The following is a 72089-nucleotide window of genomic DNA, read 5'->3' on the forward strand; positions in this document are numbered from 1 at the left end:
TGTTTTCATCACTTTCATTAGCAAATGTACATCATGTCAATGTATGTTTTATTTTCAACCCAAAAAATAAGATTAAATTCACCTAATATTTTCTCCCAAAAAGGAATGAAAGAAACAAACTTAATAAATCCTCTTCATTCCAGGAAGAACATTGGGCCTGAATGAGACAGAGTAATGGGGTAGAAGGTCATTTTAACATGGGACTGGTCATAAATGCCCCCTTTTACAGGTGTGTGAGTGTGAGAGAATGAATATGCTGTAGTAGTATTTAATATGAATATGCTGTAGTAGTATTTAATATGAATATGCTGTAGTAGTATTTAATATGAATATGCTGTAGTAGTATTTAATATGAATATGCTGTAGTAGTATTTAATATGAATATGCTGTAGTAGTATTTAATATGAATATGCTGTAGTAGTATTTAATATGAATATGCTGTAGCAGTATTTAATATGAATATGCTGTAGTAGTATTTAATATGAATATGCTGTAGTAGTATTTAATATGAATATGCTGTAGTAGTATTTAATATGAATATGCTGTAGTAGTATTTAATATGAATATGCTGTAGTAGTATTTAATATGAATATGCTGTAGCAGTATTTAATATGAATATGCTGTAGTAGTATTTAATATGAATATGCTGTAGCAGTATTTAATATGAATATGCTGTAGTAGTATTTAATATGAATATGCTGTAGTAGTATTTAATATGAATATGCTGTAGTAGTATTTAATATGAATATGCTGTAGTAGTATTTAATATGAATATGCTGTAGTAGTATTTAATATGAATATGCTGTAGTAGTATTTAATATGAATATGCTGTAGTAGTATTTAATATGAATATGCTGTAGTAGTATTTAATATGAATATGCTGTAGTAGTATTTAATATGAATATGCTGTAGTAGTATTTAATATGAATATGCTGTAGTAGTATTTAATATGAATATGCTGTAGTAGTATTTAATATGAATATGCTGTAGTAGTATTTAATATGAATATGCTGTAGTAGTATTTAATATGAATATGCTGTAGTAGTATTTAATATGAATATGGTGTAGTAGTATTTAATATGAATATGCTGTAGTAGTATTTAATATGAATATGCTGTAGTAGTATTTAATATGAATATGCTGTAGTAGTATTTCATATTTATATGGTGTATTTGTATTTAAATACGCAATTCTTCAATTATTTTGTGATTCTTAAGTAAATCCATACAAATCCCTTATAATAAATACATGTCCTTTGCATAATAATAAGGAAGTTGTAATAATTAAAATGTCATTGTTTTCCCTGATCTGTTTTAATGTGCCACCGTGGTAGCTGTCTGTGATGAGGAGAGTGTGTGTGATGTGTGTTACCGGGTTTGGTTTGTGGCGGGGTAGGTACAGGTAGGAGGTGTAGAATAAACCCAAGTGGCTGACAGTTCTTTTCTGTGGTGGTTTGGTTAGAGGACTGAGGGCTGGGAGCTTGGAGCTTGGAGGTGGGAGCTGGGAGCTTGGAAGTGGGAGCTGGGAGCTTGGAGGTGGGAGCTTGGAGGTGGGAGCTTGGAGGTGGGGGCTGGGAGGTGGGAGCTTGGAGGTGGGAGCTGGGAGCTTGGAGGTGGGGGCTGGGAGCTAAGAGGTGGGAGGTGGGAGGTGGGAGCTTGGAGGTGGGAGCTGGGAGCTTGGAGGTGGGAGCTAGGAGGTGGGAGGTGGGAGCTTGGAGGTGGGAGCTTGGAGGTGGGAGCTGGGAGCTTGGAGGTGGGAGCTTGGAGGTGAGAGCTTGGAGGTGGGAGCTTTGAGGTGGGAGCTTGGAGGTGGGACCTTGGAGGTGGGAGCTAGGAGCTTGGAGGTGGGAGCTGGGAGGTGGGAGCTTGGAGGTGGGAGCTTGGAGGTGAGAGCTTGGAGGTGGGAGCTTGGAGGTGAGAGCTTGGAGGTGAGAGCTTGGAGGTGGGAGCTTGGAGGTGGGAGGTGGGAGCTTGGAGGTGGGAGCTTGGAGGTGGGAGCTTGGAGGTGGGAGCTGGGAAGTGGGAGCTGGGAGCGGCTAGGCCTGGAGGTTCCAGACTGGTTGGTGGTTGATTGGGTGGGGATACAGGCAGAACACTGCCAAGCTCCTATACCCACAGAGGAGAGAGACTTGTTTGGTTAGCAGTTTGATTTATGGGACTGAGTTTTTAATATGCAAACCAGCCCCATCCCTTTCAACCCCACATGCCACAAAATAACAGTGTGAAGTCACTCCACTATGGCTGTAGCTTAGTGTTTCTCATTAAATATTGACCGTAACTAGAGGAGAGAGCACAGGATGCCACTACACCTGTCTAAGCACCACACACAGACTTTCTCTCTCTCTCTCTCCAGAAAAATAAACACACACACACACAGGTGCAAGCACACACAATCTCTCTCTCTCTCTCTCTCTCTCTCTCTCTCTCTCTCTCTGTCTCTCTGTCTCTCTCTCTCTCACACACGCACACACTGACACACACACTATAACATGAACTCCCTTACGTACGGCAGGTTGTCCACACGCAACCATTTTACATTTAATTTACCCCCACCCTGTCTGGTCAGAACACTGTCTGGTCTACACTCTGTCTGGTCAGAACACTGTCTGGTCAGAACACTGTCTGGTCAGAACACTGTCTGGTCTACACTCTGTCTGGTCAGAACACTGTCTGGTCTGACCACTCTGTCTGGTCTGAACACTGTCTGGTCTACACTCTGTCTGGTCTACACTCTGTCTGGTCAGAACACTGTCTGGTCAGAACACTGTCTGGTCTGAACACTGTCTGGTCTGACCACTCTGTCTGGTCAGAACACTGTCTGGTCTGACCACTCTGTCTGGTCAGAACACTGTCTGGTCTACACTCTATCTGGTCTGAACACTGCCTGGTCTGGACACTGCCTGGTCTGAACACTGCCTGGTCTGGACACTGCCTGGTCTGGACACTGCCTGGTCTGACCACTCTGTCTGGTCTGGACACTGCCTGGTCTGAACACTGTCTGGTCAGAACACTGTCTGGTCAGAACACTGTCTGGTCTGAACACTGTCTGGTCAGAACACTGTCTGGTCAGAACACTGTCTGGTCTACACTCTATCTGGTCTACACTCTGTCTGGTCTGAACACTGTCTGGTCAGAACACTGTCTGGTCTGAACACTTTCTGGTCTGAACACTGTCTGGTCTACACTCTGTCTGGTCTACACTCTGTCTGGTCTGAACACTGTCTGGTCTGGACACTGTCTGGTCTGAACACTGTCTGGTCTGGACACTGTCTGGTCTGAACACTGTCTGGTCTGAACACTGTCTGGTCTGGACACTGTCTGGTCAGAACACTGTCTGGTCTGAACACTGTCTGGTCTGGACACTGTCTGGTCTGAACACTGTCTGGTCTGGACACTGTCTGGTCTGAACACTGTCTGGTCTGAACACTGTCTGGTCTGGACACTGTCTGGTCAGAACACTGTCTGGTCTGGACACTGTCTGGTCTGAACACTGTCTGGTCTGGACACTGTCTGGTCAGAACACTGTCTGGTCTACACTCTGTCTGGTCTACACTCTGTCTGGTCTGAACACTGTCTGGTCAGAACACTGTCTGGTCTACACTCTGTCTGGTCTGAACACTGTCTGGTCAGAACACTGTCTGGTCTGGACACTGTCTGGTCTGGATACTGTCTGGTCTGAACACTGTCTGGTCAGAACACTGTCTGGTCTACACTCTGTCTGGTCTACACTCTGTCTGGTCTACACTCTGTCTGGTCTGAACACTGTCTGGTCAGAACACTGTCTGGTCTACACTCTGTCTGGTCTGAACACTGCCTGGTCAGAACACTGTCTGGTCTGAACATTGTCTGGTCTGAACACTGTCTGGTCAGAACACTGCCTGGTCAGAACACTGTCTGGTCTGAACACTGTCTGGTCTGAACACTGTCTGGTCTGGACACTGTCTGGTCAGAACACTGTCTGGTCTACACTCTGTCTGGTCTACACTCTGTCTGGTCTACACTCTGTCTGGTCAGAATACTGTCTGGTCAGAACACTGTCTGGTCTACACTCTGTCTGGTCAGAACACTGTCTGGTCTACACTCTGTCTGGTCTGACCACTCTGTCAGGTCAGAACTCTGTCTGGTCTGGACACTGCCTGGTCTGGACACTGTCTGGTCTAAACATAGTGTCTCTCACACACACACACACACACACACACACACACACACACACACACACACACACACACACACAGACACATGCAGCTTGTGGATTATCGCGCCGCTGACAGGTGGAAGGATGTATATCAGCGTTCAGGGGAACCAGCAAGGAGTCAGAGGGGGAGTCTGGGAGGCAAGGGGGAGTCAGGGGGGGAGAACAGGGGGGGAGACAGGAGGGGGAGACATGGGGAGAAACCAGGGTGGGAACAGGAGGAGGAAGGGAGAGAGAGAGAGAGGTATTTATTGGTTGGCGACAGCTGGACGTTCACAAGAGATCTCTATTTGGCACCTCACTTTCTCCATCATCATCACGCACACATCTGAGACTGCTGCCAAATAATGTGCTCAATTACACAGGCGCTCTATGATGCGATGTAGGTTTTGGCAGCCTGTGTGGCCTGATCTGTTCTCGGAGATGTCTTGTGTTCTCTAACACTTCTGTGACAGAATACCTAAGCCACTTATCTATGCGAATGTGGCTGTACGTCTGCTACCTGGTGGAATGTTCTAGAATCATAGAACGTAACTGGTAGGAAGATTGAATAGACTAGAAACGACAGAATTGTGGACCAGTCTCTCTTGTGATGGAGGATTCATGTTTCTCTGTAGGATGTTCTGTGTTTGGTGTCCTCTCTCTGTGTGTGAGGTCTCCTCTCTCTGTATGTGAAGTAATATGTTGGGTGTTCTGTATTTGGTGTCCTCTCTCTGTGTGTGAGATGTCCTCTTTCTGTGTGTGAGGTAATATGTTGGGCGTTCTGTGTTTGGTGCCCTCTCTCTGTGTGTTTGGTGTCCTCTCTGTGTGTGTGAGATGTCCTCTCTCTGTGTGTGAGGTAATATGTTGGGTGTTCTGTGTTTGGTGTCCTCTCTCTGTGTGTTTGGTGTCCTCTCTCTGTGTGTTTGGTGTCCTCTCTCTGTGTGTGAGGTAATATGTTGGGTGTTTGGTGTCCTCTCTCTGTGTGTTTGGTGTCCTCTCTCTGTGTGTTTGGTGTCCTCTCTCTGTGTGTGAGGTAATATGTTGGGTGTTCTGTGTTTGGTGTCCTCTCTCTGTGTGTGCAAAGTGATGTACAGTGATTCACTACATGACCAAAAGTATGCTCGTCGAACATCTCATTCCAAAATCGTGGGCATTAATAAGGGGTTGGTCCCCCCTTTGCTGCTATAACAGCCTTTCCACTAGATGTTGGAACATTGCTGCGGGGACTTGCTTCCATTCAGCCACAATAGCATTAGTGAGGTTGGGCACTGATGTTGGGCAATTAGGCCTGGCTCGCAGTCGGCATATCAATTCATCCCGAAGTTGTTTGATGGAGTTGAAGTCAAGGCTCTGTGCAGACCTTCACTGGACCTAAGGTGCTAGACGGAACTGTGAAAAACAGCCCCAGACTAGTATTCCTCCTCCACCAAACTTTACAGTTGGCACTATGCATTGGGACAGGTAGCGTTCTCCTGGCATCTGCCAAACCGAGATTCGTCCAATCGGACTTCCAGATGGTGAAGCGTGATTCATCACTCCAGAGAACGTGTTTCCACTGCTCCAGAGTCCAATGGCGGCGATCTTTACACCACTCCAGCCAACACTTGGCTTTGATTTTAGTCTTGTGTGCGGCTCCTCGGTCATGGAAACCCATTTCATGAAGCTCCCGAAGAACAGTTCTTGTCCAGACGCAGTTTGGAACTGGGGAAGTGAGTGTTTACGTACTTCAGCACTCGGCGGCCCCGTTCTGTTAGCTTGCGTGGCCTTACCCCCTTTGCGGCTGAACCGTTGTTGACCAAGGCAGAAATGTGACGAACTGACGTGTTGGAAAGGTGTCATGCTATGACGGTGCCAGGTTGAAAGTCACTGAGCTCTTCAGTAAGGCCATTCTACTGCCAATGTTTGTCTATGGAGATTGCATGGCTGTGTGCTCGATTTTATACACCTGTCAGCAACGGGGGTGGCTGAAATACTTTTGAAGAATCTGCTAATTTGAAGGGGTGTCCACATACTGTTGTGTATGTATAGTGTATGTTGTAGTAATTGCTGTGCTAAGTGCCTGTCAGAGCCCACAGCGGTAGCTGCAGCAGGCTGTAACTAATAGTACCTGGAGTGATGTGGGGGCTTGTAATGAGAGAAGGTGCTTTGTAATTACACGCACACAAAGAGACACACACACACACAGAGACACACACACACACAGAGACACACACACACACACAGAGACACACACACACACAGAGACACACACACACACACACACACACACACACACACACACACACACACACACACACACAGAGAGAGAGAGAGACACACACACATTTCCTCTAAAAGTGTCTCCATTATCTGTCGATCAGTGTGTATTGATCTCTTGTTTCTGGTTAGACACATAGCATCTGCAGTGTGTATTAAAGCATGTATTTGGCCTGTGTCTTCAGTTTGGAGCCAGACAGACAGACAGACAGACAGACAGACAGACAGACAGACAGACAGACAGACAGACAGACAGACAGACAGACAGACAGACAGACAGACAGACAGACAGACAGACAGACAGACAGACAGACAGACAGACAGACAGACAGACAGACAGACAGACACAGACAGACAGACAGACAGACAGACAGACAGACAGACAGACAGACAGACAGACACAGACAGACAGACAGACAGACAGACAGACAGACAGACAGACAGACACAGACAGACAGACACAGACAGACAGACAGACAGACAGACAGACAGACAGACAGACAGACAGACAGACAGACAGACAGACAGACAGACAGACAGACAGACAGTGAGTGAGTGAGTGAGTGAGTGAGTGTAGAACTTACTGCAGTAAAAATAGTTTGTGTCCCTAAAGCCAGGCTAATCTCTCAGACCCTGTCCAGGCATATCAACAGCAGGATCACATGACTCCATGACCCAAACAACTACATCCAGGTCTCATAGCGAGTGACGTCACCAATTGAAACGCCATTAGCGCGCACCACCGCTAACTAGCTAGCCATTTCACACTGTCCCTCGTGTACACACACTGTCCCTCGTGTACACACTGTCACTCGTGTACACACTGTCCCTCGTGTACACACTGTCCCTCGTGTACACACACTGTCCCTCGTGTACACACTGTCCCTCGTGTACATACTGTCCCTCGTGTACACACACTGTCCCTCATGTACACACTGTCCCTCATGTACACACACTGTCCCTCATGTACACACTGTCCCTCATGTACATACTGTCCCTCATGTACACACACTGTCCCTCGTGTACACACACTGTCCCTCGTGTACATACTGTCCCTCATGTACACACACTGTCCCTCGTGTACACACTGTCCCTCATGTACACACTGTCCCTCGTGTACACACACTGTCCCTCGTGTACACACTGTCCCTCATGTACACACTGTCCCTCATGTACACACACTGTCCCTCATGTACACACACTGTCCCTCGTGTACACACACTGTCCCTCATGTACACACTGTCCCTCGTGTACACACTGTCTCTCATGTACACACTGTCCCTCATGTACACACACTGTCCCTCGTGTACACACTGTCCCTCGTGTACACACTGTCCCTCATGTACATGCAACACAAATGGGTTTGGGATTCAGCATGTGTCTACGCAAAAGATGTCATAAATCAGTACTGCAGAGCTCTCCCTGTCCTCTGCCGTGCCTTGATTGTATTACTGTTGATGATATCTGGAAATGTTCATGTACACCCTGGCCCATCTACTGTTGCTAGACCCAATTCTGAAGTGTGCTCTGATATCTACTTCACTCATTTCTGCTCTCGTAAAAACCTGGGTTTTCTGCACGTTAACACTAGAAGCTTATTAGCTAAAAATGGATCAATTTAAAGTGTGGGTTCACAGCTCCAATCCAGATGTGTTGGTCATTACTGAGACGTAGTTAAGGAAGAGTGTTTTGAATACTGATGTTAACCTTTCTGGTTATAACCTTTCTGGGCAAGACACATCTTCCAAAGGCGGAGGAGTGGCAATCTTTACCAAGGATCACCTTCAGTGCTTGGTTGTCTCCACCAAATCTGTCCACAAACAATTTGATTTGCTGGTTTTAAGCATTGAACTTTCAAATAGCTCTTTGTTGACTGTTGCTGGGTGCTATCGTCCTCCATCAGCACCGGCCTGTACCCTACCTGCCTTAAGCTCTCTCATGGCCCCTTACACTGCATTTGTCCTGCTAGGTGACCTAAACTGGGGCATGCTTAAACCACCTGACCAAGTCCTAAAGCAACGGGACTCCCTAAATCTTTCTCAGATTATTACCACAAGGTATGACTCCAAACACCCAGAAAAGGCTACTCTCCTCAATGTTATCCTCACAAATAATCCGGATCGGTATCAGTCTGGTGTTTTCTTTTATGACCTTAGTGATCACTGTTTTACAGCCTGTGTTTGTAACGGCTGCTCAGTGAAATTACCTGTCCTGATATGTCATAGACGCTTGCTAAAAAACTTTAATGAGCAAGCCTTCCTTCATGAACTGGCCTCTGTTAAATGGTATTGAATCAGCTTGATCCCCTCTGTCGAAGACGCTTGGACCTTCTTTTTTGATATTTTCATTGGTATTGTTAACAAACACGCACCCATAAATAAAATGAGAGTTAAAAACAGGTACATCCCCTGGTTCGACCGTGATCTTGCAGAGTTACTCCACCTCAAGAATTGCATTTGGCGAAAGGCTCGGCACACGCATAGTCAGGCTGACTGACCATCGTTCAGGCAAATGAGAAATGAGTGCACTCTCAGGCTATCTGGAAGGCCAAAGTTAGTTATTTTAAGGAGCAGATCTCTCTCTGTGGGTCTAAACCCAAGAAGTTATGGAAAACGGTTAAAGATCTGGAGAATAAACCCTCCTCACAGCTGTCCATGTACCTTAATGTTGATGATGTGGTTGTTACTGACAAGAAGCACATGGCTGAGCTCTTTAATCACCACTTCATTAAGTCAGGATTCCTATTTGACTCAGCCATGCCTCCTTGCCCGTCCAACATTTCCTCATCTTCCACCCCTTGTAATGCAACAATCCCCGATGCTTCTCTCTCTTTTTCCCTTGCCCCGCTACAAAGTTTCTCCCTGCAGGCAGTCACTGCTAGAGGAGCTCCTGAAAATGGGTCAGATGGTTTAGACCCTTTCTTCTTTATGGTTGCAGCCCCTATCATCGCCAAACCTATCTCCAACCTTTTTAACCTGTCTCTCCTTTCTGGGGAGGTTCCCATTGCTTGGAAGGCAGCCACAGTTCATCCTTTATTTAAAGGGGGAGATCATGCTGATCCTAACTGTTATAGGCCTATTTCTATTTGGCCTGTTTATCAAAAGTGTTGGAAAAACGTAATAACAATAATCACCTGACTGGCTTTCTTAGTGTCTATAGTATTTTCTCTGGTATGCAATCTGGTTTCCGCTCAGGTTGTGGATGTGTCACTGCAACCTTAAAGGTCCTAAATGATGTCACCATTGCCCTTCATTCTAAGCAATGTTGTGCTGCTATTTTTATTGACTTGGCCAAAGCTTTTGACACAGTAGACCATTCCATTCTTGTGGGCCGGCTAAGGAATATTGATGTCTCTGAGGGATCTTTGGCCTGGTTTGCTAACTACCTCTCTCAAATAGTGCAGTGTATAAAGTCAGACAATCTGCTGTCTCAGCCACTGCCTGTCACCAAGGGAGTACCCCAGGGCTCAATTCTAGGCCCCACGCTCTTCCCAATTTACATCAACAACATAGCTCAGGCAGTAGGAAGCTCTCTCGTCCATTTATATGCAGATGATACAGTCTTATACTCAGCTGGCCCCTCCCTGGATTTTGTGTCAAATGCTCTACAGCAAAACGTTTTTAATGTCCAACAAGCCCTTAACCTTGTTCTGAACACCTCCAAAACAAAGGTCATGTGGTTTGGTAAGAAGTTTGCCCCTCTCCCCACAGGTGTGATTATTACCTCTGAGGGTTTAGAGCTTGAGCTTGTCACCTCATACAAGTACTTGGGAGTATGGCTAGACAGTACACTGTCCTTCTCTCAGCACATATCAAAGCTGCAGGCTAAAGTTAAATCTAGACTTGGTAATCGCTGCTCTTTCACCCCAGCTGCCAAACTAACCCTGATTCAGATGACCATCCTACCCATGCTAGATTATGGAGACATAATTTATAGATCGGCAGATAAGGGTGCTCTCAGCCGCTAGATGTTCTTTACAATTCAGCCATCAGATTTGCCACCAATGCTCCTTATAGGACACATCACTGCACTCTATACTGCTCTGTAAACTGGTCATCTCTGTATACCCGTCGCAAGACCCACTGGTTAATGCTTATTTATTAAACCCTGTTGGCCTCACTCCCCCGTATCTGAGATATCTACTCCACAAACAACACCCATTCTGCCAGTCACATTCTGTTAAAGGTCCCCAAAGCACACAAATCCCTGGGTCGCTCCTCTTTTCAGTTTGCTGCAGCTAGCGACTAGAACGAGCTGCAACAAACACTCAAACTGGACAGTTTTATCTCAACCTCTTCATTCAAAGACTCACTCATGGACACTCTTACTGACAGTTGTGGCTGCTTTGTGTGATGTATTGTTGTCTCTACCTTCCGGCCCTTTGTGCTGTTGTCTGTGCCCAATACTGTTTGTACCCTGTTTTGTGCTGCTACCATGTTGTGTTGCTACCATGTTGTTTTACTACCATGTTGTTGTCATGTTGTGTTGCTAGCATGCTGTGTTGTCATGTGTTGCTGCCTTGCTATGTTGTTGTCTTAGGTCTCTCTTTATGTAGTGTTGTCATGTGTTGCTGCCTTGCTATGTTGTTGTCTTAGGTCTCTCTTTATGTAGTGTTGTGTTGTCATGTTGTGTTGCTGCCTTGCTATGTTGTTGTCTTAGGTCTCTCTTTATGTAGTGTTGTGTTGTCATGTTGTGTTGCTACCATGTTGTTGTCATGTTGTGTTGCTACCATGTTGTTGTCATGTTGTGTTGCTAGCATGCTGTGTTGTCATGTGTTGCTGCCTTGCTATGTTGTTGTCTTAGGTCTCTCTTTATGTAGTGTTGTGTTGTCATGTTGTGTTGCTAGCATGCTGTGTTGTCATGTGTTGCTGCCTTGCTATGTTGTTGTCTTAGGTCTCTCTTTATGTAGTGTTGTGTTGTCTCTCTTGTTGTGATGTGTGTTTTGTCCGGTATTTATATTGTATTTATGTATTTATTTAAATCCCAGGCCCCTGTCCTCACCTGTCCTGTCCTGTCCAGTGTATGTCTCTGTGTGTGTGTGTGTGTGTGTGTGTGTGTGTGTGTGTGTGTGTGTGTGTGTGTGTGTGTGTGTGTGTGTGTGTGTGTGTGTGTGTGCGCGTGCCTCTCCAAGTCTTCAGACGGTATCTGATCCTGAATGGTGTATCTAAATCAGAGGAGGCTGCTGAGAGGAGGACGGCTCATAATAATGGCCGGAACAGGACAAATGGAATGTCTCACACCTGGAGACCATGTGTTTGATGTATTTGATACCATTCCACTGATTCCTCTCCAGTCATTACCACAAGCCCATCCTCCCCCTTTAAGGTGCCACCAACCTCCTGTGATATAATTGTAATTCTAGGTACTAAGTTATTATTGTGGTTCTGTCTCCTAACAGTTCCATTATTATGATTTTCTGTCATTGTTTTTCCTATCGGTTTTCCTTACGGTGGTTCTAATTCTAAATTCTAATAGTTCTTATTGTGTTTCCTATCGGTTTTCCTTACGGTGGTTCTAATTCTAAATTCTAATAGTTCTTATTGTGTTTCCTATCGGTTTTCCTTACGGTGGTTCTAATTCTGAATTCTAATAGTTCTTATTGTGTTTCCTATCGGTTTTCCTTACGGTGGTTCTAATTCTGAATTCTAATAGTTCTTATTGTGTTTCCTATCGGTTTTCCTTACGGTGGTTCTAATTCTGAATTCTAATAGTTCTTATTGTGTTTCCTATCGGTTTTCCTTACGGTGGTTCTAATTCTGAATTCTAATAGTTCTTATTGTGTTTGCTATCGGTTTTCCTTACGATGGTTCTAATTCTGAATTCTAATAGTTCTTATTGTGTTTCCTATCGGTTTTCCTTACGGTGGTTCTAATTCTGAATTCTAATAGTTCTTATTGTGTTTCCTATCGGTTTTCCTTACGGTGGTTCTAATTCTGAATTCTAATAGTTCTTATTGTGTTTCCTATCGGTTTTCCTTACGGTGGTTCTAATTCTGAATTCTAATAGTTCTTATTGTGGTTCTGTCTCCTAACGGTGCTTCTTATTGTGTTTCTCTCATCAGGGCGTAAAGGCTGCTGGCTGTCTTGTCCTGCCCTGTAACCGAGGAGAGCCCCAATGCCAGTGGACATGCAGCCACATCAGAGGCTGTATCATTATGAGTCTACACCCAACCAGCCGCCCAGAGGGTAAGACAACACAACAACAACAACAACAACAACCACTCCTCCTCTCCTACCTGTTGGAATATCATGTTAAATTGTTTTTTGAACAGTCTGTCACAAAATACTATAAAGACACTAACAGACAGACATAAATGATTCATTCTTGTCTCTCCAAACCCAATAAAAAATGATCTGATGACTTGTCTAGTCCAGAGACAACCAGCATTTTCAGAGTAGCTAAAAGCCTAAAAGGCCAGTTCCTGGAGCAATTGTTGTGGAGAGAGTTAGCTGAGCTCTGCCCCTCTTTCCTCCCCCTCCCTCTCTCCTCCCCCTTCCTCCCCCTCCTCTCCCCATATACCACCCAGGTTGCGAGGTGAGCGGGCGAGGCGGTCTCTCTCTCTCTCTCTCTGACAGCTGCTAATTACAGGCCAGCCAGACCCGGCTGAGCTCTGCATGACTGCCCGCCCTACCGCCCGCCTGTACTCTGCTCAGGTTACCCTGCTAGAGGGAGGGAGAGGGGGGGTGAGAGACAGATAGGGAGAGAGAAGGAAAGGGGAGTGAAGGGAGATGGGGTGAGAATAACAGAGGGAGAAATGTGAAAGAATTTAGGGAGGGAAAGAGTGAGAGAGATAGGCAGAGAGAGAGGAGGGGGTGAGAAAGACAGGATAAAGAGAGAGAAAGTGAGAGGCAGAGAGAGAGAGAGAGAGAGAGAGAGAGAGAAAGTGAGAGGCAGAGAGAGAGAGAGAGAGAAAGGGAGAGAGAAAGTGAGAGAGAGAGAGAGAGAGAAAGAAAGGAGGGAGAGAGAGAGAGAAAGGGAGAGAGAAAGTGAGAGAGAGAGAGAGAGAGAGAGGGAGGGAGGGAGAGAAAGTGAGTGGCAGAGAGAGACAGAGGGGGAAACCCACCATAGTAGATTAGACAGAGAGGAGCAGCCTAAGCTCCTGCGTGGAGGAATACACATCGTAGAGAAAGAATTAGAGAGCTGAAAGGGAGACTTAGAAGGTACAGGGATGAATGAAGAGAGAGTGAGAGAAAGAGAGAGGGAGAGAGGGGTGAGAGAGGGAGGAGAGAGAGGGGGGCAGGGAGAGAGAGAGGGGGAGGCAGGGAGAGAGAGAGAGAAAGAAGAGGGGAAGAGTGGAGAGGGAGAGGGAGAGAGAAGGAGAGGGAGAAGAGTGGAGAGGGAGAGAGAGAGAGAGAGAGAGAAGGAGAGGGGGAAGAGTGCAGAGGGAGATAGAGAGAGAGAAGGAGAGGGGGAAGAGTGCAGAGGGAGATAGAGAGAGAGAAGGAGAGGGGGAAGAGTGCAGAGGGAGATAGAGATAGGGAGGGAGAGAGAGTGAGAGACAAAGAGGGAGAAAGAGAGCAAGAGAGAGCGAGACAGAGAGAGAGAGAGACAGAGGAGAGAGAGTAAACGTTAAATGTATGAGAACATTGCTACTAGGCTTCCCTGGTCTGTTCAGTTTCTAAATGAAAAAACAGTTAGTGTCTATGGCTCTATAACAACATTACTCTGAATAAGAGTGCAGCGCCACCTGCTGGTGAATGAAAAGCGCAGAAGCGATGAAATCCTTTGCTGGATAGGCAACCAACATGCTGTTTACTGTTCAGAAGTAGTTGTTAAACTATCCGTCTGTTCTTTCTTCCTCTGTTTCTCTCTGCATCTTTTTACATTTTACATTTATTTCACCTTTATTTAACCAGGTAGGCTAGTTGAGAACACCTTTATTTAACCAGGTAGGCCAGTTGAGAACACCTTTATTTAACCAGGTAGGCTAGTTGAGAACACCTTTATTTAACCAGGTAGGCTAGTTGAGAACACCTTTATTTAACCAGGTAGGCTAGTTGAGAACACCTTTATTTAACCAGGTAGGCTAGTTGAGAACACCTTTATTTAACCAGGTAGGCTAGTTGAGAACACCTTTATTTAACCAGGTAGGCTAGTTGAGAACACCTTTATTTAACCAGGTAGGCTAGTTGAGAACACCTTTATTTAACCAGGTAGGCTAGTTGAGAACACCTTTATTTAACCAGGTAGGCTAGTTGAGAACACCTTTATTTAACCAGGTAGGCTAGTTGAGAACACCTTTATTTAACCAGGTAGGCTAGTTGAGAACACCTTTATTTAACCAGGTAGGCTAGTTGAGAACACCTTTATTTAACCAGGTAGGCTAGTTGAGAACACCTTTATTTAACCAGGTAGGCTAGTTGAGAACACCTTTATTTAACCAGGTAGGCAAGTTGAGAACAAGTTCTCATTTACAATTGCAACCTGGTCAAGATAAAGCAAAGCAGTTCGACACACACAACAACACAGAGTTACACATGGAGTAAAACAAACATACAGTCAATAATACAATAGAAAAATCTTTATACATTGAGTGCAAATGAGGTGAGATAAGGGAGGTAAAGGCAATAAATAGGCCATGGTGGCGACGTAATTACAATATACCAATTCAACACTGGAGTGATTGATGTGCAGAAGATGAATGTGCAGGTAGAGATAATGGGGTGCAAAGGAGAAAGATACGTAAATAAATACAGTATGGGGATGAGGTAGTTGGATGGGCTATTTACAGATGGGCTATGTACAGGTGCAGTGATCTGTGAGCTGCTCTGACAGCTGGTGCTTAAAGCTAGTGAGGGAGATATGAGTCTCCAGCTTCAGTTATTTTTGCAGTTCGTTCCAGTCATTGGCAGCAGAGAACTGGAAGGAAAGGTGGCCAAAGGAGGAAATTGGCTTTGGGGGTGACCAGTGAGATATACCTGCTGGGGCGCGTGCTACGTGTGGGTGCTGCTATAGTGACCAGTGAGCTGAGATAAGGCAGGGCTTTACCTAGCAGAGACTTGTAGATGACCTGGAGTCAGTGTGTTTGGCGACGAGTATTAAGTGAGGGCCAGACAACGAGAGAGTACAGGTCGCAGTGGTGGGTAGTATATGGGGCTTTGGTGACAAAACGGATGGCACTGTGATAGACTGCATCCAATTTGTTGAGTAGAGTGTTGGAGGCTATTTTGTAAATGACATTGCCGAAGTCGAGGATCGGTAGGATGGTCAGTTTTACGAGGGTATGCTTGGCAGCATGAGTGAAGGATGACAGGGTAGCCTAGTGGTTAGAGTGTTGGACTAGTAACCGAAAGTAACCGAAAGGTTGCAAGTTCAAATCCCCGAGCTGACAAGGTACAAGGTACAAATCTATCGTTCTGCCCCTGAACAGGCAGTTAACCCACTGTTCCTAGGCCGTCATTGAAAATAAGAATTTGTTCTTAACTGACTTGCCTAGTTAAATAAAGGTAAAATAAATTTTAAAAATTGTTGTGAAATAGGAAGCCGATTCTCAATTTAATTTTGGATTGGAGATGTTTAATGTGAGTCTGGAAGGAGAGTTTACAGTCTAACCAGACACCTAGGTATTTGTAGCTGTCCACATATTTTGAGTCAGAACCGTCCAGAGTAGTGATGCTGGACGGGCGAGCAGGTGCGGACAGCGATCGGTTGAAGAGCATGCATTTAGTTTTACTTGCATTTAAGAGCAGTTGGAGGCCACGGAAGGAGAGTTGTATGGCATTGAAGCTCATCTGGAGGGTTGTTAACACAGTGTCCAAAGAAGGGCCAGAAGTATACAGAATGGTGTCGTCTGCATAGAGGTGGATCAGAGAATCACCAGCAGCAAGAGCGACATCATTGATGTATACAGAGAAGAGAGTCGGCCCGAGAATTAAACCCTGTGGCACCCCCATAGAGACTGGCAGAGGTCCGGACAACAGTCCCTCCGATTTGACATACTGAACTCTATCAGAGAAGTAGTTGGTGAACCAGGCGAGGCAATCATTTGAGAAACCATGGCTGTTGAGTCTGTCGATAAGAATGTGGTGATTGACAGAGTCGAAAGCCTTGGCCAGGTTGATGAATACGGCTGCACAGTAATGTCCCTTATCGATGGAAGTTATGATATCATTTAGGACCTTGAGCGTGGCTGAGGTGCACCCATGACCAGCTCTGAAACCAGATTGCATAGCGGAGAAGGTACGGTGGGGTTCGAAATGGTCGGTAATCTGTTTGTTGACTTGGCTTTCGAAGACCTTAGAAAGGCAGGGTAGGATAGATATAGGTCTGTAGCATATAGGTTTGGGTCTAGAGTGTCTCCCCCTTCGAAGAGGGGGATGCCCGCGGCAGCTTTCCAATCTTTGTGAATCTCAGACGATAAGAAAGAGAGGTTGAACAGGCTAGTAATAGGTGTTGCAACAATTTTGGCAGATCATTTTAGAAAGAGAGGGCCCAAGTCAGCTGATTTGTAGGGGTCCAGATTTTGCAGCTCTTTCAGAATATCAGATATCTAGATTTGGGTGAAGGAGAAATGGGGGAGGCTTGGGTGAGTTGCTGTGGGGGGTGCCGGGTAGTTGACCGGGGTAGGGATAGCCAGGTGGAAAGCATGGCCAGCCGTAGAAAAATGCTTATTGAAATTCTCAATTATAGTGGATTTATCGGTAGTGACAGTGTTTCCTAGCCTCGGTGCAGTGGGCAGCTGGGAGGAGATGCTCTTATTCTTCATGGATTTGTCCCAGAACTTTTTTGAGTCTGTGCTTCAGGATGCAAATTTCTGCTTGAAAAAGCTAACCTCAGCTGTCCTAACTGCCTGTGTTTATTTGTTCCTAACTTCCCTGAAAGTTACATATCACAGGGCTGTTCGATGCTAATGCAGAACACCACAGGATGTGTTTTGTGTTGGTTAAGGGCAGTCAGGTCTGGAGAGAACCAAGCGCTATATCTGTTCCTGCTTCTACATTTTTTGAATTTATTTAAAATGGTGAGGGAAGCACTTTGAAATAATAACCAGGCATCCTCTACTGACGGGATGAGGTCAATGTCACACTCTCTGTCTCCCTCCCCATTTGTCCCTTTCACTCGCTCTCTCGCTCTCTGTCTGACTGAGTGCAGGGTAACCTCCCTCTATCTCTTTCACTCCCTCTCTCCCTCTCTGTCTGACTGAGTGCAGGGTAACCTCCCTCTATCTCTTTCACCCTCTCTCTACCTCTCTCTGTCCCTCTCTCTATCTATCCCTCTAACTCTCTCTCTATCCCTCTCCCTCTCTCGTAGTTGGTTGTGTAACTGCACTGTCTGGTCCTGATATCTTTATCTCGCTGTGTGTCTCTGCATGTCTCGGTGTGTATCCTTGTGTATCTGTGTGTCTCTGTTTGTCTCTTTTTGTCTCTGCATGTCTCTGTGTGTATCTGTGTGTATCTGTGTGTCTCTGTGTGTATCTGTGTGTCTCTGTGTGTCTCTGTGTGTCTCTGTTTGTCTCTGTGTGTCTCTGTTTGTCTCTGTTTGCCTCTGTTTGTCTCTGTTTGTCTCTGCATGTCTCTGTTTGTCTCTGTGTCTCTGTTTGTCTCTGTGTGTCTCTGTGTGTCTCTGTGTGTCTCTGTGTGTATATGTGTGTATCTGTGTGTCTGTATACTGTGTGTCTCTGTCTGTGTGTCTGTCTGCTTGTCTAGTCTTACTCCATCAGGAAGGTCACCCTGCGATGTGTCATCGCTCCGTGCTCCACTCCACAACGGCCACCCTATGGACTGCAGGAACATGTACAACCCTATGACCCCTAACCCCATGACCCCTAATCCCAGGACCAACCCTAACTCTGGGGTCAACCCCATGGACCAGTACATGCAGCCCCCTCTGGCCCCCCCACTGCACAGCATGATGGGACACCGTGGCATGAATCAGTTCTCCGATGGTGAGCCAGTCCTTTATTAATTCCATGGTTGCAGAGCTACCGGTAATTTACCAAAGTTACCAAAATCTTCAGGAATTTTGGTAATTAACAGAAAATCTATGGCAAATCTATTGTCGGTTTTGTAATTTATACTTAAATAACTTATTTTTTCAAATTCATATATAGTATTAATTTATTATATCTGTCCATATTGTCCAGGATTTTCTAATAGATGGCCCATTTGGTTTAAGAGAAAACAGACTAATTAATGGAAAATGCATCTAATCAACAATGGCATTATTTTCAATTACTTAGAACTCGTCCAGCTATTGACTTTTTTCACAACTGCCACCAGTTTGACGCAAAAACATTGACAACAAATACATATTGACAGTTTTTTTTTTAAATGAATAAGGATATTTCAGCTTCTCCTCATATTAAACATCAATGTTAGTCACTAAAATCAATCAATCAAATGTATTTCTAAAGCCCTTCTTACATCAGCTGATATCTCAAAGTGCTGTACAGAAACCCAGCCTAAAACCCCAAACAGCAAGCAATGCAGGTGTAGAAGCACGGTGGCTAGGAAAAACTCCCTAGAAAGGCCAGAACCTAGGAAGAAACCTAGAGAGGAACCAGGCTATGAGGGGTGGCCAGTCCTCTTCTGGCTATGCCAGGTGGAGATTATAACATAACATGACCAAGTTGTTCAAATGTTCATAGATGACCAGCAGGGTCAAATAATAATAATCACAGTGGTTGTAGAGGGTGCAACAGGTCAGCACCTCGGGAGTAAATGTCAGTTGGCTTTTCATAGCCGATCATTCAGAGTATCTCTACCACTCCTGCTGTCTCTAGAGAGTTGATAACAGCAGGTCTGGGACAGGTAGCACGTCCGGTGAACAGGTCAGGGTTCCACAGCCGCAGGCAGAACAGTTGAAACTGGAGCGGCAGCACGGCCAGGTGGACTGGGGACAACAAGGAGTCATCAGGCCAGGTAGTCCTGAGGCTTGGTCCTAGGGCCCAGGTCCTCCGAGAGAAAGAAAGAATGGCCATGTCCCTAAAGTAGTCAGAACAGCCATGTCCTAAAGCAGTCAGAATGGCCATGTCCTAAAGTAGTCAGAATGGCCATGTCCTAAAGCAGTCAGAATTGCCATGTCCTAAAGCAGTCAGAATGGCCATGTCCTAAAGCAGTCAGAACGGCCATGTCCTAAAGCAGTCAGAATGGCCATGTCCCTAAAGCAGTCAGAATGGCCATGTCCTAAAGCAGTCAGAATGGCCATGTCCTAAAGCAGTCAGAATGGCCATGTCCTAAACAGTCAGAACGGCCATGTCCTAAAGTAGTCAGAATGGCCATGTCCTAAACAGTCAGAACGGCCATGTCCTAAAGTAGTCAGAATGGCCATGTCCTAAAGCAGTCAGAACGGCCATGTCCTAAAGCAGTCAGAACGGCCATGTCCTAAAGCAGTCAGAACGGCCATGTCCTAAAGTAGTCAGAATGGCCATGTCCTAAAGCAGTCAGAATGGCCATGTCCTAAAGCAGTCAGAATGGCCATGTCCTAAAGTAGTCAGAATGGCCATGTCCTAAAGCAGTCAGAACGGCCATGTCCTAAAGCCAGTAAAAATGTGATTATTCTCCTTCTGTGTGTTTGTCCAGGTGGAAACAGCTCCCCCTACTGTCAGAACAACCTCATGTCATCCCACTATGGCTTCCCCCACGGCCACGGATCAGACCACATGGGAGGTGGTAAGAAAATGACATGCTGTTCATTAAGGCACCAAATGGAAGAAAAACGACTGAAACAGGGAGGGACTAACCTGGACTTGCAAATTTGGTTTAAAAATGTTTTCCGTTGCAATCCCCTCTCTCTCTCTGCTACCTGTCCCTCCCCCTCTCTACCCCCTCCCTGTTCCCCACTCCCCAACCCCCTCTCTACCCCCTCCCTGTTCCCCACTCCCCAACCCCCTCTCTACCCCCTCCCTGTTCCCCACTCCCCAACCCCTCTCTACCCCTCCCTGTTCCCCACTCCCCAACCCCCTCTCTACCCCCTCCCTGTTCCCCACTCCCCAACCCCTCTCTACCCCCTCCCTGTTCCCCACTCCCCAACCCCCTCTCTACCCCCTCCCTGTTCCCCACTCCCCAACCCCCTCTCTACCCCTCCCTGTTCCCCACTCCCCAACCCCCTCTCTACCCCCTCCCTGTTCCCCACTCCCCAACCCCCTCTCTACCCCCCCTGTTCCCCACTCCCCAACCCCCTCTCTACCCCCTCCCTGTTCTCCACTCCCCAACCCCTCTCTACCCCTCCCTGTTCCCCACTCCCCAACCCCCTCTCTACCCCCTCCCTGTTCCCCACTCCCCAACCCCCTCTCTACCCCCTCCCTGTTCCCCACTCCCCAACCCCCTCTCTACCCCCTCCCTGTTCTCCACTCCCCAACCCCCTCTCTACCCCCTCCCTGTTCCCCACTCCCCAACCCCCCTCTCTCCCCCTCCCTGTTCCCCACTCCCCAACCCCTCTCTACCCCCTCCCTGTTCCCCACTCCCCAACCCCCTCTCTACCCCCTCCCTGTTCTCCACTCCCCAACCCCCTCTCTACCCCCTCCCTGTTCCCCACTCCCCAACCCCCTCTCTACCCCCTCCCTGTTCCCCACTCCCCAACCCCCTCTCTACCCCTCCCTGTTCCCCACTCCCCAACCCCCTCTCTACCCCCTCCTGGCTCATTTCTCCTGTCTTCCCCCAAACCCCCACTCCCCTCTCTCTCCCCCTTCTTGCTCCTTTCTACCCCCAACCCCTCTCCCTCCTTTCCCCTGTCTCCCCCAATCCCTCACTCCTCTCTCTCTACCCCCTCCTGGCTCCTTTCTCCTGTCTCCCCCAATCCCCCACTCCTCTCTCTCCCCCTTCTTGCTCCTTTCTACCCACAACCCCTCTCCCTCCTTTCTGTTCCTCAGGTTGGCGGTTCTCCACGCCTCGCTCCATGCTGAAGCTGAGTAAGAAGCGTGCTCTGTCCATCTCTCCTCTGTCTGACGCCAGCATGGACCTCCACACGGTCATCAGGACCTCTCCTAACTCACTGGTGGCATTTGTCAACTCACGATGTGGACCAAATGGAGGCTCCTCCTATGGACATCTGTCTGTTGGTGCTATGAGGTTAGAGCCTTACACTATACTAAACTATAGTACACTATACTGTAATAATACTAAACTATAGTACACTGTACTATACTATACTGTACTATACTATAATGTACTATACTGTACTATACTACAGAACCAAATGGAGGCTCCTCCTATGGACATCTGTCTGTTGGTGCTATGAGGTTAGAGCCTTACACTATACTAAACTATAGTACACTATACTGTAATATACTAAACTATAGTACACTGTACTATACTGTACTATACTATAATGTACTATACCGTACTATACTGTACTATACTATATTATACTGTACCATACTATACTGTGCTATACTATATTATACTGTCCTATACTATACTGTACTATAATATACTGTACTGTACTATACTACATACCCAATGGAGCCAACTCCTATGGATATCTGTCTGTTGGTGCCATGAGGTTAGAGCCTTACACTATACTAAACTATAGTACACTATTCTATACTGTACTATACTATAATGTAATATACCGTACTATACTGTACTATACTATATTATACTGTAGCATACTATACTGTGCTATAATGTACTATACTATATTATACTGTACTATACTGTACTATACTACAGACCCAATGGAGCCAACTCCTATGGACATCTGTCTGTTGGTGCTATGAGGTTAGAGCCTTACACTATACTAAACTATAGTACACTATACTGTAATATACTGTGCTATACTGTACTATACTCTGCTGCACTATGCCGTACTATACAATACTGTACTGTATTGTACTGTACTTTCTTGTACTATACTGTACTATACTGTGCTGTACTATACTATACTGTACTGTATTACACTATACTGTACTTTGTTGTACTGTACCTTGTTGTACTGTACTGTACTGTATTACACTATACTGTACTTTGTTGTACTGTACCTTGTTGTACTACACTGTACTGTATTACACTATACTGTACTGTGCTGTACTGTACTGTACTGTACTATACTGTACTGTGCTATACTGTACTGCACTATACTGTACTGTACTGCACTATAATGTACTATACTGTACTATACTATACTGTACTATGCTGTACTATACTGTACTGTACTACACTATACTGTACTATAATATACTGTACGATACAGTACTATACTGTACTGTACTATACTGTACTGTACTACACTACTGTACTATACTATACTGTGCTATACTGTACTATACTGTACTGTACTATACTGCACTATACTGTGCTATACTGTACTATACTGTACTGTACTACACTGTACTATACTGTACTGTACTACACTATACTGTACTATACTGTACTGTACTACACTGTACTATACTGTACTGTACTACATTATACTGTGCTATACTGTACTGTACTATACTGTACTGTACTATACTGTACTATACTTTACTATACTGTGCTATACTGTACTGTACTATCCTGTACTGTACTATACTGTACTATACTGTGCTATACTGTACTGTACTATACTGTACTATACTGTACTGTACTGTACTATCCTGTACAGTACTATACTGTGCTATACTGTACTGTACTGTACTATACTGTACTATACTGTGCTATACTGTACTGTACTATACTGTACTATACTGTGCTATACTGTACTGTACTATACTGTACTATACTGTACTATACTGTGCTATACTGTACTGTGCTATACTGTACTGTACTATACTGTACTATACTGTACTACACTGTACTGTACTATACTGTACTATACTTTACTATACTGTGCTATACTGTACTGTACTATCCTGTACTGTACTATACTGTACTATACTGTGCTATACTGTACTGTACTATACTGTACTATACTGTGCTATACTGTACTGTACTATACTGTACTATACTGTACTATACTGTACTGTGCTATACTGTACTATACTGTACTATACTGTACTATACTATACTGTGCTATACTGTACTGTACTATACTGTACTATACTGTGCTATACTGTACTGTACTGTACTATACTGTACTGTGCTATACTGTACTGTACTATACTGTACTATACTGTACTATACTGTACTACAGACCCAACAGTCTGTTGTTGCCATGAGGTCAGATCTCCAGAACATTTCCTATAGAACTGGAACACAATAGAAGTCAATAATAGACATACTCTTTGGCTTCATAGTTGCTTTGTATTGAAATGTCATCTGGAAATTCATCCACTATCATCAGCTTTATTCTATGTGGGCAGTGTTATATCCATAGATATCAAGATGATTCAATTGCTTATAATCATTCTCCATTCAGTTGAATGTTTATCAGTAATCTGTGATCTGTCTATAATAGCCATATGTCTTGTCTCCTGTACGGCAGTCCGTCTATGGGTCTCTCCAACTCCATGAACTACCAGTCCAGACAACAAGGCTCAATGTACGGTGGACACACCCCGGGACCCTGCCACGCCCCTCCCACTAGAATACCCCCACACAACCCCCGACTCCACCCACCCAAACATGGACACGTAAGACTATTTATGATTGTCTTGAGACACCTGCTACGGGCTCCACCTGATAAAGACAAGTCGTGCAGAGAAACAGAAAGACATTCTAAAACAACTACAGTATGTAAATTGAATAGTCCTGACGTGTTTTATGTGTGTAGCTGTAGAAATAGGCGGTGCAGGCCAGTGTGATGGTGTTTTACCAGCCATTCTAACGTACCATGGATGTGACAGAGTGTAACTCTGACTTGGTCTGTGTTGCTGTGTAGCTGAAGACAGAACCCGGACTGGGCAATGTGATGGATGGGATCAATATTAAGTGTCTGGAGGAGAGATCCGAGGGAGACATGGCCAGCCCTTCTTCCCCTGGCACACAGGTAACAAATAACACTACACGCTCAACCACACAACACACACACACACACAACCACGGGTAACACTACACACTCAGACACACACAAACACACACCCTCAACCACACATAACAACACTACATACTCAACTCTCAATCACAACTTTAAACATAGTTTAATTTTGCTAACGATTTCTGTGTGAGAGATGGTCATTGTGAGAGACAGAGATGGTGTGTGTGTGTGCATGTTCTGGTGTTTTAACAACTGCTACCCATACATGATTTGATGTAATGCCATGTGAGTACCATGAACGTCCTGGTGTTGTTGAACCCTGACCTTCTTGACCTGTACCCAGGATCCTCTGCTGGGTCTGCTGGACTGCCGGGAGGATCTGGATAGGGAGGAGAAACCGGAGCCAGAGGTCATCTATGAGACCAACTGCCACTGGGAGAGCTGCAGCAAGGAGTTTGACACGCAGGAGCAGCTAGTGCACGTGAGTACGTTAGGGACAGGAGAAGCTAATGCACGTGAGTACGTTAGGGACAGGAGAAGCTAGTGCACGTGAGTACGTTAGGGACAGGAGAAGCTAGTGCACGTGAGTACGTTAGGGACAGGAGCAGCTAGTGCACGTGAGTACGTTACGGACAGGAGCAGCTAGTTCACGTGAGTACGTTAGGGACAGGAGCAGCTAGTTCACGTGAGTACGTTAGGGACAGGAGAAGCTAGTGCACGTGAGTACGTTAGGGACAGGAGAAGCTAGTGCACGTGAGTAAGTTAGGGACAGGAGCAGCTAGTGCACGTGAGTACGTTAGGGACAGGAGAAGCTAGGGCACGTGAGTACGTTAGGGACAGGAGCAGCTAGTGCACGTGAGTACGTTAGGGACAGGAGAAACTAGTTCACGTGAGTACGTTAGGGACAGGAGCAGCTAGTTCACGTGAGTACGTTAGGGACAGGAGCAGCTAGTGCACGTGAGTACGTTAGGGACAGGAGAAGCTAGTGCACGTGAGTATGTTAGGGACAGGAGAAGCTAATGCACGTGAGTACGTTAGGGACAGGAGAAGCTAATGCACGTGAGTACGTTAGGGACAGGAGCAGCTAGTGCACGTGAATACGTTAGGGACAGGAGCAGCTAGTGCACGTGAGTACGTTAGGGACAGGAGCAGCTAGTGCACGTGAGTACGTTAGGGACAGGAGCAGCTAGTGCACATGAGTACGTTAGGGACAGGAGCAGCTAGTGCACGTGAGTACGTTAGGGACAGGAGCAGCTAGTGCACGTGAGTACGTTAGGGACAGGAGAAGCTAATGCACGTGAATAGGGACAGGAGGAGCTAGTCATGTGATTAAGGACAGGAGGAGCTAGTGCACGTGAATAGGGACATGAGGAGCTAGCGCACGTGAATAGGAACAGGAACAGCTAGTGCACGTGAATAGGGACAGCATAAGCTAGTGCACGTGATTAGGGACAGGGAAAGCTAGTGCACGTGAATAGGGACAACAGAAGCTAGTGCACGTGAATAGGGACAGGGAAAGCTAGTACACGTGAATAGGGACAGGATAGGCTAGTGCATGTGAATTTGGACAGGAACAGCTAGTGCACGTGAATAGGGACAGGAAAAGCTAGTGCATGTGAATTTGGACAGGAACAGCTAGTGCACGTGAATAGGGACAGGAGAAGCTAGTGCACGTGAATAGGGACAACTCTCAGTCTAGAGTAGTGGTCTCTAACTCTCAGTCTAGAGTAGTGGTCTCTAACTCTCAGTCTTGAGTAGTGGTCTCTATCTCTCAGTCTAGAGTAGTGGTCTCTACTCCCAGTCTAGAGTAACGGTCTCTAACTCTCAGTCTAGAGTAGTGGTCTCTGACTCTCAGTCTAGTGTAGTGGTCTCTAACTCTCAGTCTAGAGTAGTGGTCTCTATCTCTCAGTCTAGACTAGCGGTCTTTAACTCTCAGTCTAGAGTAGTGGTCTCTAACTCTCAGTCTAGAGTAGTGGTCTCAATCTCTCAGTCTAGAGTAGTGGTCTCTAACTCTCAGTCTAGAGTAGTGGTCTCTATCTCTCAGTCTAGAGTAGTGGTCTCTAACTCTCAGTCTAGAGTAGTGGTCTCTAACTCTCAGTCTACAGTAGTGGTCTCTAACTCTCAGTCTACAGTAGTGGTCTCTAACTCTCAGTCTAAAGTAGTGGTCGCTATCTCTCAGTCTAGAGTAGTGGTCTCTATCTCCGCGTCTAGGGGAGTGGTCTCTAACTCTCAGTCTAGTGTAGTGGTCTCTAACTCTCAGTCTAGAGTAGTTAGTCTAGAGAACACATAACACAGCATTCTGGTAAAGACTGAACACTCTTGACATGGCATTAACATATCTCTCTCTTCCACAGCACATCAACAATGAGCACATCCACGGAGAGAAGAAGGAGTTTGTGTGCCACTGGCAGGAGTGTTCCAGGGAGCAGAGACCATTCAAAGCCCAGTACATGCTGGTGGTTCACATGCGTAGGCACACAGGAGAGAAACCACATAAGTGTACTGTGAGTATGCTACTTACTGTAGCCTGGTCTCTCTCTCTCTCTCTCAAACCGACCTTTGAAATGAATTGTTAAATGAATTTTAATTCAGTTTAGAATCACATTTTTAATTCATCAGATAATGACATTTCAAAGATCAGTTTAAGAGAGAGAGAGAGGGGTACAGTACAGGTAGTTTACTCACAGTGCATGTATGTGGCTTTCATGATGATTCTCTACCTGACACTGATTGAATCAGATGTTGGCTTTCAGTCTACATAATGTATGTTTGTACATAATGTATGTTTGTACATGTGTTTCAATTTGATGGGTGTTATAAAACATTGTGAATCTGTTTCAGTTTGAGGAGTGTAATAAGATCCCTGTTGTATCAGATGGAAGGCTGTATGTAATAAGATCCCTGTTGTTTCAGATGGAAGGCTGTATGTAATAAGATCCCTGTAGTTTCAGATGGAATGCTGTATGTAATAAGATCCCTGTTGTTTCAGATGGAAGGCTGTATGTAATAAGATCCCTGTTGTTTCAGATGGAAGGCTGTATGTAATAAGATCCCTGTTGTTTCAGATGGAAGGCTGTATGTAATAAGATCCCTGTTGTTTCAGATGGAAGGCTGTATGTAATAAGATCCCTGTTGTTCCAGATGGAAGGCTGTATGTAATAAGATCCCTGTTGTTCCAGATGGAAGGCTGTATGTAATAAGATCCCTGTTGTTCCAGATGGAAGGCTGTATGTAATAAGATGTCTCTGTTGTTCCAGATGGAAGGCTGTATGTAATAAGATCCCTGTTGTTTCAGACGGAACGTTGTATGTAATAAGATGTCTCTGTTGTTTCAGATGGAAGGCTGTATGTAATAAGATCCCTGTTGTTTCAGATGGAAGGCTGTATGTAATAAGATCCCTGTTGTTTCAGATGGAAGGCTGTATGTAATAAGATCCCTGTTGTTTCAGATGGAACGTTGTATGTAATAAGATGTCTCTGTTGTTCCAGATGGAAGGCTGTATGTAATAAGATCCCTGTTGTTTCAGATGGAACGTTGTATGTAATAAGATGTCTCTGTTGTTTCAGATGGAAGGCTGTATGTAATAAGATCCCTGTTGTTTCAGATGGAAGGCTGTATGTAATAAGATCCCTGTTGTTTCAGATGGAACGTTGTATGTAATAAGATCCCTGTTGTTCCAGATGGAACGTTGTATGTAATAAGATGTCTCTGTTGTTCCAGATGGAACGTTGTATGTAATAAGATGTCTCTGTTGTTCCAGATGGAACGTTGTATGTAATAAGATGTCTCTGTTGTTTCAGATGGAAGGCTGTATGTAATAAGATCCCTGTTGTTTCAGTTTGAGTAGTGCAATGAGATCAATCAATCACATTTATTTATAAAGCCCTTCTTACATCAGCTGATGTCACAAAGTGCTGTACAGAATCCCAGCCTAAAACCCTAAACAGCAAGCAATGCAGCTGTAGAAGCACAGTGGCTAGGAAAAACTCCCTAGAAAGGCCAGAACCTAGAAAGAAACCTAGAGAGGAACCAGGCTATGAGGAGTGGCCAATTCTCTTCTGGCTATGCCAGGTGGAGATTATAACAGAACATGGCCAAGATGTTCAAATGTTCATAGATGACCAGCAGGGTCAAATAATAATAATCACAGTGGTTGTAGAGGGTGCAGCAAGTCGGCACCTCAAGAGGAAATGTCAGTTGGCTTTTCATAGCCGATCATTCAGAGTATCTCCACAGCTCCTGCTGTCTCTAGAGAGTTGAAAACAGCAGGTCTGGGACAAGGTCGCACGTCCAGTGAACGGGTTAGGGTTCCATAGCCGCAGGGAGAACAGTTGAAACTGGGGCAGCAGCATGACCAGGTGTACCGGGGACAGCAAGGAGTCATCATGCCATGTAGTCATGTAGTCCTGAGGCATGGTCCAAGGGCTCAGGTCCAGAGAGAGAGAGAGAGAGAGAGGGGAGGAGAGAGAGAGAGAGAATACTTAAATTCACACAGGACACCGGATACGACAGGAGAAATACTCCAGATATAACATACTGACCCTAGGCCCCCAACACATGAACTATTGCAGCATAATTACTGGAGGCTGAGACAGGGGGGGTCGAGAGACACTGTGGCCCCATCCGACGATACCCCTGGACAGGGCCAAACAGGCAGGATATAACCCCACCCACTTTGCCAAAGCACAGCCCCCACACCACTAGAGGGATATCTTCAACCACCAACTTACTATCCTGAGACGAGGCCGAGTATAGTCCATTAAGATCTCCTCCACGGCACAAACCCAAGTATGGGGGGGAACCCGCACAGGAAGATCACGTCAGTGACTCAACCCACTCAAGTGGTGCACCCCTCCTAGGGACGGCATGAAAGAGCACCAGTAAGCCAATGACTCAGCCCCTGTAATAGGGTTTGAGCAGAGAATCCCTGTGGAGAGTGGGGAACCGGCCAGGCAGACACAGCAAGGGCGGTTCGTTGCTCCAGTGCCGTTCCGTTCACCTTCAGACTACACTCAATCATAGGACCTACTGAAGAGATGATTCTTCAAGAAAGACTTAAAGTTCGAGACCGAGTCTGCGTCTCTCACATGGATAGGCAGACCATTCCATAAAAATGGAACTCTATATGAGAAAGCCCTGCCTTCAGGTGTTTGCTTTGTAATTCTAGGGACAGTAAGGAGGCCTGCGTCTTGTGACCGTAGCATATGTATAGGTATGTACGGCAGGACCAAATCAGAGAAATAGGTAGGAGCAAGCCCATGTAATGCTTTGTAGGTTAGCAGTAAAACCTTGAAATCAGCCCTAGCCTTAACAGGAAGCCGGTGTAGAGAGGCAAGATTCTAGCAGCCGTGTTAAGCACTAACTGAAGTTTATTTAGTGCTTTATTCGGGTAGCCGGAAAGTAGAGCATTGCAGTAGTCTAACCTAGAAGTGACAAAAGCGTGGATGAATTTTTCTGCATCATTTTTGGACAGAAAGTTTCAGATTTTTGCTATGTTACGTAAATGGAAAAAAACTGTCCTTGAAACAGTTTTGATATGTTTGTCAAAAGAAAGATCAGGGTCCAGAGTAACGCCGAGGTCCTTCACAGTTTTATTTGAGACGACTGTACAACCATTAAAGATTGTCAGATTCAACAGAAGCTATCTTTGTTTCTTGGGACCTAGAACTAGCATCTCTGTTTTGTCCGAGTTTAAAAGTAGAACATTTGCAGCCATCCACTTCCTTATGTCTGAAACACAGGCTTCTAGCGAGGGCAATTTTGGGGCTTCACCATGTTTCATCGAAATGTACAGCTGTGTGTCGTCTGCATAGCAGTGAAAGTTAATATTACGTTTCCGAATGACATCACCAAGAGGTAAAATATATAGTGAAAACAATAGTGGTCCTAAAATGGAGCCTTGAGGAACACTGAAATTTACAGTTGATTTTTCAGAGGACAAACCATCTACAGAGACAAATTGATATCTTTCCGATGGATAAGATCTAAACCAGGCCAGAACTTGTCCGTGTAGACCAATTTGGGTTTCCAATCTCTCCAAAAGAATGTGGTGATCGGGCCTCCCGGGCACTGCATCATAGTGCTAGCTGTGATTCTGTGCTAGCTCGTGATTCTAGGTTCAAGCCCAGGCTCTGTCGCAGCAGGCCGCAACCAGGAGGCTCATGGGGCGCCGCACAATTGGCCCGACACACAATTGGCCCAGCGTCGTCCAGGTTAGGGCGGGTTTGGCCGGTAGGTCTCATCGCGCACTAGCGACTCCTGTAGCGGGCCGGAGGCAGTGCACGCTGACCAGGTGTACTGTGTTTCCTCCGACACATTGGTGCGGCTGGGTTGGACGTGCGTTGTGTCAAGAAGCAGTGCGGCTAGGTTTGGTTGTGTTTCGGAGGATGCGTGACTCTCGACTCTCTGTTGTTTCAGTTTGAAGTCTGTAATGAGATGCCTGTTGTTTCAGTTTGAGGGCTGTAATAAGGCCTACTCTCGCCTGGAGAACCTGAAGACCCACCTGAGGTCTCATACGGGGGAGAAACCATACGTCTGTGAACACGAGGGCTGCAACAAAGCCTTCTCCAACGCCTCAGACAGAGCCAAGCACCAGAACCGTACACACTCCAACGAGGTACACGCTGGAAATCAATCACACTAACTAACTCCTCACCTGCTTCAAGTTCACTCAAATTATAGATTTAAATTGTGTTATGAATAACTAGTGAATAATCTATCAGTATCCAGGCTAAGTTACACTCGGCCGTGATTGTGAGTCCTGCAGGGCGGCGCACAATTTGTTCTTAACTGACTTGCCTAGTTAAATAAAGGTTAAAATCAATTTACAAAATATGAATAAAAATATGAATAACATCGATATCTATAATTTATCTCACAGATGCATCTAATGTTTTCTGAAATACCATTTGAAAAAACAGATGGCCTAAGAAATCACTTTTAAATTTAAAAAAACGTCTGACGTGTGTCATCATGTGTGCTGTGTTGTGTCCTCCTGTCCCTCTGCAGAAGCCTTACGTGTGTAAGATCTCTGGGTGTACTAAGCGCTACACAGACCCCAGCTCTCTGCGGAAGCACGTGAAGACTGTCCACGGCCCTGAGGCTCACATCACCAAAAAGCATAGAGGAGACACTGGGCCTCGGCAGCCAGGCTCATCACTGACACCTGGTGGACAGCGTGGTGAACTGCTGCTGGAGAAAGAAGAGGCTGGACACAGGGAGGACTGCAAACTGCTGGCACCTGAGAGCACTCTGGTGAGTTTAGACTGGAGAGTCCATGTCTTTGTAAATAAACAATGTATTTCTTTGAATATGGTTTCATGTTGATTTTGTGGATTCTATGAGTCTATGAATTTGAGAGTGGTTACATTTCTCCAGCCCCATCCCTCAGCCGTAATAGAAAAACAAGTGGTGGGGCTGTTTTTGACAGTAAAACGTGTGGATTGGTGTTTTAAGTGACATGTTGTTTCTCTCTGTCTCTGTCTCTGTCTCTGTCTCTCTCTCTCTCTCTCTCTCTCTCCATTTCTCTCTCTATACCACCGCCTCTTTCTCTCTATCACCACCTCTCTCCCCCTCTCTCTCTCTCTCTCTCTCCCTCTCTCTCTCTCTCTCTCTCTCTCTCTCTCTCTCTCTGTCTTTTCTCCCATCTTCCAGAAGTCTCAGCCCAGCCCGGGTGGCCAGTCTTCCTGCAGTAGCGAGCGCTCTCCACTGGGGAGCGCCAACAACAACGACAGCGGTGTGGAGATGAACCTGAATGCAGCTGGCAGTCTGGAGGACCTGACCGCTCTGGAGGACGGAGGGGCAGGAGGAGGCTGCGAGGCGGGGTGCTCAGGGGCAGGGATGGGGGGCATGTCAGCACATGCCCTGAAGAGACTAGAGAGCCTGAAGATAGAGAAGCTGAAACAGGTCAGAAGACCAACTCCGCCCGGATGCTGTGGTGGGGGGAACAAGCTGCCTGCACTCACAGGTATTAAACTTGACTGACAGATAGGAAGGAACTGCCAGGTACTGGACTGAAGACATTTGACTGACAGATAGGAAAGAACTGCCAGGTACTGGACTGAAGACATTTGACTGACAGATAGGAAGGAACTGCCAGGTACTGGACTGAAGACATTTGACTGACAGATAGGAAAGAACTGCCAGGTACTGGACTGAAGACATTTGACTGACAGATAGGAAAGAACTGCCAGGTACTGGACTGAAGACATTTGACTGACAGATAGGAAGAAACTGCCAGGTACTGGACTGAAGACATTTGACTGACAGATAGGAAGGAACTGCCAGGTACTGGACTGAAGACATTTGACTGACAGATAGGAAGGAACTGCCAGGTACTGGACTGAAGACATTTGACTGACAGATAGGAAGGAACTGCCAGGTACTGGACTGAAGACATTTGACTTGATTTTAGATCAAATATGCATATTTTCATCTTGATCATCCTTTGAACAGTTTAAATTAAATTTAAATTAAACAAATTATTCTCATTGTGATAAAATCAGTACGAAGATAAGATCATATCTTACACGTGTCACTAGAATACCCAAAAATAATATTCACTTTAAAAAAATTATAGCTCTCTTCCCTGTTGTAGTATTGTCTGTGCACCACTAGACTCTTAACATGATGGTTCTAGTCCTGCTTTGTTCCTCCAGGAGGTCCAGGGGAGATGATGGGAGGGATGTGTTCTCCCTCGCCCCTCCTCTCCAACCGCCGAGTCATGGAACTGTCCAATCACGAGCTGGGGGGTGGATCCTCTGGCATGGTCTGTCCTATCAGTGACCGGAGGGGGAGTGGCACCAGCAGCATGAGCTCGGCCTACACAGTGAGCCGTCGTTCTTCCATGGTTTCCCCCTACCTCTCCAGCCGACGCTCCAGCGAGGTCTCCCAGCTAGGAGGAGGGGGAGCTGCGGGAGGAGGAGGCGGAGGTGGGTCGCCTAACAGACATTTGACACAAAATTAAAACATGCTGTTTGTAATTCTAGCATGTTCCATGGCATATGAATTGCCATGGTAACCTAAATGTATTTAGGGACAACAACAAAAATTCACTCCAAAGTCGTATTTATAATGTTTGTGAAAGTATTACAGTAAAATTGGTTTTACAGTAAAATGTGTGCAAGCATTCTATTTGAATTTAAAAAAACATGAGCTGGCGCAAACCCAGGAAAACATGGTTTGTGTGAAGAAGACACAGTGATGCTGAAACGTTGGTAAATACCCAATAAATTACTAGGAGTTTATATATGGAGTTTATATATGGGTTTATATATGGGTTTATATATGGAGTTTATATATGGAGTTTATATATGGGTTTATATATGGGTTTATATATGGAGTTTATATATGGAGTTTATATATGGAGTTTATATATGTTTATATATGGGTTTATATATGGAGTTTATATATGGAGTTTATATATGGGTTTATATATGGAGTTTATATATGGAGTTTATATATGGAGTTTATATATGGGTTTATATATGGAGTTTATATATGGAGTTTATATATGGAGTTTATATATGGAGTTTATATATGGGTTTATATATGGGTTTATATATGGAGTTTATATATGGAGTTTATATATGGGTTTATATATGGGTTTATATATGGAGTTTATATATGGAGTTTATATATGGGTTTATATATGGAGTTTATATATGGAGTTTATATATGGAGTTTATATATGGAGTTTATATATGGGTTTATATATGGAGTTTATATATGGAGTTTATATATGGAGTTTATATATGGAGTGTGGGACTCTCGTTATTTTGATCGTTTATAAGCATTATATTTCCACCATGTTTGTTTTTTTACATTTCCAGCAGGGTTCCTGGGTTCTGACCAGGGAGGAGGTGACCCCCTCCCCCCTGAGACCAGCTGCAGAGGAGCACCCTGCCGTGGTGTAGGAGGGGTAGGAGGAGGGTTACCAGAGATGTCTAGTCTAACGCCAGCCCAGCAGTACAGCCTGAAGGCTAAGTACGCAGCAGCCACTGACGGCCCACCCCCCACCCCACTACCCAGTATGGAGCAGGGACCGGGAACAGCCAGGAGGAGAGGAGGCTTCCTCAGCGAGTACCAGGTGAACACTTGTCTTTGTCTTCTTAATATCTTATTCCTTATTATGTGTTTGTATTCCACTCTTAATGCGAGAAAAAATAATTCTCCAAAAACTCCCCCCTCAACAACCACCACCGAGCCTCAGTGGGAACAACGTCATGCTCTGATCACATATCTCCAGATAGTTTTGTGAACAGTGGATGTGGCTTGATGTAGTTTACAATGGAAGTTACCTGCTGCAGTATATCTCAAGAGTTCTGCGCTCAGCTCGGTTGCTCTCGGTGTATCCATTCTAGCTCAGTGGGTGTATTATACAATGTCAGTGTCACAGTGTCCATATGGTAGAGTGATCCACATTCATTACTAGAGTGTAGAGGTCTGCCCGCTATCCCGCCATAGATAGAGCCCCATCTACGCTAAAGCCCACAATTCAATCCCATGGAATCAGTTTTTCATCAATATAGCCACGCAACACACTGTGCCTTTGCAAGTTCGTGAATCATGAAACAGAACAATTTGTCCTTGTAAACCCCCTGACATGTTGAGCGAACAAAAGTTAATTTATGGGCATCTCGGCCCTCACAGCTAACGTCCATTTGGAGAGCATAAGCTGGAGATTTTTTGAGTCGTTCAGAGTTCACTGTTGACTGCTAGCAGTAGCATAAATACTTAGTTTAACAGTGTTATCTGACAAAACTTATTGATGTGAGTTTCTGTGTCTCTGCCTCCCCACACATTTTCACCATATCAATTGCGGCTGGTAATATCAAAGTCTCTGCAATAGTGTGTGGTTTCATAGCATAGCATAGCACATAGCATAGCATAGCACATAGCATAGCATAGCATAGCGCATAGCATAGCATAGCGGGCCATTCACTGCGAGAATGATTCAAGTGCAGCAGTTAAGTGTAGCCTTTTCCCATGATCTAAGGGCACTCTGGTTGAATTTGATCTTTTTTAAATTTGAACAATTTAAATTTCGATTTTTAAGGTTAACCACATTACAATAATTTTGATAGACAAAGATGATATTAAAATATAGATATTTTTTGGTATATCTTTTTTTTCTTCACGATTTTTTGGCAATTCTCCTGCCACCCTATTGTCATATCAGGCGAACCCACATGAAGTCGCGACCACTAGTTTGGGAAACGCTGGTATAGCCTAATATGGGATTTTTAAAATTCAAAGTATTTATTTATTTATTATTTTTTATACAGCTTATCACAGCCGTATCAGCCGTATCACAGTAAATGCTACACAGCCAATGTAGACGTCAGATTGACCATGCAGCGCCTTTAACAATGCAGAGGGCTCTGTATAGCTCCGCACCGACATGATTGGTTAACAGTAGGAGGACCTGTATAAAGGAGGACCTGTATAAACAGAAACTCACTTCCTTGACAACTTCCTTCACAACAGCTGTGCTCCGCGAAGCTCAAAAGGTATGTTTGCTCCTACTTCTTGTGGAGGCCACAGGGTGTGATATTCTACACCCAGCAGAGAATCAGGGATGAGGGGCATCATCGGGCACACATCAAGGCCCTCACAGCTACCGTCCATTTGGAGAGCATAAGAGACTCACATCAAGGCCCTCACAGCTACCGTCCATTTGGAGAGCATAAGAGACTCACATCAAGGCCCTCACAGCTACCGTCCATTTGGAGAGCATAAGAGACTCACATCAAGGCCCTCACAGCTACCGTCCATTTGGAGAGCATAAGAGACTCACATCAAGGCCCTCACAGCTACCGTCCATTTGGAGAGCATAAGAGACTCACATCAAGGCCCTCACAGCTACCGTCCATTTGGAGAGCATAAGAGACTCACATCAAGGCCCTCACAGCTACCGTCCATTTGGAGAGCATAAGAGACTCACATCAAGGCCCTCACAGCTACCGTCCATTTGGAGAGCATAAGAGACTCACATCAAGGCCCTCACAGCTACCGTCCATTTGGAGAGCATAAGAGACTCACATCAAGGCCCTCACAGCTACCGTCCATTTGGAGAGCATAAGAGACTCACATCAAGGCCCTCACAGCTACCGTCCATTTGGAGAGCATAAGAGACTCACATCAAGGCCCTCACAGCTACCGTCCATTTGGAGAGCATAAGAGACTCACATCAAGGCCCTCACAGCTACCGTCCATTTGGAGAGCATAAGAGACTCACATCAAGGCCCTCACAGCTACCGTCCATTTGGAGAGCATAAGAGACTCACATCAAGACACTATACTAAGCAACTAATTCTCAAACCCAGAGCAATATGACATGTCATTGATTACAAACGACATGACCCTCCCCCATTTTCCTCTGGGGTAACAGTTGTGTACATTTGGACTGCTCCCTAATACAAATAAAGTGTATTATGATTTGTATTATTCCCAGGGTCAGCCGCTGCCAGCGTTCCTGCAGTATGGCGGTCCCAGGAGACAAAGTGCCAACACGGGAGAGTATGGCACCGGAGTCATCTACCCCCACCAAGTCCCAGGGAATGTCACCCGGCGCTCCAGTGACCCCGTCCGCTCCTCTGGCAACCCCCATGCACTTCCCAAGGTTGCTGTTATTAGTAGTAGTAGTAGTAGTGGTAGTAGTGGTAGTGGTAGTAGTAGTGGTAGTGGTAGTAGTAGTAGTAGTAGTAGTGGTGGTAGTAGTAGTAGTGGTAGTAGTAGTAGTAGTGGTAGTAGTGGTAGTGGTAGTAGTAGTGGTAGTGGTAGTAGTAGTAGTAGTAGTAGTGGTGGTAGTAGTAGTGGTAGTAGTAGTAGTGGTAGTAGTAGTAGTAGTGGTAGTAGTAGTGGTAGTAGTAGTGGTAGTAGTAGTAGTAGTGGTAGTGGTGGTAGTAGTAGTAGTAGTAGTGGTAGTAGTGGTAGTAGTAGTAGTAGTGGTAGTAGTAGTGGTAGTAGTGGTGGTAGTAGTAGTAGTAGTAGTAGTGGTGGTAGTAGTAGTGGTAGTAGTAGTAGTGGTAGTAGTAGTAGTAGTGGTAGTAGTAGTGGTAGTAGTGGTGGTAGTAGTAGTAGTAGTGGTAGTAGCAGCAGTAGTGGTAGCGGTAGTAGTGGTAGTGGTAGTAGTGGTAGTAGTAGTAGTGGTAGTGGTAGTAGTGGTAGTAGTAGTAGTAGCAGCAGTAGTAGTAGTAGTGGTAGTGGTAGTAGTAGCAGCAGTAGTAGTAGTAGTAGTAGTGGTAGTAGTAGTGGTAGTAGTAGTAGTAGTGGTAGTAGTAGTAGCGGTAGTAGTAGTGGTAGTGGTAGTAGTAGTAGTAGTGGTAGTAGCAGTAGCAGTAGTAGAAGTAGTAGCAGCAGTAGTAGTAGCAGTATTAGTAGTAGTAGTAGTAGTAGTGGTAGTGGTAGTAGTAGTATGAGTGGCAGTAGTAGTAGCAGTAGCAGTAGCAGTAGTAGTAGTAGTAGCAGTAGTAGTAGTAGTACTAGTGGCAGTAGTAGTAGCAGTAGTAGTAGTAGCAGCAGCAGTAGTAGTAGTAGTAGTAGTACTAGTGGCAGTAGTAGTAGCAGCAGTAGTAGTAGTAGCAGTAGTAGCAGTAGTATTAGTAGTAGTAGTAGCAGTAGTAGTAGTAGTAGTAGTAGTAGTGGTGGTGGTAGTAGTAGCTGTAGCAGTAGTAGTAGTAGTAGTAGTAGTGGTGGTAGTAGAAGTAGCAGTAGTAGTAGTAGTAGTAGTAGTAGTAGTGGTGGTAGTAGAAGTAGCAGTAGTAGTCGTAGCAGTAATAGTAGTAGTGGTGGTGGTAGTAGTAGCAGTAGCAGTAGCAGTAGTAGTAGTAGTGGTGGTAGTAGTAGTAGTAGTCGTAGCAGTAGTAGTAGTAGCAGTAGTAGTAGTAGCAGTAGTAGTAGTAGTAGTAGTAGTAGTGGTGGTAGTAGTAGTAGTAGCAGTAGTAGTCGTAGCAGTAGTAGTAGTAGTGGTGGTGGTAGTAGTAGTAATAGCAGTAGTAGCAGTAGTAGTCGTAGCAGTAGTAGTGGTAGTAGTAGTAGCAGTAGTAGCAGTAGTAGCAGTAGTAGTCGTAGCAGTAGTAGTAGTAGTGGTGGTGGTAGTAGTAGTAATAGCAGTAGTAGCAGTAGTAGTCGTAGCAGTAGTAGTGGTAGTAGTAGTAGCAGTAGTAGCAGTAGTAGCAGTAGTAGTCGTAGCAGTAGTAGTAGTAGTGGTGGTGGTAGTAGTAGTAATAGCAGTAGTAGCAGTAGTAGTCGTAGCAGTAGTAGTGGTAGTAGTAGTAGTAGTAGTAGCAGTAGTAGCAGTAGTAGTCGTAGCAGTAGTAGTGGTGGTGGTAGTAGTAGTAGCAGTAGTAGTCGTAGCAGTAGTAGTAGTAGTAGTAGTAGTAGAAACATGTATTTGTTAAACACTTAAAACAAATGTTTTGTTTTTTTTAATTTGTTTCCCAAGGTGCAACGCTTCAATAGCCTGAACAACCTGGCCATGATGGGCCGGAGGAACGCCCTGCAGCATTGTGGGTCAGACGCCAACATCAGCCGCCATATGTTATCCCCGCGGCCACCTAGCATCACAGAGAACGTCATGATGGAGGCCATGGCCATGGACGCCCACGGTGGGACCGTGGATAACAGGGACCATGGCATGATGCTTCCCCCAGGAGAGAGAGGCTTCCTGGGCTACCAGAACCACCACATGGGGGGTCCCTCCAGCCAGTTATCACCCAGCCACGACAGCCTGGGCTGCCCAGAGCAGGGCTATCAGCGAGCGACAGAGACGTCCATGCAGGGTGGGCACTACCAGGGTACTACCAGGGGACCAGGCCAGATGGAGCCAGGGGGACCCATCCACTCAGAGGGGATGTCCAACACCTTGCTACAGCAGGCTGAGTACAGCATGAGTACCTGCCAGCTCAGCCCCTCTGAACCACACTACCCCCGCCTGGGCCAGGGAGGGCCCGATGGAGGTGTAGGGCCCTGGGAGGAGAGCAGTCAGGTCCAGACCCCTCATGGAGCTCTCCAGACAGGGATGCAGTACCAGGACCAGGGCTCTATGCAGGGCCAAGTCCAGACACAGGGTCTCTACAGCAGCCAGCAGAGTCTGTACACCCAAGGCCCAGATGGAGGCCACCAGAATCTGAACATCAAACCAGAGCAGCAGCAGTATCATCCAGCCCTTGCCAACCCAGACGCCTGCCAAAAGCAGCACCAACACCAACAACAGCAGAGGCCCCACCCAGGGCAGACACCCATGCCCATGGGACCCATGTCCCCTCAGAGTTACCCCCAGCCGGGGCAACCTGGCCAAGGCATGATGAGGACTATTAACCCATCCTGTAACTTCCATGGTGGAGGGATGGAGAACCAGATCCAGGTCTCCATGCAGCAGGGACAGCAGCAAAGCGGGGGCCTCAGCGTGGGGTCGGCTGGTCTGGGGCCTGGGGGCCGGTCTCAGACACCAATGATGCAGGTGAAGGAGATGATGGTGAGGAACTATGTGCAGTCGCAGCAGGCTCTACTGTGGGGTCAGGAGCAGGACCAGAGGGGGATAGCAGCAGAGGGAAAACCCCTTCCTTTGTCAGACAGCATGGACATGACAGGACAACAGGTGACTGTTTCCCTCACCCTCTGTCTTCTGTTTCCCCTCACCCTCTGTCTTCTGTTTCCCCTCACCCTCTGTCTTCTTCTGTTTCCCCTCACCCTTTGTCTTCTGTTTCCCCTCACCCTCTGTCTTTATCTGTTTCCCCTCACCCTTTGTCTTATGTTTCCCCTCACCCTCTGTCTTCTGTTTCCCCTCACCCTCTGTCTTCTTCTGTTTCCCCTCACCCTCTGTCTTCTGTTTCCCACCCCTGTCTTCTGTTTCTCACCCTCTGTCTTCTGTTTCTGTTTCCCTCACCCTCTGTCTTCTTCTGTTTCCCCTCACCCTCTGTCTTCTTCTGTTTCCCCTCACCCTCTGTCTTCTTCTGTTTCCCCTCACCCTCTGTCTTCTGTTTCCCCTCACCCTCTGTCTTCTTCTGTTTCCCCTCACCCTCTGTCTTCTTCTGTTTCCCCTCACCCTCTGTCTTCTTCTGTTTCCCCTCACCCTTTGTCTTCTGTTTCCCCTCATCCTCTGTCTTCTGTTTTCCCTCACCCCCTGTCTTCTGTTTCCCCTCACCCTCTGTCTTCTGTTTCCCCTCACCCTTTGTCTTCTGTTTCCCCTCACCCTCTGTCTTCTGTTTCCCCTCACCCTCTGTCTTCTGTTTCTCCTCACCCTCTGTCTTCTTCTGTTTCCCCTCACCCTGTCTTCTTCTGTTTCCCCTCACCCTCTGTCTTCTGTTTCCCCTCACCCTCTGTCTTCTGTTTCCCCTCACACTCTGTCTTCTTCTGTTTCCCCTCACCCTCTGTCTTCTGTTTCCCCTCACCCTCTGTCTTCTGTTTCCCCTCACCCTCTGTCTTCTGTTTTCCCTCACCCTTTGTCTTCTGTTTCCCCTCACCCTCTGTCTTCTGTTTCCCCTCACCCTCTGTCTTCTGTTTCCCCTCACCCTCTGTCTTCTTCTGTTTCCCCTCACCCTCTGTCTTCTTCTGTTTCTCCTCACCCTCTGTCTTCTTCTGTTTCCCCTCACCCTCTGTCTTCTGTTTCCCCTCACCCTCTGTGTCTGTTTCCCCTCACCCTCTGTCTTCTGTTTCCCCTCACCCTCTGTCTTCTGTTTCCCCTCACCCTCTGTCTTCTGTTTCCCCTCACCCTCTGTCTTCTGTTTCCCCTCACCCTCTGTCTTCTGTTTCCCCTCACCCTCTGTCTTCTGTTTCCCCTCACCCTCTGTCTTCTGTTTCCCCTCACCCTCTGTCTTCTGTTTCCCCTCACCCTTTGTCTTCTGTTTCCCCTCACCCTCTGTCTTCTGTTTCCCCTCACCCTCAGTCTTCTGTTTCCCCTCACCCTCTGTCTTCTTATGTTTCACCTCACCCTTTGTCTTCTATTTCCCCTCACCCTCTGTCTTCTTCTGTTTCCCCTCACCCTTTGTCTTCTGTTTCCCCTCACCCTCTGTCTTCTTCTGTTTCCCCTCACCCTTTGTCTTCTGTTTCCCCTCACCCTCTGTCTTCTTCTCCTCTTTATTCCCCCTCTTTTATAGTAATGTGTTTTGTGGAGTTTTCAAAGGATATTTCCTGAAGGTAATGTGTTTACTTGCTTGTCTTGAATTATTAATGATAGCACTTTAAACTAAATGTTGATCTCATTTGATTTGACTCAGGTGGCCATGATGCATCAGCAGCCTAGTCCCCAGCAACAACACCAACACCATCCCCAGCAACAACACCAGCCTCAGCAACAACACCAGCCCCAGCAACAACACCAACACCAGCCACAACACCAACACCATCCCCAGCAACAACACCAACACCAGCCCCAGCAACAACACCAACACCAGCAACAACACCAACACCAGCCCCAGCAACAACACCAACAAAGCCTCTACCCCAAGCCAGACTCCAGCTTCCCAGGCTATTCCACCAACCAGAACCTGATGATCCCCCTAGGCCATAGCCGAGGAGGCCCCAGCTCCGGCTCCTCCATCCCCTCTAACGAGGTCCCCATGATGAGCCTGCCTGGAGGGCCAGGGTCCTGCTACAGCCAGGAAATGGGAGTCCCTGTGGTCCCTAGACCACCCCAGGGCCGGAAGCCTCTCATCAGGCAGAATAGCCTCCAGTCCCAGCCAGGAGGAGGGTACCTGGGCAGTCCTCCACACGTCAGCCCAGTCCAGTCTACCTCCAGCCCAAGGAGAGCAGTCCGACTGCCCCCTGTCCAGCGTTCTCAGCCCCATCGGGAGATCTTCTCTCCCTCCAACAATAGCAACATGTATTACTGGGGCCAGATCCACATGCAGCACCCTGACATGGACAAGCAGCAGATCCAAATCCAGCGGATCACCCATCCTCACCAGGACCCAACCCAGACCGGGCCCTGCCTCAACCAGCACCAGGGGCACCTGGTGACCCATATGGACCATCAGCGGAACAAGTCTGCCCAGCTGGGCTACCTCCATGACCATGGGTCCACCCCCATCTCCAATGCTCTGGAGAACGTGGATCTGGATAATGCCCAGATAGACTTTACCTCCATCATTGATGACCCAGACCCCTCGTCCTTCAGCCCCGTCAATCCACTTCTCCATGGGGGTTCATCCCAGACCTCGTCTCGTCTCACCACCCCACAGACCTCCACCACCCTGCCCTCCTCTGTGCTCCCCAACATGGCTGTAGGGGACATGACCTCCATGCTCACCTCTCTGGCTGATGAGAACAAGTACCTGAATACGTTGTCTTAGAACCTGAACATGCTCATAAAGTTGACTAGAGGGGCTCATCTATCTGTCTCGAGAGACTAAGTAACTGAAGATACTATCGTAGTACAAGTACCTAGACTTTCCTAGAGTGGACCCTAGGGCCACAGCCCGTTGGTGTTAGCTTACCACTTACCACTAACATAAAGTTACAGGAAATGACTGTGGAGAGTAAAGGTACTGAAAAGATGTCCCCTTTCTCTTGGCCTCACGCAGACGTGTTCTGTCCCTGGCCAGGATGAACAGATACACAGTAGCTACTCCTTAGAGGACTTAGAGCCAAACCAAAGGTGCCTACTGATCTTGATCACTGTGTTCTCTTGTCTCACGAGAAGATCACTGACTTTGGAGTTGCTTTGTACAATACTGTTGCTTGGTACAATACTGTTGCTCGTTACAATACTGTTGCTTGGTACAATACTGTTGCTTGGTACAATACTGTTGCTCGGTTCAATACTGTTGCTCAGTACAATACTGTTGCTTGGTACAATACTGTTGCTCGTTACAATACTGTTGCTTGGTACAATACTGTTGCTCGGTACAATACTGTTGCTCGGTACAATACTGTTGCTCGGTACAATACTGTTGCTCGGTACAATACTGTTGCTTAGTACAATACTGTTGCTTGGTACAATACTGTTGCTTGGTACAATACTGTTGCTTGGTACAATACTGTTGCTTAGTACAATACTGTTGCTCGGTACAATACTGTTGCTCTGTACAATACTGTTGCTTGGTACAATACTGTTGCTTGGTACAATACTGTTGCTTGGTACAATACTGTTGCTCGGTACAATACTGTTGCTCGACATAATACTGTTGCTTGACACAGAACTGTTTGCCTGAAATGACTGTCATCACCATAACAACGTCATCGCCGTAATGACATCATCACCATAATGACGGTCATTTCAGTCATAGAGGTTGTTTAGGGCAACAGAGAGGGTACCATCATGTAAATGAGTTATACATGTATATGCTGTGTATATGACAATGTTGACAGGGATGGAACTCTAATGTCTGTCTCGTGGACTGGACTCCAAGGCCTCACTCTTCTGGAATGAGACCGGAGGAAAACAGAGCTGCTCCAAGGAAGAATGTAAAAAGAAAATGACTGATAGACACCTGAGTGCTTTGAAGATTCATCTATATTCCCAGGGACACACTCCTGTCAGGGACACACACACACGATAGTGATGACACACACACACATAGTGATGGCACACACATAATGATGACACACACACATAATGATGACACACACACGATAGTGATGACACACACAAAATGATGACACACACATAATGATGACACACACACGATAGTGATGACACAAGCACATAGTGATGACACACATACATAATAATGACACACACGATAGTGATGACACAAGCACATAGTGATGACACACACATAATGATGACACACACACATAATGATGACACACACACGATAGTGATGACACACACAAAATGATGACACACACATAATGATGACACACACACGATAGTGATGACACACACACACATAGTGATGGCACACACATAATGATGACACACACACATAATGATGACACACACAAAATGATGACACACACATAATGATGACACACACACGATAGTGATGACACAAGCACATAGTGATGACACACATACATAATAATGACACACACGATAGTGATGACACAAGCACATAGTGATGACACAAGCACATAGTGATGACACACACGATAGTGATGACACAAGCACATAGTGATGACACAAGCACATAGTGATGACACACATACATAATAATGACACACACGATAGTGATGACACAAGCACATAGTGATGACACAAGCACATAGTGATGACACAAGCACATAGTGATGACACAAGCACATAGTGATGACACAAGCACATAGTGATGACACACACACACACATCATAATGATCAACATATCGTATCAGTATTCAGGCAGAGGCCCTTTTTGGCATGAATCTGCTTCCATACTCTGAATGTGTTGTACGCTAAAGAGCCCATGTTTTTAGAAAGCTTGTTTACACCCCATACAAGTTACACGTTTACTCTTGTTAAGTGTCCCTAAAGCAGCTCACTCTTTTAGAAGTATAGGAGTTATCGGGGAGGAATATAAAAAGTGTCTTTTAGTCTTAACGTAATAATGGGGCATAAGAGGTACAGAGAATAAAAGAGAGATGGGGAGGGAGAGAGAGAAAGGTTGGCACCACCGAATGATCTAAAACATCAAGTCTATTTTTGGGCAGTGCAGTCTCACAGGACCGAACTCCATCACCTACCGTACGTACTGTTGTATACAGGGTCTTAACGATGCCTTCACTTACCCTGAACATGTTCAACAGGGTTTACTGCGTTGAGGTAGTGTATCTGAGGTACTTTAACGTGTATAGGACTGAGCTGCAGGATTTGTGGCCCTCTTGACTATAGCGATCGAATCAGTCTACCCAATATGCTGTCGTTGACAACAAAAAATATGGGTAGGAACGTTTCATAGAGGATATTTTTATACCGATGACAGCCTGTTCGGAACCAATGACCAGTAGAACTGATATCACATGACAGGACATCATATCGTAGCATTACACTGACTGCAGCATAGCAAGGCACACCAACAGAGGGTATCTCTCTCTCCTTGGCTTTGTGACAGTCCAAGAGGCCAACACATACAGGAGGCCTATGTGGCTATGATTTCACGTAAATGTCACCTTTGGAGGACAATGAAAAGTACCTTACAGTAGTATCTATCTGTTTGAATTGTAATTCTAGATCACCTTTACACACATTTACGGTAGATCCTACGAGGCTGTCTTTCATTTCAGTATTGGTGCCTTTTTTTAAATCCTGTTCGGTCACGATTAGTACTGTTCTGTAGTTGTTAATATAACATTAGGGCCTAGAGTTAGTCGTCATGGAAACTCCTGGTCCTATCCATGACTAACCGTTGACATTTGAGCTAGTTTGCGAAAACTGTGTACAGACTTTCCGGGCCAACCAAAGACGATTTGAACTAATAATATTCAATGAATAAAAATAAAAGATGCACCAATTCATTTGACACAATACTGATAATCACAGTACAGCGATGAAGGTGTGAACGGTTTGATACCGCTGTTACTTAGAATGTATGATTTTTTTTATTTTAATAAAAGTAACACGTTCTATTTTTGGGGGTTTTTATAACAACACTTTATCATGGATATGTTTCTCTGTGTAGTGTGTTTTGACACCTGTCTGTCACCGTTCAATCATGACGTTTTGCTGGCAAAATAATATTATTTTAAGCAACAATGGCTATAATAGTAGCGTTTTACTATATACACGACAGCCGAGTGATATATTTTATACAAATGTACTATATTTTACCAGTTATTAAGAAATAAACATGTTCAACTTGGGATGGATGCAAAATGTCTGTATCTTACTGTATATTTTTATGACGTTCTTATTGATTTATATCCCAACTGCCTCTGTTGAAAATGTCTGAGTAAATGCAATGTCTCAGTACAGCCACTAGAGGGCATTGGAGTCTTTTATAGATGGGAGAGTAAGCTTTGGAAAGGGGATACCTAAACTGTGTTTGAATACTCATACTAACCATACTATTTGTGACATAAATTTGAGTATATAGTATGCTTATTGGCCATAGTATGGATATAGTTAGTATGCCAAAAGTTCCCGGATGTCGTACAAAATTCGTCAAAATACTAAGTATACACGCAGTGGACACTATTTCCGTACTTTTAGGGCCCCCATAATGCAATTCTTCCGGAAATGGGCGTGGTTCCACAACGTTTTCAGATTTTGAGAAAGTTGCGGAAAATATGCAGCCGAAGTCCAAAGAGAGTGGATAGAAATGTTTTACTTAAAATGTTGAGCAATGTAATAAAGTAATTACTTCAAATAGCGTATCATTATACCAGTATTATACCAGTATGTACCGGGTATGTTAGCTACCTACTGTAACGCTAGTTGGCTAACATTACTTGTACATCGAACTTGCCAGTATACATGCTATATCTAACTAACTACCCAGCGTTTAATTATTTGATTATTCATGTCATTCATAACTTAACTAAGTGGTATAATCGTTCGGGTCCGTATGTAAATTCGCTCTGGCTATCTTCTCCGATTTCAGAGCTCTCTCGCCTGACTAAAGCGCTAGTACGCTCAACTGAAAGGATACCGTTCGTTTACAGCAGGTTTGACGAGTAATGGATTACATTTAAGGTCATTACAAACAAAAAACGTTAACTGTAATCTGTTACGTTACCAGCAAAAATATTGTAATCAGATTACAGATACTTTTGAAAAACTTGAGGATTACTTTTAAATCATCTTTGACACTTCTCTGTTTTCTCAATGACATTCAAATCAGCATTGAAAAAAGGTGCTAGTTTTGTTCCCCCTGAGTGAGTCTGACCACAAGTCAGAGACCACTATGATGTCAGAGACCACTATGATGTCAGAGACCACTATGATGTCAGAGACCACTATGATGACACACCAAATGTGTTTGATGGATCGCATGAAAAGAGCAGGAATAGGCTTTTACAGGCTACAGTCCAAGCCATGTCTTCCAATGGTGAGACTGCTGTCAGCATCCAAAGATTATACAACTTGAATAAACGCTTGGAGGAAAGGATGACAGCAGTGGTGTCGTCTACGGCGATACGGATATCACTTTATAATGGTTATCTACATAGCGTATTGATGCGAATCACACTGTTGTTCTCTCATTTAGCTATTTGCGCCTTATGAATTGTGGTTGTTGTGGATGGCTGTTCGCAAATCTAAATGGGTATTTGAACCCAAAAATGTTTCAATTCAAGAAGTTTATGCTGCCTATCAATAATTTTTTTTAAACCAGTGGACAGCCAGTGAAAAATGTGCTCTTGCAGCAGCTTCATAGCGCAGATCCCAGCCTGTGGAATAACAGCTGCATAGTGTGGATCCCAGCCTGTGGAATAACAGCTGCATAGTGAGGATCCCAGCCTATAGAATAACAGCTGCATAGTGAGGATCCCAGCCTATAGAATAACAGCTGCATAGTGAGGATCCCAGCCTATAGAATAACAGCTGCATAGTGTGGATCCCAGCCTATAGAATAACAGCTGCATAGTGCAGATCTCAGCCTATAGAATAACAGCTGCATAGTGAGGATCCCAGCCTATAGAATAACAGCTGTATAGTGCAGATCCCAGCCTATAGAATAACAGCTGCATAGTGAGGATCCCAGCCTATAGAATAACAGCTGTATAGTGTGGATCCCAGCCTATAGAATAACAGCTGTATAGTGTGGATCCCAGCCTATAGAATAACAGCTGCATAGTGAGGATCCCAGCCTATAGAATAACAGCTGCATAGTGTGGATCCCAGCCTATAGAATAACAGCTGTATAGTGCAGATCCCAGCCTATAGAATAACAGCTGCATAGTGAGGATCCCAGCCTATAGAATAACAGCTGTATAGTGTGGATCCCAGCCTATAGAATAACAGCTGTATAGTGTGGATCCCAGCCTATAGAATAACAGCTGTATAGTGTGGATCCCAGCCTATAGAATAACAGCTGCATAGTGAGGATCCCAGCCTGTGGAATAACATCTGCATAGTGTGGATCCCAGCCTATAGAATAACAGCTGTATAGTGTGGATCCCAGCCTATAGAATAACAGCTGTATAGTGTGGATCCCAGCCTATAGAATAACAGCTGTATAGTGCAGATCCCAGCCTATAGAATAACAGCTGCATAGTGTGGATCCCAGCCTATAGAATAACAGCTGTATAGTGTGGATCCCAGCCTATAGAATAATAGCTGTATAGTGCAGATCCCAGCCTATAGAATAACAGCTGCATAGTGTGGATCCCAGCCTATAGAATAACAGCTGTATAGTGAGGATCCCAGCCTATAGAATAACAGCTGCATAGTGTGGATCCCAGCCTGTGGAATAACAGCTGCATAGTGAGGATCCCAGCCTGTGGAATAACAGCTGCATAGTGTGGATCCCCAGCCTATAGAATAACAGCTGCATAGTGAGGATCCCAGCCTATAGAATAACAGCTGCATAGTGTGGATCCCAGCCTGTGGAATAACAGCTGCATAGTGTGGATCCCAGCCTATAGAATAACAGCTGCATAGTGTGGATCCCAGCCTATAGAATAACAGCTGCATAGTGAGGATCCCAGCCTATAGAATAACAGCTGCATAGTGAGGATCCCAGCCTATAGAATAACAGCTGCATAGTGTGGATCCCAGCCTATAGAATAACAGCTGTATAGTGCAGATCCCAGCCTATAGAATAACAGCTGCATAGTGAGGATCCCAGCCTATAGAATAACAGCTGTATAGTGTGGATCCCAGCCTATAGAATAACAGCTGTATAGTGTGGATCCCAGCCTATAGAATAACAGCTGCATAGTGAGGATCCCAGCCTGTGGAATAACATCTGCATAGTGTGGATCCCAGCCTATAGAATAACAGCTGTATAGTGTGGATCCCAGCCTATAGAATAACAGCTGTATAGTGTGGATCCCAGCCTATAGAATAACAGCTGTATAGTGCAGATCCCAGCCTATAGAATAACAGCTGCATAGTGTGGATCCCAGCCTATAGAATAACAGCTGTATAGTGTGGATCCCAGCCTATAGAATAACAGCTGCATAGTGTGGATCCCAGCCTATATAATAACAGCTGCATAGTGTGGATCCCAGCCTATAGAATAACAGCTGCATAGTGTGGATCCCAGCCTATAGAATAACAGCTGTATAGTGCAGATCCCAGCCTATAGAATAACAGCTGCATAGTGAGGATCCCAGCCTATAGAATAACAGCTGTATAGTGTGGATCCCAGCCTATAGAATAACAGCTGTATAGTGTGGATCCCAGCCTATAGAATAACAGCTGCATAGTGAGGATCCCAGCCTGTGGAATAACATCTGCATAGTGTGGATCCCAGCCTATAGAATAACAGCTGTATAGTGTGGATCCCAGCCTATAGAATAACAGCTGTATAGTGTGGATCCCAGCCTATAGAATAACAGCTGTATAGTGCAGATCCCAGCCTATAGAATAACAGCTGCATAGTGTGGATCCCAGCCTATAGAATAACAGCTGTATAGTGTGGATCCCAGCCTATAGAATAACAGCTGTATAGTGCAGATCCCAGCCTGTGGAATAACAGCTCTATAGTGTGGATCCCAACCTATAGAATAACAGCTGTATAGTGCAGATCCCAGCCTATAGAATAACAGCTGCATAGTGTGGATCCCAGCCTATAGAATAACAGCTGTATAGTGTGGATCCCAGCCTGTGGAATAACAGCTGCATAGTGAGGATCCCAGCCTGTGGAATAACAGCTGCATAGTGTGGATCCCCAGCCTATAGAATAACAGCTGCATAGTGAGGATCCCAGCCTATAGAATAACAGCTGCATAGTGTGGATCCCAGCCTATAGAATAACAGCTGCATAGTGTGGATCCCAGCCTAATAGAATAACAGCTGCATAGTGTGGATCCCAGCCTATAGAATAACAGCTGCATAGTGAGGATCCCAGCCTATAGAATAACAGCTGCATAGTGAGGATCCCAGCCTATAGAATAACAGCTGCATAGTGTGGATCCCAGCCTATAGAATAACAGCTGTATAGTGTGGATCCCAGCCTATAGAATAACAGCTGTATAGTGCAGATCCCAGCCTATAGAATAACAGCTGCATAGTGAGGATCCCAGCCTATAGAATAACAGCTGTATAGTGTGGATCCCAGCCTATAGAATAACAGCTGCATAGTGAGGATCCCAGCCTGTGAATAACATCTGCATAGTGTGGATCCCAGCCTATAGAATAACAGCTGTATAGTGTGGATCCCAGCCTATAGAATAACAGCTGTATAGTGTGGATCCCAGCCTATAGAATAACAGCTGTATAGTGCAGATCCCAGCCTATAGAATAACAGCTGCATAGTGTGGATCCCAGCCTATAGAATAACAGCTGTATAGTGTGGATCCCAGCCTATAGAATAACAGCTGCATAGTGTGGATCCCAGCCTATATAATAACAGCTGCATAGTGTGGATCCCAGCCTATAGAATAACAGCTGCATAGTGTGGATCCCAGCCTATAGAATAACAGCTGTATAGTGCAGATCCCAGCCTATAGAATAACAGCTGCATAGTGAGGATCCCAGCCTATAGAATAACAGCTGTATAGTGTGGATCCCAGCCTATAGAATAACAGCTGTATAGTGTGGATCCCAGCCTATAGAATAACAGCTGCATAGTGAGGATCCCAGCCTGTGGAATAACATCTGCATAGTGTGGATCCCAGCCTATAGAATAACAGCTGTATAGTGTGGATCCCAGCCTATAGAATAACAGCTGTATAGTGTGGATCCCAGCCTATAGAATAACAGCTGTATAGTGCAGATCCCAGCCTATAGAATAACAGCTGCATAGTGTGGATCCCAGCCTATAGAATAACAGCTGTATAGTGTGGATCCCAGCCTATAGAATAACAGCTGTATAGTGCAGATCCCAGCCTGTGGAATAACAGCTCTATAGTGTGGATCCCAGCCTATAGAATAACAGCTGTATAGTGCAGATCCCAGCCTATAGAATAACAGCTGCATAGTGTGGATCCCAGCCTATAGAATAACAGCTGTATAGTGTGGATCCCAGCCTATAGAATAACAGCTGTATAGTGTAGATCCCAGCCTATAGAATAACAGCTGCATAGTGCAGATCCCAGCCTATAGAATAACAGCTGTATAGTGTAGATCCCAGCCTATAGAATAACAGCTGCATAGTGCAGATCCCAGCCTATAGAATAACAGCTGTATAGTGTGGATCCCAGCCTGTGGAATAACAGCTGCATAGTGCAGATCCCAGCCTATAGAATAACAGCTGCATAGTGCAGATCCCAGCCTATAGAATAACAGCTGTATAGTGTGGATCCCAGCCTGTGGAATAACAGCTGCATAGTGCAGATCCCAGCCTATAGAATAACAGCTGTATAGTGTGGATCCCAGCCTATAGAATAACAGCTGCATAGTGTGGATCCCAGCCTATAGAATAACAGCTGTATAGTGTGGATCCCAGCCTATAGAATAACAGCTGCATAGTGAGGATCCCAGCCTGTGGAATAACATCTGCATAGTGTGGATCCCAGCCTATAGAATAACAGCTGTATAGTGTGGATCCCAGCCTATAGAATAACAGCTGTATAGTGTGGATCCCAGCCTATAGAATAACAGCTGTATAGTGCAGATCCCAGCCTATAGAATAACAGCTGCATAGTGTGGATCCCAGCCTATAGAATAACAGCTGCATAGTGTGGATCCCAGCCTATATAATAACAGCTGCATAGTGTGGATCCCAGCCTATAGAATAACAGCTGCATAGTGTGGATCCCAGCCTATAGAATAACAGCTGTATAGTGCAGATCCCAGCCTATAGAATAACAGCTGCATAGTGAGGATCCCAGCCTATAGAATAACAGCTGTATAGTGTGGATCCCAGCCTATAGAATAACAGCTGTATAGTGTGGATCCCAGCCTATAGAATAACAGCTGCATAGTGAGGATCCCAGCCTGTGGAATAACATCTGCATAGTGTGGATCCCAGCCTATAGAATAACAGCTGTATAGTGTGGATCCCAGCCTATAGAATAACAGCTGTATAGTGTGGATCCCAGCCTATAGAATAACAGCTGTATAGTGCAGATCCCAGCCTATAGAATAACAGCTGCATAGTGTGGATCCCAGCCTATAGAATAACAGCTGTATAGTGTGGATCCCAGCCTATAGAATAACAGCTGTATAGTGCAGATCCCAGCCTGTGGAATAACAGCTCTATAGTGTGGATCCCAACCTATAGAATAACAGCTGTATAGTGCAGATCCCAGCCTATAGAATAACAGCTGCATAGTGTGGATCCCAGCCTATAGAATAACAGCTGTATAGTGTGGATCCCAGCCTATAGAATAACAGCTGTATAGTGTAGATCCCAGCCTATAGAATAACAGCTGCATAGTGCAGATCCCAGCCTATAGAATAACAGCTGTATAGTGTAGATCCCAGCCTATAGAATAACAGCTGCATAGTGCAGATCCCAGCCTATAGAATAACAGCTGTATAGTGTGGATCCCAGCCTGTGGAATAACAGCTGTATAGTGCAGATCCCAGCCTATAGAATAACAGCTGCATAGTGCAGATCCCAGCCTATAGAATAACAGCTGTATAGTGTGGATCCCAGCCTGTGGAATAACAGCTGCATAGTGCAGATCCCAGCCTATAGAATAACAGCTGTATAGTGTGGATCCCAGCCTATAGAATAACAGCTGCATAGTGTGGATCCCAGCCTATAGAATAACAGCTGTATAGTGTGGATCCCAGCCTATAGAATAACAGCTGCATAGTGAGGATCCCAGCCTGTGGAATAACATCTGCATAGTGTGGATCCCAGCCTATAGAATAACAGCTGTATAGTGTGGATCCCAGCCTATAGAATAACAGCTGTATAGTGTGGATCCCAGCCTATAGAATAACAGCTGTATAGTGCAGATCCCAGCCTATAGAATAACAGCTGCATAGTGTGGATCCCAGCCTATAGAATAACAGCTGTATAGTGTGGATCCCAGCCTATAGAATAACAGCTGCATAGTGTGGATCCCAGCCTATATAATAACAGCTGCATAGTGTGGATCCCAGCCTATAGAATAACAGCTGCATAGTGTGGATCCCAGCCTATAGAATAACAGCTGTATAGTGCAGATCCCAGCCTATAGAATAACAGCTGCATAGTGAGGATCCCAGCCTATAGAATAACAGCTGTATAGTGTGGATCCCAGCCTATAGAATAACAGCTGTATAGTGTGGATCCCAGCCTATAGAATAACAGCTGCATAGTGAGGATCCCAGCCTGTGGAATAACATCTGCATAGTGTGGATCCCAGCCTATAGAATAACAGCTGTATAGTGTGGATCCCAGCCTATAGAATAACAGCTGTATAGTGTGGATCCCAGCCTATAGAATAACAGCTGTATAGTGCAGATCCCAGCCTATAGAATAACAGCTGCATAGTGTGGATCCCAGCCTATAGAATAACAGCTGTATAGTGTGGATCCCAGCCTATAGAATAACAGCTGTATAGTGCAGATCCCAGCCTGTGGAATAACAGCTCTATAGTGTGGATCCCAGCCTATAGAATAACAGCTGTATAGTGCAGATCCCAGCCTATAGAATAACAGCTGCATAGTGTGGATCCCAGCCTATAGAATAACAGCTGTATAGTGTGGATCCCAGCCTATAGAATAACAGCTGTATAGTGTAGATCCCAGCCTATAGAATAACAGCTGCATAGTGCAGATCCCAGCCTATAGAATAACAGCTGTATAGTGTAGATCCCAGCCTATAGAATAACAGCTGCATAGTGCAGATCCCAGCCTATAGAATAACAGCTGTATAGTGTGGATCCCAGCCTGTGGAATAACAGCTGTATAGTGCAGATCCCAGCCTATAGAATAACAGCTGCATAGTGCAGATCCCAGCCTATAGAATAACAGCTGTATAGTGTGGATCCCAGCCTGTGGAATAACAGCTGCATAGTGCAGATCCCAGCCTATAGAATAACAGCTGTATAGTGTGGATCCCAGCCTATAGAATAACAGCTGCATAGTGTGGATCCCAGCCTATAGAATAACAGCTGTATAGTGTGGATCCCAGCCTATAGAATAACAGCTGCATAGTGTGGATCCCAGCCTATAGAATAACAGCTGTATAGTGTGGATCCCAGCCTATAGAATAACAGCTGCATAGTGTGGATCCCAGCCTATAGAATAACAGCTGCATAGCGCGGATCTCAGCCTGTGGAATAAAAGTGGGGCTTCTATTGCTCAATCTAATTCATGCTGATTAAATAAATAGATCCATAAGCCAAATGGACACATGATCAAACTGGAAACACTTTTGACTTAAATTGGCAATCTGTAGTTGTAGCAACTACAGATATATATGTACCAGTCAAACGTTTGGGCACATCTACTCATTACAGTGTTTTTCTTTATTTTTTACTATTTTCTACATTGTTGAATAATAGCGTAGATATCAAAACTATGAAATAACACATTGAATCATGTAGTAAGCAAAAAAGTGTCAAACAAATCCAAATATATTCCTTCAAAGTAGCCAACCTGTGCCTTGATGACAGGTTTGCACACTCTTGGCATTTCTCAACTAGCTTCACCTGGAATGCTTTTCCAACAGTCTTGAAGGAGTTCCCACATATGCTGAGCACTTTTGGGCTGCTTTCCCTTCACTCTGCGGTCCAACTCATCCCAAACCATCTCAATTGGTTTGAGGTTGGGTGATTGTGGAGGCCAGGTTATCTGATTCTGCACTCCATCACTCTCCTTCTTGGTCAAATAGCCCTTACACAGTCTGAAGGTGTGTTGGGTCATTGTCCTGTTGAAAAACAAATGATAGTCCCACTAAGTGCAAACCAGATGGGATGGCGTATCGCTGCAGAATGCTGTGGTAGCCATGCTGGTTAAGTGTGCCTTGAATTCTAAATAAATCACAGACAGTGTCACCAGCAAAGCACCATCACACCTCCTCCTCCATGCTTCACGGTGGGAACCACACATGCGGAGATCACCCATTCACCTACTCATATACAGGATGTTACCCTAAACAACATAACCTTCACTATGTCACCATGACATATACAGGATGCTTACCCTAAACAACATAACCTTCACTATGTCACCATGACATATACAGGATGCTACCCTAAACAACATAACCTTCACTATGTCACCATGACATATACAGGATACTACCCTAAACAACATAACCTTCACTATGTCACCATGACATATACAGGATGCTTACCCTAAACAACATAACCTTCACTATGTCACCATGACATATACAGGATGCTTACCCTAAACAACATAACCTTCACTATGTCACCAGGACATATACAGGATGCTTACCCTAAACAACATAACCTTCACTATGTCACCAGGACATATACAGGATGCTTACCCTAAACAACATAACCTTCACTATGTCACCATGACATATACAGGATGCTTACCCTAAACAACATAACCTTCACTATGTCACCATTACATATACAGGATGCTACCCTAAACAACATAACCTTCACTATGTCACCATGACATATACAGGATGCTACCCTAAACAACATAACCTTCACTATGTCACCAGGACATATACAGGATGCTACCCTAAACAACATAACCTTCACTATGTCACCAGGACATATACAGGATGCTTACCCTAAACAACATAACCTTCACTATGTCACCAGGACATATACAGGATGCTACCCTAAACAACATAACCTTCACTATGTCACCATGACATATACAGGATGCAAAACAACATAACCTTCACTATGTCACCATGACATATACAGGATGCAAAACAACATAACCTTCACTATGTCACCAGGACATATACAGGATGCTACCCTAAACAACATAACCTTCACTATGTCACCAGGACATATACAGGATGCTACCCTAAACAACATAACCTTCACTATGTCACCATGACATATACAGGATGCTACCCTAAACAACAATCTTCACTATGTCACCATGACATATACAGGATGCAAAACAACATAACCTTCACTATGTCACCAGGACATATACAGGATGCAAAACAACATAACCTTCACTATGTCACCAGGACATATACAGGATGCAAAACAACATAACCTTCACTATGTCACCATGACATATACAGGATGCAAAACAACATAACCTTCACTATGTCACCAGGACATATACAGGATGCTACCCTAAACAACATAACCTTCACTATGTCACCAGGACATATACAGGATGCTACCCTAAACAACATAACCTTCACTATGTCACCAGGACATATACAGGATGCTACCCTAAACAACATAACCTTCACTATGTCACCATGACATATACAGGATGCAAAACAACATAATCTTCACTATGTCACCAGGACATATACAGGATGCAAAACAACATAACCTTCACTATGTCACCATGACATATACAGGATGCAAAACAACATAACCTTCACTATGTCACCATGACATATACAGGATGCAAAACAACATAACCTTCACTATGTCACCATGACATATACAGGATGCAAAACAACATAACCTTCACTATGTCACCATGACATATACAGGATGCAAAACAACATAACCTTCACTATGTCACCATGACATATACAGGATGCAAAACAACATAACCTTCACTCCAAATCAAAACTCCAAATCTACAACCTGATTTTTGGATGGAATTTACTTGGAATGCTTCCTTACGCTTGAGGATTATTATTCCCAAACTATAGATCAAATGCTCTGGGAAACAAACAGAGACGTGAAAACACCATCCAACCTGGAGCTGAGTGACTAATGCTTAATCTGAAGCAATTGTTTTACTTTCAAAAGCCAATTACAATGATATATTTTACTTGATAAGGACTGAATGCTCAGGCTACGAAGCTTTGCTAGGACAAAGAGTTACATCTTCAATTAGCACTGACGTGTGAAGCGAGAGGTGTCGAAGCCTTTGAGCCCAACAAACGGCAGGCTACCCCCCCAGATCCAGAGGCCTTGAATCCCCCTTCTCCTGTTCAGAGACCATCCACTGGCATTTTCTACAAGAAATCTGCCTCCAGAAATAAAAGCCTTAAATAAAAGCCTTTTTCGGCAAGACAGATCTTCCAAAGGTGGGGGAGTGGCAATCTTTATCCACCTTCAGTGCTCGATTGTCTCCATCAAGTCTGTCCCCAAACAATTTGATTTGCTGGTTTTAAGTATTACACTTTCAAATAGCTCTTTGTTGACTGTTGCTAGGTGCTATCAACCACCATCAGCACCGGTCTGTACCCTACCTGCCCTAAGCTCTCTCCTGGCCCCCATACCAAGTCTGAATTTGTCCTGCAAGGTGACCTAATAAACTATGACATGCTTAAACCACCTGACCATGTCCTAAAGCAATGCGACTCCCTAAACCTTTCTCAGATTATTACCAATCCCACAAGGTATGACTCCAAACACCCAGAAAAGGCTACTCTTCTTGATGTTATCCTCACAAATAATCCTGATAGGTATCAGTCTGGTGTTTTCTGTAATGACCTTACAGAAAAGCCTACCTTAGCCTACCTTCATGAACTGGCCTCTGTAAAATGGTATAGAATCAGCTTGATCCCCTCAGTCGAAGACACTTGGACCTTCTTTTTTGATTTTTTCAGTGGTATTGTTAAAGAAGAAAGAGTCTAAACCATCTGACCCAGATGTTTTTTAGGGTCAAGTTTCAGGAGCTCCTCTAGCACCTCAGAATCAGTGACTGCCTGCAGGGAGAAACTTTGTAGCGGGGCAGGGGAAAAGAGGGAGAAGCATCGGGTATAGTCACATTAGAAAGGGTGGGAGATGAGGAAATGTTGGACGTGCAAGGAGGCACGGCTGAGTCAAATAGGAATCCTGACTTAATGAAGTGGTGATTAAAGAGCTCAGACATGTGCTCCTTGTCAGTAACAACCACATCATCAACATTAAGGGACATGGACAGCTGTGAGAAGGAGGGTTTATTCTCCAGGTCTTTAACCTCTTCAGTCGACCCTCTACTTTTTTGAACATTTTGTTAAAAATCGCGCAACATTTCAGCGCCCTGCTACTCATGCCAGGAATATAGTACGTTCATATGGTTAGAATGTGTGGATAGGAAACCCTCGGACGTTTTTAAAACTGGTTAAATCACGACTGTGGCTATTACATAACGTGCGTTACATCGGAAAGCGCAGGAAAACCTGATCACAGAAAATGGAAATAAATATCCTTGCGCCACTTCCAGCAATTGTTAACAGTGAGCCGAATTAGATAAGACCGAGCATTCAACTCCCACAGCATCCCCATGTTGTCTAGAGTCTTGTGAATTGAATCATCTTTGATTCTTGGTTGAACCGAAAGAGGGGCACCGCTTACCTCCGGTCTCCGCCCAGATCATTCCGGAAGAGCTCTCTCCTGAAATTTTTTCCAAGACGACAGCTAATGATATTTACATCGCCACGGATGATTTTTATCGCTTATTAACGTTTACTAATACCTAAAGTAGCATTACAAACGTATTTCGAAGTGTTTTGTGAAAGTTTATCGTCTACTTTTGAATTTTAAAAATGACGTTACGTTGTGAAATCGCTGTTTTTTTCGTTTATCACACAGTCTACATATAACGATATCTTGGCTTTATATGGCCCGATTTAATCGAAATAAAGACCCAATAGTGTTTATGGGACATCTAGGAGTGCCAACAAAGAAGATGGTGAAAGGTAATGACTGTTTTCTATTTTATTGTGCGGTTTGTGTATCGCCGAAATGCTAATTATTTTGTTTACGTCCCCTGCTGTGCTTTTCTGTTGTAGTGTATTGGTGCATGCTATCAGATAATAGCTTCTCATGCTGTCGCCAAAAAGCATTTTAAAAATCGGACTTGTTGCCTGGATTCACAACGAGTGTAGCTTTAATTTGATACCCTGCATGTGTATTTTAATGAACTTTTGAGTTTTAACTAATACTATTAGCATTTAGCGTAGCGCATTTGCATTTCCAGAGCTCTAGTTGGGACGCAAGCGTCCCAAGTAGAGGCAACAGGTTAACCGTTTTCCATAACTTCTTGGGGTTAGACCCACAGAAAGAACTGCTCCTTAAAGTAACTAACTTTGGCTTTTCCCGGATAGCCTGAGTACACTAATTTCTAATTTGCTTGAACGAAAAACCAGTCAGCCTGAGTATGCGTGTGCCGAGCCTTTTGCCAAATACAATTATTGAGGTGGAGTAACTCTGCAAGATCACTGTCGAACCAGGGGCTGAACCTGTTTTTAATTCAAATTTTCTTTATGGGGGCATGTTTGTTAAGGTTGCTGCCCCTATCATCAACTAGCCTATCTCCAACCTTTTTAACCTGTCTCTCATTTCTGGTAAGGTTCCCATTGCTTGGAAGGCAGCCACGGTTCATCCTTTATTTAAAGGGGGAGATAATGCTGATCCTAACTGTTATAGGCCTATTTCTATTTTGCCCTGTTTATCAAAAGTTTTGGAAAAATGTGTTGGAAAAACAATAAACATACAGTCTTACAGTCTTATACAGTCTGATACAGTCTTATACTCAGCTGGCCCCTACCCGGATAATGTGTTAAATGCTCTACAACAAAGCTTTCTTAGTGTCCAACAAGCTTTCCCTACCCTTAACCTTGTTCTGAACACCTCCAAAACAAAGGTCATGTGGTTTGGTAAGAAGAGTGCCCCTCTCCCCACAGGTGTGATTACTACCTCTGAGGGTTTAGAACTTGAGGTAGTCACCTTGAGGTAGTCACCTCATACAAGTATGGCTGGACAGTACACTGTCCTTCTCTCAGCACATATCAAAGCTGCAGGATAAGGTTAAATCTAGACTTGGTTTCCTCTATCGTAATCGCTCCTCTTTCACCCCAGCTGCCAGACTAACCCTGATTCAGATGACAATCCTACCAATGCTAGATTACGGAGACATAATTTATAAATCGGCAGGTAAGGGTGTTAGATGTTCTTTACCATTCGGCCATCAGATTTGCCACCAATGCTCCTTATAGGACACATCACTGCACTCTATACTGCTCTGTAAACTGGTCATCTCTGTATACCCGTCGCAAGACCCACTGTTTAATGTTTATTTATAAAACCCTCTTAGGCCTCACTCCCCCTTATCTGAGATATCTACTGCAGCCCTCATCCTCCACATACAACACCCGTTCTGCCAGTCACATTCTGTTAAAGCAGGGGTGTCAAAGTCAAATGGACGGAGGGCCAAATAAAAAAATCAGCTACAAGACGAGGGCCGGACTGTTCGAATGTTCATTGAAAAATTTTTAAATGACGCATATAGTCTAGTGAACCTAATTGAACCTACTGAAAACCTAACAAATATATTACAATATGATCAGATAAATAAAGCAATATTTTCTTATGGCTCTGTCAGTAATCTTTAATTTTCAACAGACACAAAATACAAATTTCCTTTATATAAATATCCCCATAACATGAACATTAAATGAAAGAAACCGGTATTCAAGGCACCATCAGTAGACTATATTTTCTATTTTAGCAAAAGTGGGCTAAATTTACTTCAAAGAAAAAACAATAATAGCAATTTTCTATCATCCACTCAACTGAAATATTTTTAAAATATAATTGGATTGAAATACAAAAAAATAAAGTGCAAAAATCTATTAATCAAAAACAACACTTTGTTTAAGGAGAAGTAACATGCAGTGAAAACAAATATTAAATTTTAACTTTTAAACTTGAACTGAGTAAAAACTCTAAATATGTGATTGCACAGTAATGTTCACTTGTTTGAGGTTGAGGGTGATACTTGGTGGTGTCCCATCTTTTCCACAAGTTCATCAATGTTCGGGGTAAGGCTCTGAGCTGAAGAAATCCTCAGAATTGAGTGGAGGTGTTCAGCAGTAAGTCGACTTCTGTGTGATGTTTTGTTCAGGTTCATCAAAGAAAACAGTTGTTCACACAGGTATGTGCTGCCAAACATAGACAACGTTTGAGCAGCCTGGATGCGCAGCTGGGGCATTGTGCTCTAACTCCGCAGCACCCACTGCCGCATATTTTGCCCTCAGTGCATCATTGCATTGAGGTCAATCAACTCCATTTGGAGGTTTGGTGGTGAGCTTTCCACGTCAACAGCAAATGGGTTACCTCCAACCTGCTTTTTTGTGCTTCAAAGTCAGCAAATCGGCGTCGAAAGTCAGCGGCAAGCATACCTATTTTATCAGCCAACTGTGTGCTCGGGAACGCACTGGTAGAGAGCTTCTCTTTCATGGTCTGGCAGCTGGGAAAGTGGCTCAAATTTTCTTTCCGCATCTGCGTCTCCCACAGAGTCAGTTTGGTTTTAAATGCCTTCACTGTACTGTACATATCAGAGATGACACGATCCCGACCCTGCAGCTGCAAGTTTATTGCATTCAGATGACTCAATGTCACACAGAAAAGCCATTTCACACAGAAACATTTCGTCTCGGAGTTGTGTTGTGTCTTTCCCTTTGCTGTCCAAGAACAGACAAATCTCCTCACGAAGCTCCATCTTTGAAGCACCTTTCCCTGGCTTAGCCATCGCACCTCTGTGTGATAAGGCAAATCACCATGCTCCGTTTCTAACTCCGTCAGAAATGCCTTGAACTGGCGGTGATTCAAACCTTTGGCTCTGATAAAGTTAACTGTGCGTGATGATGCTCATTACATGCTCCATTTTCAAGGCTTTACCGCACAACGCATTCCTGGTGTATGATACAATGATAAGCTGTCAGCTCACCTGTCGCGTTTTCCTCTTGCATCTTTTCCCGTATCTTCGCCACCAGTCCGCTCCTGTGTCCACACATCGCAGGTGCTCCGTCGGTTGTCAAACCCACGAGTTTTTCCCAAGGCAGCTCCATCTCATTTACACATCTTGACACCTCTTCATACAAATCATGCCCCGTAGTTGTGCCATGCATAGGACGTAAAGCCAAAACTCCTCTGTCACGCTTAGGTTGGAGTCCACTCCGCGGATGAAAATTGACAACTGGGCAATGTCAGAAATGTCGGTGCTCTCATCCACAGCCAAGGAATATGCAATAAAATCTTTTCCCTTTTTCACAAGCTGCTCTTTTAGATTGATGGACAACTGGTCTACTCTCTCGGCAATGGTGTTTCTGCTCAGACTCACATTTAAAAAGAGTTGCCTTTTTCTGGGCAAACTTGTCACAAACTTTAATCATGCAGTTTTTGATGAAATCCCCCTCCGTAAATGGCCGGGCTGATTTAGCGATCTCTTCTGCCAAAATAAAACTGGCCTTGACAGCAGCCTGGCCTTGTGATTTGGCTTTTTGAACAGAGCCTGTCGAGATTTGAGGCCTCGTTTTGGTCCTCTGCCTTTGTAGCCTTTGTTCCATGTCCATATTCTTGTTTTTGTCCGCGTGTTTCGTTTCATAATGTCGTCTCAGATTATACTCTTTCAGTACCGCCACACTTTCTCCACACAGAAGACACACAGGTTTTCCAGCTACCTTCGTGAACATATACTCCGACTCCCACCTTGTTTGAAACCCCCGGTTCTCAGTATCCACCTTCCGTTTTGCCATTTTTGATGGGTATCTGAAAGTTAATTTTACTGTGATGCTGACGACTGCTGTGCCAATAAATATTGAAATGAAGCAGCCTACTGCTCGGTGCGTCACCTTTGCATTGTGGGAAATGTAGTATTGGTGCGTGTAAAAGATCTGCGGGCTGCCGGCTTGCTGCGGGCCGGTTCTAATAATAAATCAAGATCATCCCAGGGGCCGTAAAAAACCTTCTTGCGGGCCGGATGTGGCCCGCGGGCCTTGACTCTGACATATGTGTGTTAAAGGTTCCCAACGTACACTCATCCCTGGGTCGCACCTCTTTTCAGTTTGCTGCAGCTAGCAACTGGAATGAGCTGCAACAAACACTCAAACTGAACAGTTTTATCTCAATCTCTTCATTCAAAGACTCAATCATGAACACTCTAACTGACAGTTGTGGCTGCTTTGTGTGATGTATTGTTGTCTCTACCTTCTTGCCCTTTGTGCTGTTGTCTGTGCCCAATAATGTTTGTATCATGTTTTGTGCTATTACCATGTTGTGTTGCTACCATGTTGTTGTCAAGTTGTGTTGCTACCATGTTGTTGTCATGTTGTGTTGCTACCATGTTGTGTTGCTACCATGTTGTTGTCATGTTGTGTTGCTACCATGTTGTGTTGCTGCCATGTTGTGTTGCTACCATGTTGTTGTCAAGTTGTGTTGCTACCATGCTGTGTTGTCATGTGTTGCTGCCTAGCTATGTTGTTGTCTTAGGTCTCTCTTTATGTTGTGTTGTCTCTCTTGTCATGATGTGTGTTTTGTCCTATACTTATATGTTATATGTAAAAAGAAAAAGAAATCCCAGCCCCCGTCTTTGTAAATAAGAATTTGTTCTTAACTGACTTGCCTAATAAAATGAAAGTTAAATAAAATAAAAATTATGTTCTATGTGCTCTATTTCTATTCTTCCTGTTCTTAAGTTTAGTTTTTGCTTCTTTTACTTTCAGTTTTGTACACCAGCTTCAAACAGATGAAAATACCATATTTTTGGTCATGGAAAATATATTTCACAGTGGTTTAGATGGTACAATGATTCTCTACACTATACATTGCTTGTTATGTCACATAAACTGAAATTAGGCAAACTATTTGAATTTTAGCAACCAGGAAATGGCGGAGCGATTTCTGCATAGTGCACTTTTAACTGTGCTTTTAAAAAATGTCCTCAACTTTACAGATGTAGGATTTTAATTTGAGTCCGTTTGCTACAGTATGAAAATGATCCTGCAGCAACAGGAAATGTGAATTATTATGATGATTATAATTAATGGCATTTTTTTATGGGAGTGATACAAGTCTGACATTTTTATGTGGAAATTACAATCTTTAAAAACCTTTTTAAACCTTGAATATACTACAAGTTTGCATTTCCTGCGGTGGAGGAACATTCACAGCAACAAAAAAAGAGTGATCATATTAAGATCTTACATCCGTAATTAGACAAACCCCTTTTAAATGTTTTTATGTACCATGTCCTCTTCCTTCCCCCTTCATTAAAAGCCTGTTATAAAGTGGTTATAACCACTGGGAGTGACATCAGTGTGTGGATGTTATCCATTGTGGTCAGTGGGATTGGCACCTAAAGATGTTCCTCTGGGGCCTCTGGTATGTCACTGAGGTGGAGACAGCTCTGGCATAGCCCCCTAGGCTGCTATTACTCTGGGGCCACAGGGGTTGTGGCCTGGTACCTTGAGCTGGACTGTTACCCTGGCTGTGACACTACCATTGACTCTCTCCTCTTACCACCTCTTATCCCCATCTCTTTTCTTTCCCTGTCTCCCTTTTTCTGTGCGACCTCAGTTTGACTTCCCGGATCTTCTCTCCAGGGTGAATGAGTGGTCATCATTTTATGGGGGGCCAGAAAAACCATAGGGTGATGCAGGTCTCCTCATGTGGAGATCTATATCATGGCTAACCTAACAGCATACTGAGGAAATCCAATGTAGCTATATCTATACCCTGGTTCGTCTATACCATGAAGAAAAAGAGAGAGGTAGGTTATAGAATAGAGTCTTTATAGAAAATATACTCTGATGTTCATTTTTTGAGAGCAATGGAAATGTGTTCTGTCCTTCTCCTAGGCCAAGGCATCTCGGCAACTACTTCCTGGTATACTTACAATGGTATCTATGGTTAAAAATAATGATGCTAATGAGAGGATAGTGTGTGCAGCACTGAATTACAACAACGTGACTTAAGCTAACTCCACAGTTTTCAGAGAATACAAATGGAATTCTCCTAAAATAAAAACAGAGGGTTTTTTTTCAAATGCAAAAAAGTTTCAGAGGCTGAGTATAATTGCTGTTTTATTTTCTTGTCTTTGTCCCAAAGGTTGGCATATAATTAACTTGTGCTTAATATGCTGTTTAAGAGATCTCCTCCCAATGCTACCAGCTTTGAACCCAGGCCACAGACAGGGACAAAACCCCAGTGAGACAGTTCCTTCCAAGCTCCACCCGGCAGAGAGAAAGGAGTGAGAGACAGAAAGTGAGAATAAGAGAGAGAGAAAGTGTGTGTGTGTGTGTGTGTGTGTGTGTGTGTGTTGTGTTTGTGTTTGTGTGTGCGTGCATGCGTGCGTACGTGCACGTTTTTTTACCCATTATGAAACACACTTCATACTTCCATCATAATCACTGACAATTAGCCTCACAGCTATTTGTTTTTGTGTCTATTTCTATTGCACGTCATTGATCTTGTTGTGTTGACTTGCTATGGCCCCTGAACTCTATATGACTCTAGAACCAATCAAAGTAATTAAAAACACCTTGTGAAGTTCTATGACTACATAGCAATATGAAGAAACGGTAAGCCTTGGACCAGTAAGCCTTATCCGAGTCAAAACGTCCCATAGGATTTCTGAAAATAAAGCAATTATTACAATATATCTGAAAATAAACATTTTCCACAATGCCATCCAGATGATCTCCCAGGAACCCCTGCACCATCTGCCGTGCATGCTGCTGCCCCAGTTCAGTCCACTGACCCTCAACAGGACAGGGGGTTTATGGTGCTCTCCACCACCCTCCTCCGTCCCCCTCCCCCCTCATCTTCTCCCTGCAACTAGGATGCTTTCTTTTCTAGGATCCGTAAAGCAGATGGCCATTAAAACATCATGAAATAGCTGTGGATGACTCAAGGTGTGTCTAGGCTTTTAAATTCAACCCTCATTTAACTAGGCAAGTTAGTTAAGAACAAATTCTTATTTACAATGACAGCCTACCAGGGAACAGTGGGTCAACTGCCTTGTTCAGAGACAGAACAACAGATTTTTACCTTGTCAGCACAGGGATTCAATCCAGCGACCTTTCAGTTCCTGGCCGAATGCTCTAACCACTAGGCTACTTTCTTGTCTCAATGCTCTAACCACTAGGCTACCTTCCTGGCCCAATGCTCTAACCACTAGGCTGCCTTCCTGGCCCAATGCTCTAACCACTAGGCTGCCTTCCTGGCCCAATGCTCTAACCACTAGGCTGCCTTCCTGGCCCAATGCTCTAACCACTAGGCTGCCTTCCTGGCCCAATGCTCTAACCACTAGGCTGCCTTCCTGGCCCAATGCTCTAACCACTAGGCTGCCTTCCTGGCCCAATGCTCTAACCACTAGGCTACCTTCCTGGCCCAATGCTTTAACCACTAGGCTGCCTTCCTGGCCCAATGCTCTAACCACTAGGCTGCCTTCCTGGCCCAATGCTCTAACCACTAGGCTGCCTTCCTGGCCCAATGCTCTAACCAGTAGGCTGCCTTCCTGGCCCAATGCTCTAACCACTAGGCTGCCTTCCTGGCCCAATGCTCTAACCACTAGGCTACCTTCCTGGCCCAATGCTCTAACCACTAGGCTACATGCCACTCCTGATTGGCTACAGTAGCACAGTTGAGTAGAAGTTGTAGAATATCTAGAATAATTACATTAATGGCATTGTTCTGATTCTGGGAGTGGACCTTCAGTCTGATGTTTTCCTAACTTACTGATGCTGTGTTTTTAAAGCTGATCATTTTACAGAAAAACTTTTTATGTATTCTTTATTTATATACAGGTGACATCTTTTGCAAGAGATTGTTGTTGACAAATTTGACAGGGGATATTATTCAAAAATAACTTTATAACAAAGACATAAAACATCTATTTAATTACCATGACATTGTCATTCTCAATGTGGAATGAAAAAGTTGACTTCTCCGTCCTTTGATCACATCCAGAATCCCGGTGTATTCTGAAGCAAGGTTTGTGGCTCGGGTTTCATTTCCTTAAAGTGGCCCGGGATTTCTAATCCATGTCTATACGCAGGAGCCTCTGATGTGCTGGAGATGGCTGTAGTATAGAATACAAAACAGTATATACATATGAAATGGGTGATGCAATATGTAAACACAATTTAAACGTGACTAAGATACCGAAGAATAGTGTGGAGTGTAGTTTATACATATGAGATGAGTAAATGCTAGATATGGAACATTATAAAAGTGGCCAGTGTTTCCTAATCAATGTCTGTCTATAGGCAGCCGCCTCTGATGTGCTATTGATGGCTGTTTAACAGTCTGATGGCCTTGAGATAGAAGCTGTTTTTCAGTCTCTCGGTCCCAGCTTTGATGCACCTGTACTGACCTCGCCTTCTGGATGATAATGGGGTGAACAGGCAGTGTCTCGGGTGGTTGATGTCCTTGATTATCTTTTTGGCCTTCCTATGGCATCTTCCTATGGCAGCCTTGCGAGGGTTAACAGGCTTAAATGTGTTACTCACATCGGCCACGGAGAAGGAGAGTCCACAGTCCTTGATAGTGGGCTGCGTGGCAAGACGTCTGTGTCTGCGACGTGGCTGGTTTTCCTTTTATAATCCGTGATTATCTGTAGACCCTGCCACATACGTCTCATGTCTGAGCCGTTGAACTGGGACTCCACTTTGTCCCTATACCGACGTTTAGTCTGCTTGATTGCTTTGCGGAGGGAATAACTCCACTGTTTGTATTCTTCCATATTCCCAGTCTTCTTGCCCGGGTTGAATGAGGTGGTTCGCGCTATCAGTTTTGCAACAATGCTCCCATCTACCCACGGTTTCTGGTTGGGGTAGGTGTTAATAGTCACAGTGGGTACAACATCTCCTATGCACTTCCTGATAAACTCATTTACCGTATCAGTATATGTGTCAATATTATTTTCTGAAGCTACTCTGAACATATCCCAGTCTGCGTAATCAAAACAATCTTGAAGCGTGCATTCCGATTGGTCAGACATTTACATTACATTTAAGTCATTTAGCAGACGCTCTTATCCAGAGCGACTTACAAATTGGTGCGTTCACCTTATGACATCCAGTGGATCAGCCACTTTACAATAGTGCATCTAAATCTTTTAAGGGGGGTGAGAAGGATTACTTTATCCTATCCTAGGTATTCCTTAAAGAGGTGGGGTTTCAGGTGTCTCCGGAAGGTGGTGATTGACTCCGCTGTCCTGGCGTCGTGAGGGAGTTTGTTCCACCATTGGGGGGCCAGAGCAGCGAACAGTTTTGACTGGGCTGAGCGGGAACTGTACTTCCTCAGTGGTAGGGAGGCGAGCAGGCCAGAGGTGGATGAACGCAGTGCCCTTGTTTGGGTGTAGGGCCTGATCAGAGCCTGGAGGTACTGAGGTGCCGTTCCCCTCACAGCTCCGTAGGCAAGCACCATGGTCTTGTAGCGGATGCGAGCTTCAACTGGAAGCCAGTGGAGAGAGCGGAGGAGCGGGGTGACGTGAGAGAACTTGGGAAGGTTGAACACCAGACGGGCTGTGGCGTTCTGGATGAGTTGTAGGGGTTTAATGGCACAGGCAGGGAGCCCAGCCAACAGCGAGTTGCAGTAATCCAGACGGGAGATGACAAGTGCCTGGATTAGGACCTGCGCCGCTTCCTGTGTGAGGCAGGGTCGTACTCTGCGGATGTTGTAGAGCATGAACCTACAGGAACGGGCCACCGCCTTGATGTTAGTTGAGAACGACAGGGTGTTGTCCAGGATCACGCCAAGGTTCTTAGCGCTCTGGGAGGAGGACACAATGGAGTTGTCAACCGTGATGGCGAGATCATGGAACGGGCAGTCCTTCCCCGGGAGGAAGAGCAGCTCCGTCTTGCCGAGGTTCAGCTTGAGGTGGTGATCCGTCATCCACACTGATATGTCTGCCAGACATGCAGAGATGCGATTCGCCACCTGGTCGTCAGAAGGGGGAAAGGAGAAGATTAATTGTGTGTCGTCTGCATAGCAATGATAGGAGAGACCATGTGAGGTTATGACAGAGCCAAGTGACTTGGTGTATAGCGAGAATAGGAGAGGGCCTAGAACAGAGCCCTGGGGGACGCCAGTGGTGAGAGCACGTGGTGAGGAGACAGATTCTCGCCACGCCACCTGGTAGGAGCGACCTGTCAGGTAGGACACAATCCAAGCGTGGGCCGCGCCGGAGATGCCCAACTCGGAGAGGGTGGAGAGGAGAGGAGGATCTGATGGTTCACAGTATTCAAGGCAGCCGATAGGTCTAGAAGGATGAGAGCAGAGGAGAGAGAGTTAGCTTTAGCAGGGAGGAGCGCCTCCGTGATACAGAGAAGAGCAGTCTCAGTTGAATGACTAGTCTTGAAACCTGACTGATTTGGATCAAGAAGGTCATTCTGAGAGAGATAGCGGGAGAGCTGGCCAAGGACGGCACGTTCAAGAGTTTTGGAGAGAAAAGAAAGAAGGGATACTGGTCTGTAGTTGTTGACGTCGGAGGGATCGAGTGTAGGTTTTTTCAGAAGGGGTGCAACTCTCGCTCTCTTGAAGACGGAAGGGACGTAGCCAGCGGTCAGGGATGAGTTGATGAGCGAGGTGAGGTAAGGGAGAAGGTCTCCGGAAATGGTCTGGAGAAGAGAGGAGGGGATAGGGTCAAGCTCTGGATAAGAGCGTCTGCTAAATGACTTAAATGTAATGTAAAATGTAAATGTCAAGCGGGCAGGTTGTTGGGCGGCCGGCCGTCACAAGACGCGAGATTTCATCTGGAGAGGGAGGGGAGAAAGAGGTCAGAGCACAGGGTAGGGCAGTGTGAGCAGAACCAGCGGTGTCGTTTGACTTAGCAAACGAGGATCGGATGTCGTCGACCTTCTTTTCAAAATGGTTGACGAAGTCATCTGCAGAGAGGGAGGAGGGGGAGGGGGAGGAGGATTCAGGAGGGAGGAGAAGGTGGCAAAGAGCTTCCTAGGGTTAGAGGCAGATGCTTGGAATTTAGAGTGGTAGAAAGTGGCTTTAGCAGCAGAGACAGAAGAGGAAAATGTAGAGAGGAGGGAGTGAAAGGATGCCAGGTCCGCAGGGAGGCGAGTTTTCCTCCATTTCCGCTCGGCTGCCCGGAGCCCTGTTCTGTGAGCTCGCAATGAGTCGTCGAGCCACGGAGCGGGAGGGGAGGACCGAGCCGGCCTGGAGGATAGGGGACATAGAGAGTCAAAGGATGCAGAAAGGGAGGAGAGGAGGGTTGAGGAGGCAGAATCAGGAGATAGGTTGGAGAAGGTTTGAGCAGAGGGAAGAGATGATAGGATGGAAGAGGAGAGAGTAGCGGGGGAGAGAGAGCGAAGGTTGGGACGGCGCGATACCATCCGAGTAGGGGCAGTGTGGGAAGTGTTGGATGAGAGCGGTGTGGAGCGTTTGTATGGTCTGTGCAGAGAGGAGAGAACAGGGATAGACAGACACATAGTTGACAGGCTACAGAAGAGGCTACGCTAATGCAAAGGAGATTGGAATGACAAGTGGACTACACGTCTCGAATGTTCAGAAAGTTAAGCTTACGTAGCAAGAATTTTATTGACTAAAATGATTAAAATGATACAGTACTGCTGAAGTAGGCTAGCTGGCAGTGGCTGCGTTGTTGACTTTGTAGGCTAGCTGGCAGTGGCTGCGTTGTTGACACTACACTAATCAAGTCGTTCCGTTGAGTGTGATAGTTTCTACAGTGCTGCTATTCGGGGGCTAGCTGGCTAGCTAGCAGTGTTGATTACGTTACGTTGCGTTAAAAGAACGACAATAGCTGGCTAGCTAACCTAGAAAATCGCTCTAGACTACACAATTATCTTTGATACAAAGACGGCTATGTAGCTAGCTATGTAGCTAGCTACGATCAAACAAATCAAACCGTTGTACTGTAATGAAATGAAATGAAAATGTGATACTACCTGTGGAGCGAAGCGGAATGCGACCGGGTTGTTGAGTGAGGAAGTTCTATTCGGTAGACGTTGGCTAGCTGTTGGCTAGCTAGCAGTGTCTCCTACGTTAAGGACGACAAATAGCTGGCTAGCTAACCTCGGTAAATTAAGATAATCACTCTAAGACTACACACTCTAAACTACACAATTATCTTGGATACGAAGACAGCAAAGACAACTATGTAGCTAGCTAACACTACACTAATCAAGTCGTTCAGTTGAGTGTAATAGTTTTTACAGTGCTGCTATTCGATAGACGGTGGACGTTTGCTAGCTGGCTAGCTGGCTAGCTGCTGGGCAGATAGCAGTGTAGTGTAGACTACGTTAGGACGACAAAATACGATAATTACGCAATTATCTTTGATACAAAGACGGCTATGTAGCTAGCTAAGAAGAAATTGCTAAGATTAGACAAATCAAACAGCGTTGAATAGTCCTCACCACGGGTGCTTCCTATTTGAGTTCCTGCCTATAGGAGGGGAGGAGCAAGATGGAATCGTCTTCCAATTTGCCGAATGGTGGGCGGGGGGAGGGCCTTATATGCATTCTGGAAGGTAGTATAGCAATGGTTGAGGGTTTTAGCAGCGAGAGTACAACAATCAATATGTGAATAGAATTTCGTGAGCCTTTTCCTCAAATTTGCTTTTTTTAAATCCCCAGCTTCAATAAATGTGGCTTCAGGATATGTGGTTTCCAGTTTACATAAAGTCCAGTGAAGTTCTTTGAGGGCCGTCGCGGCACCCGCTAGGGGGGATATAGATCACTGTGGCTATTATTGACGAAAATTATCTCGGGAGATAGTACGGTCGGTATTTGATTTGTGAGATATTCTAGGCCGGATGAACAGAAGGACTTGCGTTCCTGTATGTTATCACAGGTACACCATAAGTCGTTAATCATAAAACATATACCTCCACCCTTCTGCTTCCCGGAGAGATGTTTGTTCCTGTCAGCGCAATGTACTGAGAACCCAACTGGCTTTACAGAGTCAGACAGTATATCTCGAGAGAGCCATGTTTCAGTGAAGCAGAGTATGTTACAATCCCGGGCGTCTCTCTGAAAAGCAACTCTCGCCTTGAACTCATCAACTTTATTATCCAGAGATTGGACATGAGCAAGT

General features: G+C 45.0%; 1 protein-coding gene across 1 annotated transcript; it reads left to right on the plus strand.

Annotated features, from left to right (window-relative positions):
* The first annotated feature begins 17843 nt into the window (after positions 1-17843).
* Positions 17844-45986, plus strand: LOC115120559 (zinc finger protein GLI1-like). The gene is made up of 15 exons (XM_065002033.1): positions 17844-18313; positions 19950-20039; positions 21239-21437; positions 23773-23920; positions 24169-24276; positions 24608-24745; positions 26619-26768; positions 30717-30881; positions 31274-31519; positions 31919-32231; positions 32923-33195; positions 34096-34352; positions 36720-36887; positions 38712-39866; positions 41485-45986. Exons 1-15 carry the CDS (start codon positions 17938-17940, stop codon positions 42556-42558), a joined length of 4860 nt encoding a protein of 1619 aa, XP_064858105.1. The 5' UTR covers positions 17844-17937; the 3' UTR covers positions 42559-45986.
* Positions 45987-72089: the final 26103 nt, after the last annotated feature.

The sequence above is a fragment of the Oncorhynchus nerka genome, linkage group LG15, assembly GCF_034236695.1.
Source record: "Oncorhynchus nerka isolate Pitt River linkage group LG15, Oner_Uvic_2.0, whole genome shotgun sequence".
In the NCBI taxonomy this organism is placed as follows: Eukaryota; Metazoa; Chordata; class Actinopteri; order Salmoniformes; family Salmonidae; genus Oncorhynchus; species Oncorhynchus nerka.

Coding starts and splice junctions, on each gene's coding strand:
- LOC115120559 (XM_065002033.1), top strand. CDS start 17,938: ATGTCTCTGTTTGTCTCTGTGTCTCTGTTTGTCTCTGTGTGTCTCTGT. Junction 21,438..23,772: donor CTGTCTGTTGGTGCTATGAG/GTTAGAGCCTTA, acceptor CCTGTACGGCAG/TCCGTCTATGGGTCTCTCCA. Junction 32,232..32,922: donor CAAGCTGCCTGCACTCACAG/GTATTAAACTTG, acceptor TTGTTCCTCCAG/GAGGTCCAGGGGAGATGATG.